This window comes from Capsicum annuum, chromosome 10 (assembly GCF_002878395.1).
Source record: "Capsicum annuum cultivar UCD-10X-F1 chromosome 10, UCD10Xv1.1, whole genome shotgun sequence".
Lineage (NCBI taxonomy): Eukaryota > Viridiplantae > Streptophyta > Magnoliopsida > Solanales > Solanaceae > Capsicum > Capsicum annuum.
Window position 1 is genome coordinate 56047064 of NC_061120.1, and position 72089 is coordinate 56119152.

A 72089-nucleotide genomic window follows, 5' to 3' on the forward strand; every position below is an offset into this window, starting at 1 on the left:
GAAAGCTAATTAATTTTCCCAAGTGACAAAAAGTGAAAATCTCAAAAATACCGTGTGTAAAAATTTCAATTGTATTTCAAATTAAGCTTCTAAAATTCTTGAGACGATTTCAAGGTAAGAAAAAGTATGGGGTATTACAATATCTCCCTCTTGAGAACATTTGTCCTCAAATAAGACTACGAGTGAGGGGAGCAGATAACCGAGGTACATATTGAATATAAATTACTAAAACATGATCTCATTACTAATATGACTGATAACTGAATATATATGATACTGAGCATACATATCTGATGCATGTGTAACTGATTCATGAATGCATGACTGGGTGTTTTAATGAACCAAATTTCAAACAATGAGAATACATGTCTGATGAAAAATTTTACAACTAAAATAATACATGAATGCATGACTAAATATGGAAGGGTATTTAATACAAAGTTTGTGATTAACATTGAACATCAAACTGAGTAAGCTTAAGGAGGATTGTTACCTTGAGCGTGTTCTGAGTTTGCAGAGAAGAGGTGAGGATACTTGGTATGCATGTCTACTTTTTCTTCCAAAGTAGCTCCCTCGATGATAAATTTTACCAAAGAACTTTAACTAGAGGGACGTCTTTGTTCCTCAATCTACGAGTCTGATAGTCTAAGATTTTAACTAGAATCTCTTCATAAGAGAGGCTATTCTGACCACCTATGTTCTGAATAGGGACTTGAACTGCTAGGTCACTTATACACTTCTTGAGAAAGGAGACATTGAAGACAAGGTGAACTGCTGCTAGATCTGAAGGCAATTCGAGCTCATAAGCTTACTTGCCAAAGCGATTGAGAATTTTTAAAGGATCAATATATCGGAGACAGAGCTTTCCCTTCTTGCTGAATTTCTTCACTCCCTTCATAGGAGAGATCTTAAGATAGACAAAGTCACTAATCTCAAATTTGAGATCTTTTCTAAAAACATCTGCATAAGACTTCTGTCGGCTCTGAGAAGCCCGAAGTCTTTCTCTAATCAACTGTACTTTTTCTAAGGTGTCGAATACCAAGTCAGGCCCTATAACTGAGGCCTCACTAACGTCAAACCAACCAATTAGAGATATATATCTCCTACCGTAGACAGCTTTAAATGGACCTATTTGAATACTGGAATGATAGTTGTTGTTGTATGCAAATTTAATCAAAGACAAGTGGTCATCCTAACTTTCCTTGAAATCAATTGCATACGCACGCAATATATTTTCTAACATCTAAATGGTCCTTCATGTCTGACTATTTGTCTGAGGATGAAAGGTTTTACTAAGATGAACATACGTACCAAGACCCTTTTAGAATGCTTTCCAAAAATAAGAGGTGAACTAGGTACCTCTGTCTAAGATAATAAATAGAGGAATACTGTGCAATCTTACCAACACTTTGATATAGAGCTATGTGTAATCCTTGGCTGAATAAGATGTATAAACTGGAAAGAAATGAGCTGATTTGGTCATTCTGTCTACAATGACCCAAACTGCATCATGATGATGACCGGTATAAGGCAAAGCCATCACGAAGTCCATATTCACTTTTTCCTTCTTCTAAATAGGAATACTGAACTCCTTCATGGACCCACTAGGCTTCTGATGCTCTATCTTAACCTGCTGACATGAAGAGCACTTAGCTACAAACTTTGCAACGTCTCTCTTCATCCCACTCCACCAATAGATTTCCTGTAAATTGTTGTACATCTTACTGGCCCTGGATGAATAGAGTAGCGCGCACCATGTATTTCTGCAAGAATTCACTGCCTTAAGTCATCTACACCTAGAAAACAAAAACGACCCTGACAACGCAAAACACCATCTCCCCCTTGGGAGAAAACTTCTACTTTGTGATCTTGAATTGACTCTTTCAACTTGACTAGGCTAGAATCTCTATCTTACTTTTCTTTTACCCCAGAAATTATGGATGATTCTGGACTATTTTGAACCCATATATCACCCTTATCTACATCTAATAATCGAATGCCTAGTCTGGAAAGTTGATGGAATTCCTAGGTTAACTTCTTACTGATCTCAACATGAGTAATATTACCCATAGACAGTCCACTGAGAGCGTCGTCCACTACATTCGCCTTGCCCAGATAATAGAGGACAGTCATGTCATAATCATTCAAGATCTCTAATCACCTTCTCTAATGAAAATTGAGATCATTCTAATAAAAGACATACTGAAGACTCTTATGATCTGTGAAGAAATCTATATGAACTCCGTAGAGATAGTTCCTCCAAATCTTCAAAGAAAAGACAACGGCTGTTAACTCAAGATCATGAGTAGGATAATTCCTCTTATGGTGTTTAAGTTGTCTGGAGGCATAGGCTATGACCTTACCATGCTATATGAGTATAGAACCCAAACATACTCTGGATGCATCACAGTATAATACAAACCCATTTGGACAATCTGGAAGAGCTAAAACTGAAGCTTAGATGAGTCAAGTCTTCAACTCCTAAAAACTTTTCTCGCAAGGATCTGACCACTACTTGACTTTCTTCTGAGTCAATCTGGACATAGGGTAGGCAATAGAAGAAAATACCTCATTAAACCATCTATAATAGCCAACCAAACCTAAGAAACTCTTGATATTTGATGGAAAGACAGGGCGAGGCTAGTTTTTTACTGCTTCAGTATTTTGAGGATCAACTCTAATGCCATTACTGAAAATAATATGGCCAAGAAATGCTACTGACCTTAGCCAAAAATTGCACTTACTAAATTTGGCGAATAGCTGATGATCTTTGAGAGTCTAAAGTACTATTTTGAGATGATCTGCATGATTACGCTCGCTGCGGGAATAGACTAGAATATCATCTATAAATACTGTGACGAACATGTTCAAGTACTACTTGAACACACAGTTCATTAAGTCCATGACATATGCTGGGCATTGGTAAGACCAAAGGACATAACTAAGAATTCGAAGTGACCATACCGAGTATGAAGAGCTGTTTTTGGAAAGTCACATTCTCTGACTTTGAGCTGATAGTAGCCGGATTTGAGCTCTATCTTAGAGAAATAGCTGGTACCCAGAATTTGGTCAAATAAGTCATCAATTCTAGGAAAAGGATACTTTTTTTTTTACTGCGACCTTATTAAGTTGACGGTAGTCTATACACATTCTGAGAGAACCATCTTACTTACTCACAATTAATACTAGAGTGGAATAATACTGGAGTGCCCCACCGGGACACACTAGCCTGATGACTCCCTTATATAATAGATCCTTCAACTATTCTTTGAGTTCTCTAAGTTCTACTTGTTCCATTCTATATAGCGGAATAGAGTTAGGTTAAGTATCTGGAAGAAGATTAATGCCGAAGTCTATTTCTCTTTCTGGAGGAATTTCTGGAAGAGCTTTGGGAAAGACATCTGAATATTCGTTCATGATTGAGACTGATTCAAGATTGGGTGTTTTAGAACTAGTATCCCTAAATCGAACAATATGATAGACACATCCTTTAGATATCATTTTTCATGCTCGAAGGTAGGAAACAAGCTGACGTCTGAAAGTGGATACACTACTCTTCCACTCTAGGACGGGTCCATTCAGGAACTGAAATTGGACTATTTTATTTCTGCAGTCGACTGTGGCATAGTAGGAATAAAGCCAATCCATGTTGAGAATGACATTAAAATCAGTTATCTCTAATTTGACCAAGTCTGTTAAAGTGACTTATTGAAATATCATAACCGGGCAGTTCCAGTATACCCGCCGAGCTATGTTAGTTTTACGTAGTTTTACCTAATGGGGTAGAAACTGAAAAGGGCTCCGCTAGAATTTTTGGACTAATTCTTAAATCGCCTGCTATATAGGGAGTAATGAAAGGCAAAGAAGCCCCTGGACCTAGCTAAGTTTAAACATGCACTTGAAAGATCTGTAACATCCCAGTCACCACATCAGAAGAATTTTCCTAATCTTGTCAAGACTGAAGAACATAGAGATAATTTGGGTGTTGCCCACTAGTAGCACTGGAGGTGGCACCTTGTTGATATAGATAACCGGACTGAGCTGAGTAGCAATTCTATTGACCCTAAGGACCTGGATGAGGATAGTCTCTATCTCTGTCTCTTTGCATACCAAATCTAAAACAAATACCTCTCCTAACTCTGTAAATACCCTGATGGTGCTTTCCATAAGTCTAACAAAGAGGATAGGTACAGGCACTTTAATATTTTCCTGAAACTTAGAGCCTGGTGTTCTATCTCTGTTGCCGTCTTTGAATTTTTGCACAGGGGCACTAGTTGAAGAAGTAGCTGGAACTAATGATTTAGGATAAAACTGAGAATGGTTTTCTCCTTCTTATTTGGGCTGAGAAAAGTTGAAACAACCTGTCCTTGCTCTTTTTTTTTTATTCTCCCTTATCTTAATGTTTTGATCCTCTATATGCTGAGCTTGAGTCATGAGTTTTGCTATAGCCATGTCACTATCTAGCATGGTGAATCTGTACTTATTAACCACGCTATCATTCACCCCAGAAACAAACTTACTCACCTTGGCCCTACTATCTTTAACCACAAGAGGGGCTAATTGAGTAAACTTAAGAGAATACTCTTTCACTGTCATATTACCCTACCTAAAGTTAATGAATTCAAACACCTTAGCTTCTCTTAGCTCTAGAGAAACGAACCTCTCTAAGAATGCAGTGACAAACTCCTCCCAATCTATAGTCCCTACATTATCTAGCCTTTCTGACTTCCACTGCTTATACCAAGTGTGAGTAACATCTTGAAACCAATATATAGCAAGCTCAGTACTCTCAATAGCTGACACCCCCATAATATAAGTAACCTATAAAACCTTATTGATGAATTCCTGAGGGTCCTCATCTGACTTAGACCCTAGAAAGGATGGAGGATTCATTCGGGTGAAATCTTAAATTGTGGCTGTAGATAAATTGGCCACTAGGTTGGCTGGAACGACAGCTAGTCATTTATTTTGAGTAGCAACTGACTGAGCAAGAGAAATGAATACACCTTTGAACTCTTTATGAGAAACCTCTTCACCTAAATGATTTTCAGGCTAAGGGGCTGACTGATTTCTATTTCTTATTTTATGAGGCATGTTATATAGAAGAAAGAGAGAATGGATTAGACTAGGAGATTGACCTTAAATCATACTCATTGGCACAACATGAAAATTGAAAGAAGGGAAACTGTTCCTAAAACATCTCATAGCCTCTTGCACATAAACGTGGCGTGCAACACACCCATGTACAAGACTCTACTAGATGTGGTTTTCAGACTTCCTAGGAGTCTATTGAACATTAATCTCTAATACCAAGTTTTTAATGCCCCAAATATAGTACTTGGAATGCTACACAGTGCTCAAGACCTCGAAGGACCATAATCTAACCTATGATTGATATTTGTTCCTGTATACTGCATAAAATATTGAATAATGCAGAAACATGAACTGAAAGGCCATAAGGTTCACATAGCTAAAGTAAAACATAACATCTAAAAAGGGTTATGAAGTATCTAAAATAACTAAAATAACTATCTGATCATAATAGTCTCAAAAGCCTCTAACTGACTGACATGTCTGAGTAAGGAGTTGATGGGACATGTACCTAACTATGTCCAACTAATAAACTAATAAATGAGATAATAAGGAATAATTATGTCCTTGAAATATGAGGACTCACTTCTAACTCTGACCACTGAGACTGGAATCTACTGCTGCTCTGGAGCTCGTGTCGATGAACCTATGGTATAAGACACCATAGCGCGAATGCGCCAGTACTTTAAATGTACTGGTATGAATGTGAGATAGTCTAAATGCATGGGGTTCATATGCATGAACAATAATAACAACAGATTGACTATCATGAGCTTGAGAATACATGAATGAGACATAATAACTGACATTGATATCAAGATAACATAATTACTTAATTTGAATACTGATAACATGACATACTGATAATTGATATAACTAATAACACGAGTGGCTATATTTGAGAGTCCTGAATTTGATGAAACTAGCTGAGTTCTATACTATATCTGAGTTGACTGTATCTGACAGTCCTGAATTCTGTAGAACTATCTGAGTTGTTTTGCTGAGGCTAATACTGAAATTGTGGGAAGTAGTCATCTAACCAACATGCCCCAAATGGTGCATTATAGCTAAATTGGGGTCCAATCTATGCCCTGATTGGAAGGGTGTCAATACCACACCACTGGTAAGGACAACATATAAGTAACCCTAACGTAACAAGTAACTCAAATGAGAATGGTGGAAACCCTTATATAATAGGTTAAGCCACCTCTTCTACCCTCATATAGCAGGCAATGGTGTCATAACCTATGCTGGCTACATAGTTCTGGAATACAAGAATTGCTTCTACGAATCACACCCTCATATAATAGGTGACTTCTCACTCTTGGGTTCACTCGGTGCTAATTTCTACTCCCATCTGAATAGACACTGAACATGATTTACTAACTGATCATGATATGAGTTACTAAATTCTGTTGATTGATGGAATACTACCGATATCTAACAATTGACTAAGTTTATGAGATCATGGATATTTCCTGAGTGATAAGACTGTCTCAAATCTAAGTATTCATAGCTTGACTGATAGTACGTGAAAACATGACATGGCTTAAGGCACACATCTAATATTTTGGGTACAAGTACCTCCAGGACTCGATAGAAGGAAACTGACAAAGCATGACTTGCTTGAATACATAATAATCACCATAATGCATTTACTGAAGAATTTCATCAAACATGTGATAGGCAAAAACTTGTAAATACATGGGGATTTCATGACAACATACAAGTTAAGCATTTTTTCTTAATTTAGGCATTAAATCAAACATATTGTAGGCATGGTACATGTAAACATCTTTGTACAACAATTAGACATCATGGTCATATTCAAATTTCATCATTCAAGGGTTGAGTCATAGGTTTGCATGAATCTATATCTATGATAATTAAACTCAAATAGAAATTATCACCTAACATGGAGTAAAATTCAATTTCTCATTTATCAACGTGAACAAGAACAAACCAATTATGAAATCATAAATAAAATCCATAACTTGAAGTCGGAAATGGGATTCTTGGACTAAATAGATGAAAGGAGTCGATAAATGACACTATGCATACCTGGGTTGAGTTTTCTTGATGTTCTTGAACTTGAGGGATTTGAATCTCTTAGTTTATTGAAGTATATTTGGATTCTTGTTCTTGGAAATTTATTTCAAAGAGAAACCCTAATGTTGTTGTTGAAATAATAATGAACAAATGGGCAAAAATTGGATATAACTGGGTATAAATAAGTGGGTGGTAAATGACCAAAATACCCCTGTTAAAACAACTTAAAAAACAACTAAATGGGACCTGTGATGGCTTGGGAAGTGGTCCATTACAAGTTCAAAGGTCTGTCAACCTCGCCGCCGTACCTTATCCTGAAGGTGGCCTCACAGTTTTCCTTGCAACGGCCTGAGCAACGGTCCATTTCTAGTCTGACAGCTTGTCGGCCTTGACTGTCTCTCCTAGGTAGAAGGTAGTCCCCAATACCATGCTATGATGGTCGTGTGCGATGGTCCATCATCCTCACCGTTGTATCTGGGCGACTTTACTACCTTCCATATTTTGGCCATAACTTTCTCTTTCGATGTCGGATTTTGATGAAATTGGCATTGTTGGAATGCTGATTCAATTTCCCAAGTGACAGTAAGTGAAAACTTCAAAAATAACACATTTTAAAAAATGGATTCATATTTCAAAGAAAGCTTCTAACATTCTTGAGATGATTTTAAGGTAAGAAAAACTATGGGGTATTACAATATCTCCCCCTTGAGAACATTCATCATCGAATGTGAATGAGAGTGAGGGGAGAAGATAACCAAGATTTGTTCTCATGGTTAATGAATTCCATGAGATTTGTCTTGATGATATTCCTGGTATCCTTCCCGATAAGGAAATTAATTTTAGGATTGACCTTATTCTAGACACTCATCCAATCTCTATCCCTCTATATATAATGGTTTCAGCTAAGTTGAAGAAGCAGTTGAAATACCTCTTTGACAAGGGTTTTATCCATCCTATAGTGTATCTATGGGGAGACTAGCTCATGTGGATGAGGATAAGTAAGAGTTGGTAAAAGATATTCTATATTTGCTAAACCTTAGAGTTCACCTCTTTTGCTCTAAGGAGGGGTGTTGGTTTGTGTAAGAGATGGAGAAGTCATCCTTTGCTGTTTAAACATAGGAGAATAGATAATAAATCATTTATTAATGAAGATTCAGGGAGATGTGGAGAGAAAAAAAGTTGTTGCTTTTGAGATTGGTGTTGTGGTATCTTGAGCTACCAAGGCAGATTATGTGTTCCTGATGTAGATGGGTTGAGATAGAGGATCTTTGGTAAGGATCATGACTCATGTTATGTATTTCATCCTCAATAAACAAAGATGTATCATGATCTTAAGGATATTTATTTGTGAAAAAATGTGGAGTGATATGGTGTATCAACAAGTGAATGTTTAGCACTTGAGGCCCGAAGGGTTAACTCAATATATTAAAATATCGGTGTGGAAATGAGAGGTAATTAATATAGATTTCATCAGTGTTCTTCCTTGGTCTCGGAACCTGTTTAATTTAATTTGGGTTATTGTGGATAGGATAACTAAGTCTCCTCAATTCTTTCCAGTGAGGACAAATTATTTGTCAGAGGATTATGAGAGGTTCTTCCTCCTAGAATTTGTAAAGATTCATGGGGCACCTGTTTCTATCATGTTAGATTGCAGTACTCAGTTCTTATTGCATTTTTGTCATTTGTTTCAGAGAGATATTGGAGCTATGGTGAGCCTTAGTACTACTTTCCACCCATAGTCGGATGGGCAAGCGGAAACAATAATTTAGACATTGGAAGATGTGCTTTGGGATTGCGTGATTTACTATTGTGGTGTTGGGTTAATCATTAGCCTCTTAAAGAGTTTACATATAATAATATCAACCACTCTAGAATTGTGATGGATCCATCAGAGGCATTGTATGTTAAAAGGTGTAGATCTATAATTGGGTGGTTTGAAAAATTGGGTAGGCTAAGATGTTTGGCTCGAATTTGGTTAATTAGGCGATGGGGAAGGTCAAGGTGATTCGAGATAGACTTAAAGTTGCCATAAGTTGCCAAAAGTCCTAGGTAGATATGAGGCATATGCAGTTAAAGTTTGAGTTTGAAGATTGAGTGTTCTTGAAGGTATCTTTCATATAGAGAGTAAAGCGATTTGGAAAGAAGGGGAAGCTTAGTTCGCGATATCTCAGCCGGTACATAGTCTTGAAGAGGGTTGGCGAATTTTCCAGGTATGCCTCCAAATATAGATATTGATTTTTGTATTTTTTGGAGATGAACACTCGTCCAATATATATTCTTCTTTATCGTATAGTTATGTCGGAATTGAGGGAACTTAAAACTCAGTTACAGGAACTCCTTAAGAAGGGATTTATCCATCCTCGTTCTTTACCTTGGGGTGCTCCATTGTTGTTAATTAAAAATAAAGATAATAGCATGACAATGTGAACTGATTATAGATAGTGTAACAACATCACCATCAAGAATATGTATCTCTTTCCTCATACAAATAATCTTTTTGACTAGTTGAACGGTCATTCGATATTCTCCGAGATTGACTTGAGGTTGGGTTACCATCAATAAAAAAGTATGCTCGAGAAGATATGTGTGAAAATTTTTAGGACTCGGTATGGGCATTATGAGTTCCTATTTATGTCTTTTGGGTTGTTCAATGTTTTAGAAGCCTTTATGATCTTGACCAATGGTATTTTCAAGTCTTTCTAGGATTCTTTTATGATAGCTTTTATAATGACATTTTGGTTTACTCCAAGAGAAAGGAGGAACTTAAAGTTCATATTCGCATTGTCTTGGGAATTTTCAAGGAGAATCAATTAGATAGAGACTTCTCAGAATATGAATTCTGGCTGTCTTCGATTTCCTTCTCAAAGCACGCAGCCTCTAAGGGTGATGGTAGATCCTCTAAATATTTAGGTGGTTAAGTGCTGGGTACGACCTAGGTCTATGATTTTGGGTAGAAGAATCATGGGTATTGCTTTTTACTATTTTAGGTTTTTTAAAATTTTTGCATTTTTCTACTCACTCGAAAAGTTTGACCTAGAAAGAGGTGCCATTTGTATGGTTGAATTATTGTGAGGAGAGCTTCCAAAAGCTTAAGTCAGTTTTGACTACAACTCCTATTCTTTCATTTACAATTAAAGGTAAGGATTTTATTGCATTTTGTGATGCTTGACTCTTGGGTTTGGATACTGCATTGATGTATGATGGGACTATCATTGCTTATGCTTTGAGGCAGTTGAAGGATTATGAAAAGGATTTCCTAACATAGGACTTGGATTTGGCAGTGATGATGTTTGCACTTAATACTTGGAGACACTAGATTATGGTGTCAAGTGTAAGGTATTAACAGACCACCATATCCTACAATATGTGTTCACATAAAGGGATCGAAATTTGATGAAGGAGGCAGTAGATGGACTTAATGAAGGATTATGATGTGATCATCCAGTATCATCAGGGTAAGACCAATGTTGTGTAAGGTGCATTGAGATAGAAAGTGGTAATTATGAGTAGTTTGGCCTATTTAGATGTGTCAAAGTGTATCACGGCCCGAGGCTACCCCCAGTTGTAACATGGTGCTTAAGGTTACAAGTGACAGCAAGCTAAAGCATGATCTGGCACAAACTGTAAATACTGAAAGAAGGCAACAAAGCATTGTGCAGAAGTCATTTGAAAGTATTTGATAATTGAAAACTATATCATAGGTAACTGAAATACATCACTAAAAAGCATGTCTAACTTACTGACTATCTGAAAAACTCTAAACATGATGATTTGTTAAGATAGGCATCCAACTAACTCTAAATACTAAAATAGCATAAAGTAAAAAACCTGGGATGAACAACTAATAAAATAATAATCCTCGATTAATGAGGCCACACCAATGCTGCAGTTGAGTGGCAGAGGAACGAACTAAGTGCGAGCTGGGAACTGAGCGTCTGAACCTCTGTTGTAAGACACATAGTGTAAAAAAAGTGTGCGATTATTAAATTAAAAGTATAGGTATATGAGAACTAGGAGAGATACATATATACAGAGAATGAATGCATAAACATGAAAATCGAATGCAAGACCAACAACAAACATCTAGTAAAATAATATGAATATAACTAAATAACGGATATGTTGAACACTTGGTTAAAAAAACATGAACTGAACATAATTTGAATACTGAATAGGGAAATATAGGAGCGAACATTAACCGGCATGCCCCAATCAAAGGTAATAGGGGTCTAATCTATGACCCAATTGAAATGGTATTGGTAGTTTACCAAGGATACCAATACTAGTGTGTGTGGATCAACTAAACTGATGTCCAAATGACTAGGGTATCACTCGTCTACTTAAATTTTACTCCTATTAGGGTGTCTGTCCTCAACTAGCATGCCATCCCTCATAACCTATGTTGGCAATGTAGTTATGGAACTTAGGGATTTCTACTAAAAGTCTTAGTCCTCAACTGGCGGTTGAGCCTTCATCCCTGCATTTACTCGGTACTAAGTCCTACTCCTTACTTAAATGACACTGATGTTGATGACATTGAAAGGACCCAAACTGAGGCCTCATCATAATGGGAAATCTCAAGTCCAACTTGGACCGGAGACCAACCCTGATACCCAAGTCAACCAACTATTATGTACCTTGAGTCAGATAAACTCTGCACATATGACAAGACAGTGTAATGCACGATCCAAGACTTTGTGATAGATATATAACAATGACAATCCAAGCAAGTCAAACCACCCAATAACAAACAGTATAACCAAGCCCAAACCATAATCCAAGGTAAATATATATAACATAGTCAATCCATACACAAGTCCACAGTTGTCCATACAATGACTATAAGCCAAAACCAAAGAGTATTAAGTCAGGACATTCCCCCGACCATAACCAAAAACCTAAAGTCTATGAGAAGACAAAAGTATATATGGAGATCCATGAGGTGAAATTGATGCCTTACGAAGTATGGAAGCTCACCACTTCAATCAAATGTCGTCTTTCCCCGAATCTAATAAATGAGCAATAGTAGTATAGCCGATTCTGGCATCGCCTGGGGATACAACATCCCAAAGATAAGTTTAAAATAATGTCAACCTTAAAAACCAAGTAAACCAACCATATGCATACAAACCATATAAATATATACTTATATATAGAACCATGTCGGGAAAGGGAATCGGGTTTAGCATGCCTTTAAAACCATTAACCTAGGTATGTGAAGATTAATTGTCCTAGAACCACCCATAAGCTATATGGGTCTAGTATAACCCCTGAAGGGGCCCCGATGCGTGTAGTCGTATGAACCATAGATACCATAGGAGTAGGGGATTCCTAAATACCCTTTTCTCTCCATTATACATATGTATAAATGTACATAGTGGATTCCCGTGTAATCCATAAATATCATATATAACGTCGTCATAGACTATCCTCATTTTTGCAAACATGAGTTTCCAGAGTTTGTCCCAAAGACTCCCATCTTCATAATTAGCTATCACGCACCACCATTATTTCCAAATTAAAAACCATTACCATCTAACCAAACTGTTATTCCATTTTTTTTGAATAAAGACTATTATTAGTTGTATCGTCATACCAACTATAACTTGCAAGTAATATCCGTATCAAACCTTAGGGGATTCTGATGTACCCTATTGGTTACATTATTTAGTTTACTTGGGGGATTCCCATGTACCCCAAAAGTACATCATTATTAAGCTCACTTGGGGGATTTCCATGTAACCTAAGAGTATTTTATTATTAACAATTGATTGGGGGACTACCTTGTACCCCACAATACATTCAACATTCAAACCAATTTCATCAATTCGCTCACTTGGGGTGTCTTATGTACCTCGCAATGTTTTAATTCAAATCAATTTCATAGACATCAAGGCTTTACCATTTAACCACTCAAAACTATTGACGCCATTCATACCATTTAAAACCATTCAAAACCTTTAAATGATTTATACCACTAAAACCATTTAAACCATGTAAAATTATCCAAATCAATTTCGAGTAGCATTGCCAAACCATTCCATGCAATAGTTCCAATGAAAGTTCAACAATAGAGTATTAAAATTCTCTTTGGAATTTTATCAAAAATATTGAGGGCATACCTTTACGAAGACCAAAACCCAAGCATAAACAATCAAATTTTGGGTTACCCATTGCACATTTCTTAAACTATAACCAACAAGTACCCACATAAGCAAGCCATCACACAAAAACATGTGAAAAGACAATTTAAACCAACATTCAACAATATGTGCCAAAACCCTCAACATATGTTTCCAAATCAACCATTCATAATCCATAATAAATGTTTAAAATACATTGAAATAAGCCTTTAATTGGAATTAACAACTAGGGAAGAATACATACCTTAAACCAGAAGATTTCAAAGAGAAACTTAAGTCTTGAGCCCTTCGAAGAACACTTGTACAAACCCTAGACTCCAATCTTCAAAAGTGAGCTTGAGATAGTATTTTAAAGTATTTCTATTCTTCAAAGTGTTTTATGGGAGGCCAACAAGGGTTATGTAACGTTGGGACATAAAGGTTTGAGGTGGGAAATATCTGGACTACCCTCTTAGCCATACCCTAGGGTATGAGTGATACCCTAACTTGTACCATAGACCACACCATGGTCCCCTACACTAACCATTATATGACCACCTAGGTCTATGTCGTATCTTAGGATACAAAAATAACCCATAAATAGTATCTTGGAAAGATTCTACTAGACTAGACCTCTAGCTTTACATGACTTGGCATCATACATCTCGCATCTTTCCATACGACTAGTATGATGCAGAGTCATTCCTTGGGAAGAAACCAACCTATAACAAACTGCGTAACATACGAGAGAGAAATCCCAAACAGTATCTTAGGGTACAATAGGTACCCATGAGTCATACCATGGACAAAGTGTCCAACACCTATGAATTTTTTTAAGGTCCAAGGTTTAGGGTGTTTCATTCTCCCCTACTTAGGATCATTCATCCTCGAATAGGTAAGGGTAAGAACAAGCACGAGATAACACATTAACACCCATAAAACTCCCTCTACCAAAATTTAGAAGACGAAGATATAAACCAAGATGAGATCATCACCCCTTATCCCATGCATGATTTACACCGCAATACCTCAATTCGGACCTCTAAATAAGTTAAAGACAAAGATGCAATAGAAGCCATTCCTTTTCTTTTTCAAAGTTATAAAACTAAGATGAGCCAAAGAATGCATACCTTACGCACTAGTTTTTGGAATAAAAGAGCCAGTGCAGATACTTGAACTCCATGTCCCATTCCGCATCCTAAATGGCTTCCTTAATCTTTTAGTTCCACCATAGAACCTTCACCAAAGCCATACATATTTGTTTGCAACTGGTGAACTTACCAACCAAAGATCCTCATCGGGACCTCCTTAAAGAGTAAAAGATCAGAGATACCAATACTACCCAAAAGAAACAACCAACAAGGGACCATATACACCTTACCTCGATATTACCACATGGAGTACTCAGTGAATAGAAATCATGCAAAAGTGATAGTCCAAGTACGAGAGCCTGAGTCTAACTATGCACTACTTCCTTGTTCAAGCCTATTCAAGTAAGAAATAGTTAACTTGAGCAGCCAGGTTCTACTCCTTACATCTATCTCAAAACATTACTCTTCTCTATCAATATTTTAATATGAAAACTATACATAAAAGACATGGGAAAACCATAACCAATCATTTAATACAAACATACCAACATATATTTGAAAACCCAAAACCATAAAATAATTATGCATTGAAAACAATTCATAAATCATGCCTTCCCAAGCCTCTTAAGTACCCAACACAATCATTGGTATATCTACCAATCACAACATTTAAGTCTACCGCCTATGTAATCGTGGCATTATCTATACTTCAAAATATCTAGCACCCCTTAAAACTTTCACAAAGATTTTCACCACCAATCCTTTTCCCAACCATATTTCATGACAACAACCTTACATCTCCCTCCAAAACCTTAACTCTAGTAGCCACCCTAGACTCTCCCATACTTAGGGACTTCTATATTCCTCCTTTTCTAAACACTACCATGCTTTCCAAGATACTACCACCCTAATTATATGAAGGGTCATTAAGGAATCAAATTGTGAGAATTATCCATGCCAAAATTGTAAGACCCTAGAAATAAGACCTGACATCATAGGCACTAAGTACTTCATAGAAACCACATAAACAATAATGAAGAATCACCCTGGAATAACTATACCATAAAAGCAGTCCTTAGGATTGGACACCAAGAGAAACACAACAACATATATCATAGGTAATGTAATCTAAAGTCAAGACTTATACATAATGAACAAGGCGAATGCAAAATGTGAACCTTAGGCATAAGCTCCACAAGAAAGTATGCAACACTAGAACTAATGAAACCTTTATCTAAGAGATCCATTAATTTTCCCCTTACACTCCATGAACTCAACCACATCCATTCTATAAAGAAAAAATAGAAATTGGGAAAGTTTTCAAAACCAGACCGATCCCAAACCAACTTTTATATTATAAAGACACCATGTGAGTTGTCAATAATACCTCAGGGAATTCACGCACCTCCAAAATTGAGTAAACAAAAAGACATTCTGAATTAGAACCTTAAACCCAGACTAAATGGTAGAAAAACCTCTTGGACACCAACCTACGAGTTCTATGATATCATGTAACCTTTACCTTAATATTTAAGGAATGAAACCATCCTCCTATTCCTTAACTGACTCACCATGTAGTCTAATGACAACCTTATGGATCCGATAATCTAATAATACATAGCATAATTATAATTAATCCATCCCTCAAATGACATCAAAATCCACCATATCCGAGTTAAGCTAATCCACTAAGACTAAGAGATACCACATACACCCATAGACTCTTTTAGAAATTATGGAGTCACCTAGTAGGGTAGAAATAAAAAGAAAAGAATCCAAAACAACCATCAGACCAAAAACAAAATACACAACCACAAATGAGGTCACAAAGAGTGAGGGTACCCGAAATAATTTAAACCGTACACACATCACAAAAAAGAGTTTTTTCTAACATATCAGTGTCAGCATCAGAATATGTCTTAGAATCCTAAGGGATAGTGAAGTCATTGAGATGATCTCAATCAATGTTAGAACTTAAAGCAACATCCCTTGGTGTAAGAGTTAGAGAAGTGTCAATCGATACCCTATTTGCTTAGCGACAATCATTATAGGATACTTTCATTACATGTGACCCAGTTAATTGCAACTAAAACACCAATTCATCCCTTAATCCCAATAACCATGGTGCAACTGACCATAAAATCTACAAAAAGGGTGGTGGATTGGGTCCCACTGGCCCAAGATATGGCACCTTTGGCCCTAGAAGAATTACCAATCTAAAAATGTCTACCTCATAATGGATTAGGGTATGGAGGAAAAGCCATAAAACACGAGTTAGGACCCACCCAACTCTTCCTCTTGGATGACTTATCACCATTATTTTGGCATCTCTTTTATCCAGAAAACAAGACCTCTTACCCTACATATTTCCAAACCATGCCTTATTCTCCCCCATACCAATTGGATTGGACTGGAGTGATATAGTTGTTACAATCTGGACTAACTGTATAATAAAATAATGTAACTTGAAATTGGTAAACTCTCTTTGATGTAAGTGAGCATGAGGGTCAACTTTCAAAATAGGATAAGTGGAGACTGGTGGGACTCCACGGGAAAACCACAAATTGTAACCCTTGATTGGGTCTGTGCCCCATGATTTAGAATAGATCTATCCATGTCATCCTCATGTGAGACATGTGAGTTTCCACAAACTTTAAACCACTGAAAGGACATGATCTAAAAATTAAACCAAAAGAGATTAAGAGAAGAGTTCAAGACCTTAGACTCTATAGCCCAAACATATAGCAACAAGAGAGTGAAACATTCTTAAATGTTGCTTAGCCTCTTGATTATACGTATTCTACATAACACAACAATATGAAATACTCTAGTTGTCATAACTTTGTGAACACCACATAAGACCAAAACCATGGTTCTGATAACAACATGACAGGACCTGAACTAGGGCCTTGTCATAATGGGCAATCTCTAGTCTAACCAGGACCAGAGACCATCTCTAATAACCAAGTCAACCAAACCTCTTGTACCCTGAGTTGGATGAACTCTATACATATGACAAGATAGTATAATGTATGATCCCAAACTTTGGGATAGGTCTATAACCATGACCACCCCAACAAGTTAAACCATCCAATAACTAAACCTATAACCAAGCCCAAATCATAAGCTAAAACTATGACGATAATATAATGTAAATATATATAACATAATCAATCCATACCTAAGTCAACAGTTGTCCATAAAAAGAGTATTAAGTTTAGACATGCCCCTGGCCATAGCCAAAAACTTAAAGTCTATGAGAAAACAAAAGTATCTATAGAGATCCATGAGGTTAAAAAGATGCTTTCAGAACTATGAAAGCTCATCACTTCAAGTAACACTAATTATCCTCGAATCCAATCACTAAGAAGGAGGAGTAGTATGGCCGATTCCTACATTGCATAGGGATTCAGCCTCCCAAAGATGGCTTAGCCAGTGAAAGATAGCATGCACCTAAGATAAAATAATGCAAACCTCTAAAACAAAGTGAACAAACCAAATGCGTAGAAACAATATTACATGTATAAATATATAACCATGCCGGGAAAGGGAAAAGGATTTAGCATTAATTTAGAGTAATTAACTTAGGTATATGAAGCTTAACCATCACAGAACCATGGATGGGTTATATGTGTCCAGTGTAACCCACTGAACGAGCCCCAATACGTGTAGCCGTATGAACCGAAGATACCATAGAAGTAAGAGATTCCCAAGTACCCTTCTTTCTCTATGATACATATGTACAAATGTACTTAAGGGATTATCGTGTAACCGAAACTTATCATATATGAGGTAATCATGACCTATCCCATGTCAAAAAAAAATGAGTTTCTAGTGTTCGTCACTTGGACTCCAACCTTCACGGTTAGCTATCACACCCCACCATTATTACCAAATTAAAACAATTACCATCCAACCAAACTATTATTTCATCAATTTTCAATAAAGGCTATTACAAGTGATATTTTTATACCGACTACAGCTTGCACGTAATGTCCTAAGCAAACCTTAAGGGATTCAAATGTACCCTATTTTTTACATTATTTAGTTTACTTGGGGGATTCCCATGCACCCCGTAAGTACATCATTATTATGATCAGTTGGGGGATTCCCTTATACCTCACAAGTATTTAATTATTAAGTTTTGTTTGGGTAATTCTCTCGTACCTCACAATACATTCAACATTCAAACCAATTTCATTAATTCACTCACTTGGAGATTCCCATATACCCCGCAAAGTTTTTATTCAAATTAATTTAATAGCCATCAAGGATTTAAAATTTAACCACTCCAAAATATTTACACCATTCATACCATTTAAAATCATTCCAAAACCTTTAAACCATTTATACCATTAAAACCAATTAAACCATGATAAACCATAAAAATTCGTTTAGGGTTTCATTAAAAAATCATAGCATGCAATAGTTCCAATGAAAGTTCAACAATAAGTAAAAACATTCTCTTAGGAATTTTATAAAAGATGTTGAGTAAGGAAAACAAAAAACTCAAATAATGCAAGCTAAGAGAAAAATGAATTCAACATAAAAAGAAAAGTAAAGATAGATAACCTGACATAAGAAGCTACAAAGAAGTAAGAACCTAAGAGTGTATCAAACTCAAAGAACCCTATAATATATTGAATCAAACACCAAGTTCTTACGTGAACCAAAGACAAAAACAAATTCTCCTTAAGAACCCCCATTTCTAAGACAAAATTTAGTACAACTGATTCCACACTTGCCCTAGTTACACTACACTCTCTCATAAAAGAAAAGTTCACTCAATTTCAATAATAAGCTAATGAAAAATAAACCTAATAAGTGGCTATTTATAGTATACAACATCAAGGGGTTTACTAAAACAATCTTAATGAGAATTACACTCCAAAGTTGCCCGTTAACACTCCAAATCCCACTATACATTAGTGGGTCATCCCATATGTGACACAAGGATGCATATGCATTCGTAGGGTAGCCCATGTGTGTCACTTAAAACTCTTAGGTAGGCATCAAGGCAAGCTCCCAAGCAACCTTCCACACATAAAATTGCTCTATTGTGGGCTGAAAATAGGTCCCCCATGCATGTTCTCATACCCTTAATGTGACCACAATTGAATTCTTCACGTGCTGGCCTTGCATGATGTAATCAAAAGCTATGATGGTCATTTAGCTCGTATCATCCTCCCTTTCTTAAAAAGGATTCAACCTTTAATCAATACCTTGCAAAACCAAATATAGGATAAACAATCATAATATCCTTATGGAATAAGGGTTAGGGTTAGTACAACAAATAACATCATCATTCCAAGGTGGTACACACTTGAAATATAACTATGAATCCTTTGTTTTACTCTTGAAAAGCTTAGTACAAATGCAACAAAGGAAGTAGCTATAAAAATATCCAAGATATAATGAAATTAAAATGGTCAAAATGGCATCAACAACCCCCAAAGTTAAGAATACCTTCTTCTTAAAATCCAAAAGGCACAATTATTTACCTATCTCTTTAAGGGACCAAATCAAGAGTGTTGTCTCGAATAGATCACAATTCCAGAAGGGTTTTATGGAGTCAATAACCAGAGTGATCCTTGTAGCATTATTACTCAACCTATTGCAATATCTAAGAAACTTCCTTTCTCTAAAAAGGGTAAATCAAAGACTAGCATGGACATCGTCATAATCAAAGAGCTAGTATAGAAATAAATTAAACATGGAAGTCTCCACCAAGGTGCTATTATCTAAAAGGATTCCTTTGGCCTCTATTGTTTTAACATAAAAAACACCCAAGGATTGAGTCAAATCATTTAGGCACACCATGAATTTCCTTTCAAATCAATTCATTAGAACATATGATATCGATTCAACATGATCATGAACAGTATCATATGCATAAAGGCAATAGAGAAAGATACTTTGGACAGTATTCTTATCAAAGATATATTCACAAATAGGAACACAAAAAAAAGAGAAAGAGACATTGAAAGCGCATAGCAGATAATTTCTCGAGGGAAGGAGTTTTATTAATGGAACCATTGAATTAGAGAGAATAGAGAACCTACTATGAAATAAACTATTCCTAGACAAGTAGTTCTCCAAAGAACTTTTTTTCCCTCTACTAATGATGGTAAGAATTCTCCCAAGAGTCCCACAAGATACTTCAAGTTGGTTAACTTTACAAAGGTGACAAGAAGTCTTTAACATACTTGGATTCTTCCATAAACAAGAATTTAACTTGTCATCCATAAGTTATGTTCCAAATAACTTAATCTCAAGTGTGTCAAATATGGATGCAAATACATAAGTAATATCACAAAGTGGCAATGACAAAATTACCCTAGGGTCCTTAATCATGAGGCCGCCTTTGAGAATAAGTCCTCCCATCACAACCAAGTCAAAAAGAATGGTAACTCTCTCCTTGACCTACAATTTGTGATATATTGCTAAAGAATTGAAAAACTCAAGGGTGAACTCTCTTGGTTCCTTTTATTACTCTCTTTCTTTAGTGATAACATTGCTGGAAATTCCCCTCATGCACAACTTGGGTTTATCAAGTGGTTTGTAAATTTACAAGAAAGACTTTCCATCATAGTGTAGGATACAAACATTCACAATCAAACATTTCTTGTCATTTTGACCAAGCATCAAGGTAGATATGTATCAACTTCCACATCCCACTAGGTCATCGAGGTCAAATAAGAGAAGTAGCTGAGTATATGGGTCAAGGACATACTCTATTTACCTTATGTTGCCATTACAAAAATTAGGCATACCCTTTATACAACCATTAGTAATATCAACAGAAAGAAGAGGGTAGAAAAAGGGGTCACACAAGTCAACTTCAACTATAGTGTCCTCATGCATGTACTCACTAGTTTCAAGTTCATCACCATGAGTACGCTAAATATACAAAAAATACAAAGAATAAGTTGATGGAATTGCTAAGAAAATATCACCTTCCCTTTCAAAAAAACAATCCTCAAGTAGAAACAAACCACCATTATCATCAAAGGGACCACAACTCAAGCTGTCATATAGGTCATGCAATGCATCCCCATATTTATCCAGAAAGGGTGGGGTGTCATACAAAGTATCATAATAAAAATTATTTTACAAAGAACAATAACTAATTGGGTTTCTTAAACATCAAGCTAATCAAGGTAATCATCACCCAGTTGCTTATTGTTTTCCAAAAGTAGAAGATCACTTTTAAGAATTGGATGGTTAACACAATCTTCAATAAACCATATACTCTTAATGGATTTAAAGAAATAGGGTTACAAGTGAATCTTAGGCATACCATCTTCCTTTTAAACACATTATCTTGCACTTCACTAGTTTTCATACAATAAGAGATCTCACAATTGTCAAAAAAGACATCTTGCTTTAAGAGAATTTGACCTTATTCCTGTTATAAGTGCTAGAACTAGCCGAACACAAATCATTCTTTTAAGAAGAATTAATTTTGACATTTATAGGCTCAACTTGTGCTTGCATACTTACAAAAAGTATTTTATCTTCATTCAACCTAGCAATACTAAGAGTATCAAAAAGGAAAGACTCATACAATTCACTTTTAGGAAAACCACGAAATACATCCACTTGGCTACCATTAGCCCTATAATAATATTCTAAGTTGATAAGAGTGTAGGAGATAGAATTATTACCTTGTAGCTGATGTATGACCTTTACATTGGTGTGAATAATGGAAGCCCACCTGCTCCTTAGGGAAGCTCTTATCACAAGAGAGTTTTTCAAGACTTCTTCCTTGGATCATCTATTCATCTTTTTTACCAAAGTTGGGATTCTTAGGTGAGAGATCTGTTAGATCATCCAGCATGTGTTCGTAAGGAACTTTTATTGTATCCTCCTTTGGAACTATACATTCTTGTACCTGTACAAAAGATTAGTTGATAAAACGTAAAATGATAGTATCATTGTTAGTAGGCAACAAGGAACTTGTTCAGACAAGTCCCAAAACTAGGTATTCATTGTCCACACTTTTCAAGCAACCACTTGGATCGTCAATCTTAGTCATTTCTTATTGTTCGTGAGCCATGTTGTTGTTCCCTTTTTCAAGGGTTAATTCCATCTCCCTCTTCAAAACTTCCTCCATCTTTACTACTTTCCGAAATCCCCTCATGATCTCACATTCTTTACTCAGTTGCTCGGTTGTCATTGGATCAAGATAGTGTTTTTTTGCCCCAAATACAAGTACATATTAGTTGGACTTCCCTTAGTATTGAATTGACCTTGCATCCTCCCATGTCTTACTAAGCAACAAATGACAAGCTCGCAAGGGATTAAATCACATAGCACTTTATCTCGATACTTGCACACTATAAAATCAACAACAGTTTTCTTGGTGACCGTATTAGATTCAACCTCATAATTTTATTGGAGTTTGTATGGTTTGTGATGACTTTGTGTGGGAAGATCCATGAGATCAACAAAGTTATAATACACAATATTAATTTTTTTCTTCCCATCAATGGCTAAGGAACGTACATTCTTCATCATATAAAACCTTTTATCAAAAAGGTTTTTTCCTTCATAAAGTTCCTCTTTCAAAGGCTTCCACACTATGTGCCTCAATGAATAAGAGAGACTCTAATCTAACTCCAATTTCTTCTCACTACCATCTTCCTCTACATGGATGGGTTGGTTTTGGTTAATTGGAGCTTGGAATGGGGAAATTGGATTTGGTAGAGGTTGAGGCATTTGGTTAAGTGGAGCTTGGAATGAAGGAATTGGATTTGGTGGATTAATCATTTTGCATATCTTTTCAAGAGTTTCGTTGATATCTTCAAAAGTGGCAAAGATAGTATTATTAGCATCACTATCCATGGCTTTTGATGTTTCTCCATCCATTACAATTATACCTAAAATAGACAACAACAAAAACAACAAACTAGTTAGCTCAAAAGTATCCTAAGAACACTCTCACACCTTTGATTACCTCACATTTGGATTCACAAGTGTTTAATGTTGTCTTGTAATCCATGAAGAGTTGAGGGATGATTTCTACTCTTGCCCAAAATTGGTTTTCGTTTGAAGAACTCAAAAAAAAATATCATTCGAGCTTGAACCAAGAAACTATAATGAATCAAAAATGAAAAAAAAAAAAAGCAAACAAAGAAAGATGACACAAAAAAAAGGATACAAACAACAATTTCACAACTAAGTAGGTGATTACTAGTTGCTAACTAACATTAGAATCAAGCATAAGGTTATTTTTGATGGTTGATGACATGGCATCTTCTAATTGGTTGGTTGTCGTTTAGGAATTTCTTATTTCCAATTTAAACTTCAATCAATCTTAAACTTTTGGAGTGTGGTAATCGATTTTTGTGGCTGAAAATTCAATGAAAAGGAGCCTTTGAATTTCTTTGTGGTTCCCTCCTTGTACTTTCCCTTGTCCTCTTCTTTTGAGGATATTCCCTTTTTATGATTTTGGACTATTTCTTCCTTTTGATGACTTGGAATATCCTTTGGAATATCGCTTGATCAAACAAGTACCACACTCTCTCTCACCTACTTTTATGATCAAACAATCACTTTTTGAATATTCTTCTTCAACAATATATGAAGATTATGAAGAGAACACCAAGAACATTAAAAAGTAACCCTTAAGCATATGACCTCAAAATTGATAATTTTTATATTTTTCAAGCATATGTTGAACTCCAAAACACCAATATCACGATTTCAAGCATAAATTCTCAACCAAACCCTTCCAAAATTTGAAATCCACCTTCAAGTTTCTTCAAGTCAAGCTCAACAATGACGGATGAATCAAATCAACCAGAAATATCTCAAATTCTAGATCTAGACACTTTTAGTGTTAGGGAATCAAGATCAAACACTAGGAAAACAAGAAGACACAGAAATCTAAAACTCAAAAATTCAAGAAAGGCCAAAACATGAACTGTAGCTTTTTCTCTTTTTATCATTTTTTTGTTGATTATCTAGATAACAACCCAAGATTGATTTTGTAGGAATGAAATCAAAACTTGCTCTAATACCAAATGATATAGAATCGACCTAGGTGAGATGAAGACTAACCAAACAAAATCTCAAAAAATACAAGCTTACACAAAACAAAATTCAATATAGCAAGAAAAGTAAAGATATATAACTTGACATAAGAAGCTACAAAAAAGTAAGAACCTACAAGAAAAGTAAGAACCTAAAAGTCCATCAAACTCAAAGACCCCTAAAACATGTATAATCAAACACCAAGTTATTAAGAGAACCTAAGAGGGAAATCAATTCTCCTCAAGAACCCCTATTTATATGCAAAAATTCAATACAAGTGATTCTATGCTTGCCCTAGGTACACTACACTATCTTAAAAGAGAAAGTTCATTCAATGTTAATAATAAGCTAATAGGAAATAAACTTAATAAGTTGCTATTTATAGTCTACTACATAGTAGGGTAAAATTACTAAAACACCCTTAATAAGAATTATATTTCAAAGCAGCCCTTTAACATTCTAAAGCCCACTATGCATTGTTGGGTCGGCCCATAAGTTACACAAGGATCCATATGCATTCTTATGCAGACCATGTGTGTCACTTGGAACTCTCGGGTAGTGTAATGCCCCAAAATCTGATCCCGAGATGTCACACGATGCTCAAAGCTACTAGTAGCATCAAGCTAACCCTTTCAGCCTGCTACTAAGTCTGAACCTTACTTCAAGATAATCTAACCAAGAAATAATACTGAATTATACCAAAACTAAATTGAATAAACTATAGTTAAGGTCTGAAAAACAAATACTAAAAGCCTATAAATAAACTCATTTTCTGACAAGCCTCTACTACTAATAAAGAACTAGAGAGCCACTAGGACAGACCCCCAACTGACTCGGACTAAACTGAAAAAAATTACTCAAGCACTATAAAAGAAGGAAATTTGTAGAAGAAGGCCCTTTAATCATGAGAACTCACCAACTGTGGGAATGTAGAAAGATGCTCGAACTACTCACACTATTGATACAAAGCACCTAAATCTACATTATAAGACATTGTAGCACATAGACATATATGTAGATTAACACTTCGAGGATATACTGAGTATATAGAGGTGTAACACACAAGTAAACATCATCATAATTAGAAAGTAAATGCATGTAGATGTATATGACTCATATAAGCTTGATTATGACAAAATATCGATATATAAAATCATGTATAACTAATCATACTTGTAAATCTAGTGAGTCAAAACACTTAAGACTTATAAAAGATTTTCTATCATTCTTTTCTTTTGAAACTTAGAAGCTTTGGGACTTAGAGACTTTGGGCTTGGGAGTTTCTTCTAACTGACATAAACTATTTGAGTGGAGTCCAACGTATTGTCCACATTAGGGAGAGTTGTTCTACCCTTACTATCGGAATATAACCTTAACTTGAGTGATCACAATTGTAGTCATCCACGCATAAGTGGAAATAATCTTAGTCCTACGGTGGCACTTTGTTTTAGGAAATGAGACCTTGGAATCATACCCAACTCAGTGCAAATACTACTTCCATCCTATGCTCAGAACTTTAGGTAATTCACCTTATAATAGCATAAGGGTTTATAATTAAAACTGATTATGCTTCTCTTCTTTAAAACTCAAACTATGTGAAAAATGTTGATTCTTTGTCTTAGCTTAGTTTCAAAGGACCAATCTTTGCTCTTGAAAGCACTTATCAAAACATGTCAATAAAACTTGAGATCATAATCCCCTTGTAAACTCAATACTTGTAGTTTAGGACTCAAAGTATAAAGCTTTGATGCATAAAAATCATATTTAAACTTCATGCCCAACAATTATCTTAGAAGCTATCAACAATATCAATCAAAATAGTGGAAAATAACTCATAATATAAATCTTATGATTTCAAAGATGGATATATGTAAATCTTTTGCAATTGAAGCCTTAAATAACACAATAATTTCATAAACGAAAAATAATAAGAATTGGGTATCAATCCTAACTTGCAAATCATGTGATCTTTAATAAAAATCAAGTTTTTGGGCACAAGGAAGAAAGGATTGTCCTTGTCCGAACCCCACATAACTTAAATGATGAACTAAATGAATAAGATTTCTTTTTGAGATACTATTTGTACTCTTGAACAAAGATTCTTGAATATCTTAGTCTAGGGATCTTAAATCTTGAAACAATCTGGAAAAAGGATGGTGGATTCCTGAGTTTCTCGGAGATGAATGTTGAAGCCTAAGGTTTTGGATGAGAGTAATTCTGATGAAACTTGAATATAATGCTTTTAAAAGGTTTTAATCATGTGTTTGGATAGATTGGGGGATGGGGAAAAGTCTAAAATACCCCACTTTAACTCATAACCAAAACTAGAAAACTAAACTGGGGTCCCAATTTTTGGCCTTGGTGCGACGGGCCACTATCTTGCCAAACCACTAGAAAATGCCAACTGGGATAATGGTTGGTGATGCGATGCAGTGGTATCGTATTTCGACCTTAGATAGGACCTGCACACTTGGTGTGACACGTTAATATCGCAGTCCTTTACTGGAATTGGACAATTGGGAATTTGTCTTTGTCCGCGATGCGCCAATATCGTGAAGGGCTACTGGAAATTGACACTTAGGAATTAACACTGCTCTGCGATGTGCTAAGGGTCCAAATGATGATGTTTTGTGACTGGAACTTAAAATAGCAATAAATTCTTACCCACTTATTGAATTTAGGCGAATATTATATCATTGAAAAGATTATTAGATTTCCTACACCATGAAAAGTTCAAATCTAAAGAATTCCACACAAATTAAAAAATATTCATCTTGTAATCTATCCCATAACATCTTAGGGATAGATTCTAGCTAGAAAAAGTATGGGGTATTATAATATCTCCTCCTTAGAAACATTCATCCTCGAATATGGCTAGTTAAGTTGAAATTTCTCAGAAATATGAGAATATAAGAGAGCATGCATAACTGAAATGAACTATACAACTAAATCTAAATCATTCTGAGCTTCTGAGTAACTCGGTGAGCGAATGAACTTACATGAGGAAAACTATATTGGTGAATATCTTATTAGAAAGGACCTGAATCAAGAAAGAGTATTACCTTCGGCTACATTTTAGTTTGCAGAGAAAAGGTGAGGGAACTTGGCTCACATATCTATTTCTGCTTCCCAAGTAGCCCCCTCAACCGACTCATTTTTCCAAATAACTTTGACCAAGGGAACTTCTTTGTTCCTTAGTCTACGAATCTGATGATCTAAAATCTCAACTGGAATCTCTTCATATGAAAAGTTGTTCTGAATTTTTGAGCTTTCTAAAGGAATTACAATGGTGGTCACCGATGCACGTCTTAAGCATAGAGACGTGGAATACAGGATGAACTATTGAGAAATCTATGGGAAACTGAATCTCATAATCTACTTTCCCAACACGACTCAAAATTTTATAAGGGCCAACATACCAGGGACTGAGCTTTCCCTTCTTGTCAAATATCTTCACCCCTTTCATAGGTGAAATCTTCAGATACACTAAATCACTAACTTCAAATTCAAGATCTCTTCCTTATATCCACATACAATTTCTGATGAATCTGGGTTATTTTCAATCTTTCTCTAATTAACTTGACTTTCTTCATAGCTTCATATACTGCATTAGGACCAAGCAAACTGGCCTTACCCACTTCAAACCAACATATGGGGGACGTATATCTTATCCCATACATAGCCTGAAACTGGTCCATCCGAATACTAGAATGGTAACTATTATTATAAAAATACTCAATAAATGGCAAATGCTCATCCCAACTACCTATAAAATCAAGAGCACACGTCATTAACCTATCCTCTAGAGTTTGGATGGTCCTCTCTGCTTGACTATCTGTCTAAGGGTAGAAAGGTGAACTAAGATGGATTTGGGTGCCAAGACCCTTCTAAAATGCTCTCCAAAACTAGGAAGTAAACTGAGTACCCCTATTCAAAATAATAGACAATGGAACTCTATGAAATCTGACTAACTCTTAGATATACAACATTGCATAGTCTTCAGTTGTATAAGACGTGTGAACTGGCAAGAAATGAACTGACTTAGTCAATCTGTCTATACTAACCTATTCGAATCATAATGACGAGGCAATTCGGGTAAACCAGTCACAAAATATATATTCACCTCTTCCCACTTCCAAGTGGGAAAATAGAACTCTTATAACGTGCTACTAGGTCTTTGGTGCTCTACCTTAACCTGTTGACAAAGTGAACACTTTTCTACAAAATATGCTATATCCTTATTCATACCACTCCACCAATAAATTTCCCGCAAATCGCGATATATCTTGGTAGCACTGAGATGAATAGAATAATATGCTTCAGCCATAATTCTCTATTTCAGATCATCCGTACAAGGGACACATAATCTACCCTGGTATCTCAACACGCCATCGCTCCATTAGGAGAAAACCTCTACTTTTTAGTCTTTAACTAATTCTTTCAGTTTGACCAAAGTAGAATCCATGTCCCACTTCTCCTTCACTTCTGAAACTAGGTAAGACTCAGAACTACTCTGAACCCAAATATTACATTCATCTTAATTGTAATGACCCAAAATCACCTATCGGGACTTCACACAGTGCTTAGGGAAAAAAGTAGCCCTAAGCTAATCCTTTGAGCCTATCACTTCTCATAATAACTCATTCAAGAAGGAATATACAAAATACTAGCATTGTCATATGAAATGAAAGGAAATACAAATGTAATACTCGGTCTAAACGACCATAAAATTGGAAATCTCAACATAACCACAGTCTAATAACTAGTCTGACAAAGCCTCCACTACTCCATGAACTTAAGAGCCATTAGGATAGGGCCCCAACTGTTTCAAACTGAACTGAAAGAAATAACATAAACACTCGAATACTGAAATGTCTAAAGATAGATCCTCAAAACATGAGGACTCACCACTGTAGAAATATAGACAAAGGTACTCGGGAATCACTGACGAGGCTGGGACTGAGCACCTGAATCTATATTATAAGACAATATAGCACATAGAAGTATATATGGATCAGTACTTGGGAATGTACTGGGTATATAGGGGAGTGTCACACCCCTATTTTTTACCGTCACAACCCCGCTAGGGAGTTAGTTTTAGAGAAAATAGGTTTTTCTAATTAAAGTGACGTTTTAAAAAGGGATTATTTATTATATAGAGTCGCCACTTGGAATTGAGTTTGGGTGTTCCAAGTCACCTTATTGAATCCCTATTCAAAACGAAATGAATCTAAATTTTGGTCTGCAATATAGAAATCCAGATAAGTATTTCTATTGATCGAGGGAAAGGTGTGAGACACCCCTCGAGTCCCGTGGTTTTAGCACGGTCGCTTTGATGACTTGTGTATGGCTTAAATTAATCTTTTAGATATTTGTAACTTTTGTTATCATAAAATTTATTTCTATTCTGCTTTTATTTATTTTTAAATTTTTTAATTATATTAATGTGTGGCTTACCGGCAGCAGCGCTTTTCGATCATGCCACGGGTTTGGATATATCTCTCGTGCCTTTGAGACATTTATGGATCGTTTCTATTTTCCCCAATTCTAAGTAAGCATCTAATAGGTTTAGAATCTGTCCAACCCAACTAAATTGGCTTCAAATAGTAAGTTAAATTTTATTATAATGAATGATCGGAAGCAGAGCTTTCCAACTTCATCGTTAGTTTTCACTTGTATATTAAATTATTAATTATTTATAAGATAAGAACATAACTCATTATTTTACAAGTTCATTCCCTTACAATAGGTTTTTCTTCTCTTTTAATTTATCAGATATGATGGGTCTTGAATAAGTCTGCAACCCATTTTATTTTACCTTATATTAATAATTAAAGGCATAGGTGTTAATTAATTTTGAGACACCAAGATACCATGACTCATTAGAACCTTGACTCCACTATGATTCAAACACTCATTCATTCATTAGAAAACTAATACTGATCACATTTAATGCAAATGGATTAGAAATGAAACCTCCATGCAAGGTTATAGAAGAAAATTAGTTATCACATCCAGTAAAGCAAATTCTAATTTCAAACTTATGGTTCTAAATATTTACACCATACTTGAATCCAAAACTCACTTTACATTTAAATAACAAAATGACCTTTTTACATGTCATTGTATGTGTAACTGTTTCCTGTATCAATTCAGGCTGATCAAGAATGTTGACCAAAGAAATGATTAGTGACTCAAGATGCATCAAATTTTTTCTGGAATTTAATGAACCTAGTGGTCGAGTTATTTTTCTTTTATATTTTTTTTATAAAAAGAAAATATATCACTAGTAGAAATCATTACCCCGTAATTATATATATTTTTTATTAACATTTAACTACTCCACTGTCCACAATTTCCATGCAATATGTTAATTTTCAAATGCCTAACCGTGTCAACACAGTAGAACCAACTCATATGGTTGTTAAAAATATTATAAATTTAATAGACTACTGTATCTTTTTTTTTTCGTTTGTTCATTGCATTTGATAAGGGCAAAATTTTTTTTAAAAAAAGATAATAAACTCTTTCATTAACTTTAGGATAATGATTTAGCATCTAAATAAGAAAAACTATAATATTAATATTTCTCACATATGGTGAATGGCGTCGCTGTTCCAACCTAGACATGTATCATAACTAAGGCTTCAAAATATGAAAATAACAACGTGTCCGATAATTAGTTAACATACAATAGAGTATGAAATGTTACGGAATTTTGTACTAAATCTAACAAAAACCAAAATATTCTAACATACTTTATATTATCATGTCAAAGAAAAATAAACCGAACAAATACAAAAACAAGAGGAAACTTCGTAATATTAAAATCAAGTTTTGTACAATTACAATAGTAAATTATACAAGAGAGATAAGAAGTTACCTCTTGCGAAAATTAATTTACAATAAGAGGAACGAAGGAACCACGAACTCGGAACGGAAATGAAACCTCAAAACTCGAAGGGATTAATTAATTGTTATATTTTTTTTATTTATGAAAGTGAGATGGCTGAGAATTGTTTGTTAGACTTTATTTTTTTTGATATATGTTTGGGAGTATAAGGATTATTATAATAGGGTGTAGTTTGTAGTATTGAATGTTTTTTTTTCTGTAATGTGTTTATTTCCCCCATAGATTTTCTCAGTATCCGTGTATATGTCCCCCTCTTTCTAGTATTTTATGAGTGTGTTTATATAGAGAGTGTGTATGTGTGTAGTGCAGAAGTTAGGTTAAGTGCATGTGTGTTTGTGTGGTTGGGAAGTTAGGTTTGGGAGATGATGGGAAAGTTAGGGAAATGTTAGAGGTAATGGGAAAGTTAGGGGAATGTTGGAGGTAATGGGAAAGTTAGGTTTATTTTTTTTATTTTTTAAATATTTTAAATAAAATAAAAATAATAAAATCTATTTGAAACTAACAAAATACTAATAAGTTAAATAGCTAGTCTTAGAAATATTATTAAAAAATATTAATAACACTAGACTTTTTATTAAAAGTTAAAAAAAAGAAATATAATTTAGAATTTTTTTAAAAAATAAATAAACAAATAATAATAAAAATAAAAGCTTATTAAAATGTGGCTCTATTTTTTTTTTAGTTTTTAAAACTGTTAACAAACCATGTAAAATAAGATAAACTTAAAATATCTAATTTAGACATAAAAGAAAATAGAACACTAAAATGATATAAAAATGTTAGATTTAGTCAAAAATTAGGTGTTTACAGAATGTCCCTCTTTGCTTGGAAATATGGAGAATTTTAAAGCAAAGAAGTAAACATGACTAATTTTTTGTCCAACCATTTATTCAAAAGTAATATGTAAATGAGTATAAAAGAGGTGTGACCGAGCCCTTGTTTTGGGCATCCTACATATCTCGGGTTATAAGAGAATCAGGTCACGTGTAGTCCAAATGGGTATAGGAATGAAGGAATGAGTTATGAGAGTCGATTTGAAGTCTCGTCGAGTTTTCGGTCCGCAGTTCCCTTTATTACAAAAGAAAATGAAACTAGAAATGAAATTACAAGATCCTATCTATTCTATTTGTCTAGATTCTCTTGCTTCAAATCTTCTTCTTAGATCTTCTGTTATCACCTCACCTTCTTCTGGTGGGTACCTTGATCTCAAAATTTGATCTTGAAGTTAACATTTGAGACTTGAACTTGAGACTTGGATTGAGTCATTGACACTCTACCAAAGAACAATTCATAGAATACTTTAGATGTTTGTTCTCCTCATCAGAATCTAAAAAGATGTCTCTTCAGATGTTGGGCCGCTACGAATGCAAAGATAACTCTAACTGTCTTCAAACTGACCATCTTCAATATTCTGATGGAAACGGAATTTCATTCTTGCATAAACCTCTGCTTTGCTGAAAAACCTGCAAGCCATCAAAGAAAACAAAACAAACAAATAATTTTTTTTTACCCAAGTTTGAACTAGGAAAATTTTGTAAGTTATTAGAAAAACTACACAATAATTTAAAAATAAATAAAAATGATATAAATCAAAGCAAGGTATGCAATAAAATAAGATTCTTTTTCTCAATAATGTAACTAAATGATGTTATGCCTTGTGAATGCATGAAAAAGAGTTAAGATATTTGCTTCTTAATATGCAACTAGCGATTGTCATACCTTATGAAGACATAAAAAAAATAGGAAGGTTTATTTCATAAAATGTCAACTAGGGGATGGCGCCCTATGAAGACGAATAAGATGTCAACTAGGAGATGGTACCCTATGAAGACAAATAAGATGTCAACTAGGGGATGATGCCCTATGAAGAAGAACTAAGATGTCAACTAGGGGATGGCGCCCTATGAAGACGAATAAGATGTCAACTAGCGGATGGCGCCCTATGAAGACGAATAAGATGTAAACTAGGGGATGACGCCCTATAAAGACGAGATAAGATGTCAACTAGGGGATGACGCCCTATGAAGATGAATAAGATGTCAACTAGGGGATGGCACCCTATGAAGACGAATAGGATGTCAACTAGGAGATGACGCACTATGAAGACGAGATAAGATATCAACTAGGGGATGGCACCCTATGAAGACGAGATAAGGTGTCAACTAAGGGATGATGCCCTATGATGATAAAATAAAATGTCAACTAGGGGATGACACCCTATGAAGATGAAATAAGATGTCAACTAGTGGATTGCGTCTTATGAAGACGAAATAAGATGTCAACTAGGGGATGGTGCCCTATAATACGAGATAAGATGTCAACCAAGGGATGGCGCCCTATGAAGATGAGATAAGATGTCAACTCGGGGATGGCGCTCTATGAAGATGAAATAAAATATCAACTATGAGATGGCGTCCTATGAAGACGAAATAAAATATTAACTAGGGGATGAATACCTATGAAGACAAATAGAATTAGGGATTTTTGTTCCCTAAAGAGTACTCAGGAGATGTTTTACATGTTGAGGTAAGTGAGATATATTTTTTAAAAAAATAAAAATAAAATATGCTCAGTTTTGAATGTGTGGAAAAAATTTTTATTTTATTTTTTCTTTTAAAAATGCCCCAGTGTTATACCTTTTAGGGATGTAAAACCTTTTATTCAGTGAGACTGAACGCTATCATAGGACTGCCTATGTATCTTGCGTAGCAAGAATCAGGTCTAACGTAGTTCACCAATAGATTTTTTTTAGAGTATGTGCTTTGTAAATATCTAGAGAATAAAAACAACAACAAACCCAGTGTATTCCCACAAAGTGGGGTCTGGGGAAGGTAAGATGTACGCAGTCCATACCTCAACCTCTAAAGAAGTAGAAAGGTTGTTTCCGATAGACCCCTAGCTCGAGACACGGAGTACTAAACAAATTCACAGTAAAGTATGGAACAAGATGGCATAACATAAATACAACACCCATAAGTAATAGTAAACAGAGAAAAGTAAACAGATATGTAATAAAGGTTAAAACAAGGTATCATAACAAGAATAATACCCCCACCAAGTAATTCCCTACACTAGCGACCAAAACTGACCCTAGCCTTCTGCCCTAATTCGCGTCTTCCAGATCTTCCTATCTAGGGTCATTTCCTCAGTGAGTTGTAACTGCTCCATGTCCCGTCTAATTATCTCTCCCCAGTACTTCTTTGATCTACCCCTACCCCACCTAAAAACATCTAAAGCTCGCCCCTCACACCTACGAATCGAGGCATCGATGCCCCTCTTCATCACGTGTCCAAACCATCTCAATCGGACTTCCCATATCTTATTCTCCACTGGAGTCACACCAACCTTCTCCCTGATAGTCTCATTCCAAACTCAATCCCCCTAGTCAGCCCACACATCCAACACAACAGCCGCATTTCCGCTACCTTCATTTTTTGAATGTGGGAGTTCTTAACTGGCCAACACTCCGCTTCATACAACATGCAGGACGGACTTCCACCCTGTAGAATATTTCTTTAAGCATGGGAGACACCTTTTTATCACACAATACCCCCGAAGCAAGCTTTCACTTCATCCATTCCACCCTAATACGGTGCAAGACATCCTCATCAATCTCACCGTTACCCTGAATCACGGACCCAAGATACTTGAAACTATTCCTCTTACATACCACCTAGGATTCAAACATTACTACCACCTCATTCTCTATCCTCATATCATTAAACTTGTATTCCAAATACTTTATCTTACTCCTACTCAACCAGAACCCTTTAGACTTAAGAGTTTGTCCCCATACCTCTAATTTATCATTCACAACCCCCCCTCCACCCCGCGTCTCATCAATCAAAACTAAATCTTCTGCAAAAAGTATACACCATGGCACCTATCCTTGAATACACCGCGTCAACACATCCATCACCAAAGCAAACAAAAAAGGACTAAGAATAGATCCTTAATGCAATCCTGTCAAGACAGTGAAATGCTCTGAGTCTCCTCTTGCCGTCCTCACCTGAGTTTTAGCTCCATCATACATGTCCTCAATTGATCTGATATATGCCACCGGGACTTCACTCACCTCCAAGCATCTCCAAAGCACCTCCCTGGGGACTTTGTCATATGCTTTCTCCATGTCGATAAACACCATGTGTAGGTCTTTCTTCCTTTTCCTATACTGTTGCACCAACCTCCATACCAGGTGAATTGCCTCCTTCGTCGAGCGGCCAGGCATAAATCCAAACTGGTTCTCCGAAATAGACACTATCCGTCTCAGCCTCACCTCGACCACTCTTTCCTAAATCTTCATAGAGTGACTCAATAACCTAATACCCCTATAGTTATTGCAACTCTGAATGTCATCTTTGTTCTTATAAAGAGGGATCATAGTACTCCACCTCCAAGTCTCGAGCATTTTTGCCTTCTTGAAAATTCCGTTAAATAATCCAGTCAACCATATTAAACCAGCCTCGCCAGAAAATTTCCAAAAATCCACAGGTATCTTATTAGGCCCCGTTGCCATACCCCTTCGCATCTTGCGAACAGTCTCTCTAACCTCCTCTACCTTAAAATGTCTATAATAACTAAAATCCCGACACTCATTTGAGTGCTCCAACTCTCCTAACCCAATAGCTCTATCCCCTTCGTCATTCAAGAGCCTATGAAAATACGACTGCCATCTATTCTTAATGTGGCCGTCCTCCACCAACATTGTACCATCCTCCCCCTTAATGTACTTCACTTGATCGAGGTCACAACCCTTCCTCTCCTTACCCTTAGCGAGTCTAAATAACTTTTTTTGCCCTCCTTTCTTCTGTAACCCCACATACAAGCTCTCAAATACTACCATCTTAGCCGCCGTAATTTCTTTCTTAGCCTTCTTTCTAGCTAACTTGTACTCTTTCTTAGTTACCCGCTTCTCTTCTTCGTCCTTACTCTCAACCAACTTAGCATACGCCCCTTTCTTGGTCTCCACTTTCTTCTTAACCTCTTCATTCCACCACCAATCCCCTCGATGATGCTCGGCCTGGCCCCTAGAAACACCCAACACCTCACTAGCATTCTCCCTGATACACCTAGCCACCCTATCCTACATACTATCCACATTCCCCTATACTTCCACACCCTTATTCCTGCCAACTTCTCCTCTATCTCCCATGCATTCATTGGCATTAATCCGCTCTACTTAATTCTAGGTCTACACTCCTCAGCCCTCCTCTTCCTATCCTTCTTTATACCCAAATCCATAACCAAGAGCCTGTGGTGGGTCGAAAAATTCTTACAACACCCTATCCCTTTTCCTAAGCAACAAAAAGTTAATCTGGGTCTTGGCTATCACGCTTAGAAAAGTGATCAGGTGATCGTTCTTTTTCAGGAAGCCCGAGTTCACCACCACCAGCCCAAAGAACCTCGCAAAATCCAATAGAGTAGCCCCCTCTTCATTTCTTTCCCCAAAACCAAAACCACCATGCATATCACCAAAGCCTCCTGGAAACACCCAAATGTGCCCATTGAAATCTCCTGCTATAATAATCTTCTTCAATCTAGGCACACCTCTCACCACCTCATCTAAACCCTCCCAAAACTGCATCTTCTCCTCCCTATCCAAGCCTACTTGCGGTACATAAACACTACACATGTTCAGGGTAAACCCCTCAATGACTAACTTAATAGTCATCAACCTATTGCTGATCCTCTTTACCTCTACTACCTGCTCTCTAAGCTCTTTATCTACTAAGAAGCCAACTCCATTCCTACGCCTCTCGCTCCCAGAGTATCAAAGCTTGTAACTATCCACATCCCTAGCCTTAGACCCTACCCACTTGGTCTCTTAAACACACACAATATTAATCCTCCTCTTTCTAAGAATCTTCACAACCTCTATGGACTTACCCTGAAGAGTCCCTATATTCCAAGACCCAACCCTCAGCCTACCAACTCTATCAACACGTCTTTCTCTACCGCCTCTGAGGCCAAACCTTGGCCTCCTTCCAACCCCTGCCCTTTCCTCTTCCCCTGCCCTAACCTCCTCGTACATGACCCTATCCAACCATCAATGCCCACAGCTACTACTACAGTAAATTATAAGAAAATATAAACAATGGTAGTAACAAAGCAGCAGCAGGAAATACAAGGCTCATATAAATTAGAAGAAATAATCAAGAAACAAAACTAAACTCAAATAGGTAGAAAAAATAAAACCAAGGTAAGGATAAAACTAACAGTAAGAAAAATTGAGCACACTAAAGGCCAGGCACCAAGGATAGCCAAACAAATAATAAGGAGCGGTGCAAGTCACGAATATACTATAGTAGACATGCAAGTCAAGATACAAGAGATAGTACGATAAATAATATGAACCAACATAAGAGGTTCAAAAATAGCAAGACAATAAAGACACCCTCAAAGCACACACTATATCAAAATTTTAAGAACTACTAGAATCCAAATAAAAGATAGAAAATCCCACGAAAATTACAGGTAATGAAAATATTGAAAAATTACGCGATAAAATAAAGTTCAAGGGTTAGAAGTCACCAAAATATGTATATCATGTAATCTACTCTTGCTTGTTGTGCTGGAACCCGATAAATTAGGTCGCCAAAATCACTTCGCCGAAAAGTTGTTGACTCAAATTTGGATATTAGTTGCAATATTCGGTAGAGAACCCCACCTGGATTTTCTGGCTCTGCCGCCTTCACCACCGATGTTCGTTAAACCAGTCAAACCAGTTCGCCGAATCTGAGTAGTGCAAATATCTAAATATTAACTAGTGCAAATATCTAAATATCAAAGTTTAGATATCACCGAGATAATACTGCGTGCTTATGGTACCATCAATTTTATTGTCCGAGTTGGTTGGTGAAAACAGCATTGTAAAGCTATCGTCAGAATGTTGCCAAATATTGCCGTTGCTGGAGCGTCTACTGTGCTTTATTGGATTTTTGTTTTGGTGACCGTCGCCGGAGCCGATCCTAGTCCCGCCGGTGATATCCGCCACTAAAAAGTAAAGAAAGAGGGGGGGTAGGAGAGAGAGGGGTAGCTTAGAAGAGCTGTGGAGAGAGAAAGAGAGGAGAAAGAAAGAGAGCTCGAGGGAGGAAGGCAAAGAGGGTAACTTACCTTTGTCGGCGCCAGCGCTGGCTACTCAGTCGAAGAAGACGACCGTTTAGTGAACATTAAATTTAGTGAGAAGAGAAAGAGCGTTAGTGGAAGAGGAGAAGGAGGAGAGAGAGAGAGCAATGGTACAAACAATTAGCATTATGGTCAAAATTAATTCAGTTCTTGACTTCAATTGGTACAAAAAATTAGCATTATGGTCGAATTATCTCTAATTACTTTTATACAAAAATCAAGATCAACTTAGATGTGATCCCTATTGTTTCAAATTATACCTCAAATATACTTAATTTTTTACAAGATCTTTTTATCTTGCCTCAATCAAGTGTTTAAAATTCTTCTTATCCTCAAGTTTTAAGTGCCCTAACCCTAACAAAAGTCCTAATTTATTCATAATAAAAGAGTTCAGATTTGAGGACATTCAAGAATCACTCACACTCAGAAAAATATTCAACACATGCAATGAGATACCATAAGCTTGATAATCATGTAAGTATCCACTAATGTGAGAACACTCAGAATGAAATCAAGTAGGACTTGTTACTGGCTTGTAGTGTTAGCTTACGGATTGGTAGGATATTCATTTGGGATGTAAGTGACTAATTTCTCAATGAACACTGCACTGTTTCCGCACTTTTTGTTGCAGTTTGATGCTCGATCTTCTTTGTTGTGCTTCTTTGCCCCTTGTTTTGTATTTGTTTTGACTTTGTTTGAAACATGCACTGGAGATTTTCCTCTTTTATTTTTAATAAAACTTTTATTTTTAATTAGCTTTTTTTTAAAGGGGGTTTTTGTTCCTTCTTCTTTAAAGCTATCTTTGTTTTTGTTCTCCTGGGGATATACGTTCTTTGCATTTGGTGCCTTTGATCTTAAATCTTCATTCGCAAATTGTACGTATTTAGTGTACTCAATAAGATAGGCCAAAAGAGGGATAGTGCATATAAGCACTTGAAAGGTATAGGCTCAGATATGGTTTTCCAAGGAAAAAGTTTCAGGCTCAAAGGGGGAAGTGTTAGGGATTATTGTCATTTGGTGGGTTGTGGAATGCACAATCGGATCAAAGAAGGCCTACAATCCTTTCTCAAACCAAGTGTATCTCAAAATTTTGCCTCAACAGACATTCAAGCCAACTTCTATATCAACAGAGCGATGCCTTTGAATTTCAATCTAAGACTCACCCCACAGTGCACATGAAACAATGAGGTAAGATTTATTTTAAACTTGACTTAGAGAAGGAAAATTTTACAAGTGCAACTTTAGTACAATTAGAGATACCATAAGAATATATAGTTCACAACCAAGTTGGTCCACTCTATCATGTCTTATAGTTTAACACTTTTTTCTTAATTCATATTTTTAAATATGCTGGTACCAATTACTATGTCAAGATTTTTATTTTTTAGATGAGACCGAACTCAAAAGAAGGGTTGCCTACGTATCCTGTTAAACAAGAATCAGGTAAGACATAGTTCAGGAAACTTAAAATATGAAGCAAAAACTTTTTTTTTCTTTTTGAATAGGGAGGAAAAACACATTTATTTTTATCTTTTCTATTTTTCAATACTTTTTTTTAATCAAAGGATTTCTTTTGAAGGAGACTAACGCTCTTTTTTTATTTTTTATTTTTTTTAAAAATATCAATAACAAATTTTTTTTGTCATATTGAATGAATATCACCGAACCTAAGAAGGGTTTTCTACGTATCTCATTAATATGAGAATCAGGTGAGCGTAGTTCATGAAGCAGGAGACATGATGAAATCTGCTTTTTATTTGAAAAGAAAATGATTTTATTGAATTTATTAGTAATTATATTTTTTTTAATCTTTGAAAATGAATTGATTGATTTTTTTATGAGGATCAAAACTTTGTTTTTTTTAAGAAAATACAACCTTCATTTTTTAGGATCACTGTGGAGGGCTGCCTACGTATCTCGTAGAGATGAGAATCAGGTTGTGTAGTTCGTCCAACTAGGGACAAATTCGATAATTTAGAAAATTATTTTTTTATTTTATTATGAAAGAAAATCTCACATCTCATTTGGGTTTCGAAAAAGAGTAGGTTTTAGAGAGCAATTTCCAGCCTCTCTTACATCAATGGATTCTAAAGTCGGTCAACATTTGAAACAGCTTAATAGTTAATGAAACTAGTTGCATAGAAAATGGATTGTCTTAAAAGAGGGTACTTTTAGACATTCAAACCTTTGTAGAGCCTCCAGTAATTCAAAAATGCATGTGATACAAATAAAACGGAATCTAATAGGGATAATTATGTCTATGATTCGGTTGCACTAGGTTTAACTTGATGGAGGTAGGTATCTAGACTGGCTGTAAAATGAGTGAACAACTCGAGTCAGGCAGAGATAGCTTTACCGGTAGCAGTGCTTTCCGGCAATACCATTAGTCCTTCCCATCCTAAATCATGTGTGACTATAGAATCCTTCTCTGGAGTGTTGCCGCATCTCTGGTATCTCAAGGCTCGGGAGCGTATACCACATCTCTGAATATAACAAATATCAGAAGACTCTGATGGGTGTACGAGAGAAAATAGTTTATATTGCAATCCAAATACTATCAAAATAGTTAAACATGTAGGCAAATAACACATTTAGGCCAACAATATACAATATCAAAATTAAATAAAGCCAAATAAGTCAATATAAAAGCTCGAATTCTAAGTATCCCCAGTAGAGTCGCCATCTGTCACACCCCTATTTTTCACCACATTCGACCCCGCTAGGAAGTTGGTTTTAGAGAAAATTAGTTTTTCCAATTAAAGTGACGTTTTGAAAAAGGATTATTTATTTTACAGAGTTGCCACTTGAAATTGTGTTTGGGTGTTCCAAGTTACCTTATTGAATCCCTATTCAAAAGGAAATGGCTCTAAGTTTTGGTCTGTGATATAGAAATTCAGATAAGAAATTCTATTAACCGAGGGAAAGGTGTGAGACACCCCTCAAGTCCCATGGTTTTAGCACGGTCACTTTAATGACTTGTGTCTGACTAAAATTGATCTTTTAAATATTTATAATTTTTGTTAGCCTAAAAGTGATTTCTGTGCCGCTTTTATTTATTTTTGAATTATTTAATTATATAATTATGTGGCTTGCCGGTAGCAGTGCTTTTCAATCATGCCACGGGTTTTGATATATCTCGCGCGCCTTTGAGACATTTATGGATCATTTCCATTTTCCCCAAGTCTAAGTAAGAATCTAATAGGTTTAGAATTTGTCCAACCCAACTCAATCGGCTTCAAATGGTAATTTAATTTTATAATAACGAATGGTCGGTAGCAGGGCTTTCCAACTTCATCGTTAGTTTCCACTTGTACATTAAATTCTTAATTATTTAGAAGATAAGAACATAGCTCATTAATTTACAAGTTTATTTCCTTAAAATAGGTTTTTCTTCTCTTTTAATTTATCAGATATGATGGGTCTTGAATAAGTCTGCAACCCATTTTGTTTTACCTTATATTAATAATTAAAGTCATAGACCTTAATTAATTTTGAGACACCAAAATACCATGACTATTTAGAACCTTGAATCCACAATGATTCAAACACCCATTAGTTAAATAGACAACTAATACTGATCACATTTCATGAAAATGGATTAGAAATTAATCCTCCATGCATGGGTATTGAAGAAAATTAGTTATCACATGCAGTAAAGCAAATTCTAATTTAAAACTTATGGTTGTAAATATTTACACCAGACTTGAATCCAAAACTCACTTCACATTTAAATAACAAACCGACTTTTTTACGTGTCATTATATGTGTAACTATTTCCTTTATCAATTCAGGTTAATCAAGAATGTCGACCGAAGAAATGATTAATGGCTTAAAATGCATCCAATTTTGTCTGGAATTTAATGAACCTCGTGGTTGAGTTATTTTGTTTATATTTTTTTTTGTAAAAAGAAAATATATCACTACTATAAATCATTACCCCGTAATTAATATACATTTTTATTTAACATTTAACTATTCCACTATCCACAATTTCCATGCAATATGTTAATTTTCAAATGCCTAACCCTGTCAACACAGTAGAACCAACTCATATGGTTGCTAAAAATATTATAAATTTAATGGACTACTGTATCTTTATTTTTTCATTTGGTCATTGCATTTGATAAGGGCAAAAATGTTTTTTAAAAAATAATAAACTCTTTCATTAACTTTAGGATAATGACTTAACATCTAAATAAGAGAAACTACAATATTAATATTTCTCATATACGGTTAATGACGTCGCTGTTCCAACCTAGACATGTATCATAACTAAGGCTTCAAAATATGAAAATAACAATGGGTCCGATAATTACTTAACATACAATAGAGTATGAAATGTTACAAAAGTTTTATACTAAATCTAACGAAAATCAAAATATTCTAACATACTTTATATTATCATGTCAAAGAATAATAAACCGAACAAATACAAAAACTAGAGGAAACTTCATTATATTAAAATCAAGTCTTGTACAATTACAATAGTAAATTATACAAGAGAGATTAGAAGTTACCTCTTGTGAAAATTAATTTACAATAAAAGGAACGAACGGACCACGAACTTGGAACGTAAACGAAACCTCAAAACTAGAAGGGATTAATTGATTGTTATATTTTTTTTATTTTGGAAAGTGAAATAATTGAGAATTATTTTATGGATTTTTTTCTTTTTGATATATGTTTGGGAGTATAAGGATTATTATAGTAGGGTGTAGTTTGTAGTATTGAATGTTTTTTTTCCTAGAATGTGTTGATTTCCACCGTAGATTTTCTCACTATCTATGTATATGTCCCCCCCTTTTTCTAGTGTTTTATGTGGGTGTTTATATATGGAGTGTGTATGTGTGTAGTGCAGAAGTTAGGTTTAGTGCATGTGTGTTTGTGTAGTGGGGAAGTTAGGTTTGGGAGATGATGGGAAAGTTAGGGAAATGTTGGAGGTAATTGGAAAGTTAGGGGAATGTTGGAGGTAATGGGAAAGTTAGGTTTATTTTTTTATATTTTTATTTTTTTTAAATATTTTAAATAAAATAAACATAATAAAATCTATTTGAAACTAACAAAATACAAATAAGTTAAATAGCTAGTCTTAGAAATATTATTAAAAAGTATTAATATCATTAGATTCTTTATTAAAAGTTAAAAAAAAAATAATTTAGAATTTTTTTAATAAATAAATAAACAAATAATAATAAAAATAAAAGATTATTAAAATGTGGCTCTATTTTCTTAAAGAAAATAGAACACTAAAATGATATAAAAATTTTAGATTTGGTAAAAAATTAGGAGTTTACAGGGAGTATGCATTTTCATAAAATAATATTAATACTCTTTAATGAAATCATGCAGGCAAATAGGAATGACTCATATGGCTTAAATAAGTCTAAAATGTAAAGCTCATAAATAATGTAGAATGAAACATATAACACAAATCTCGTAAGTCATTATACTTTGGCTTTCAAATCTGTGCTCTCCTCTTATTCTCATTACTCATAGGATGAAGGAAACTTTAAACAATACTTTCAACTTATGTATATGTCTCATGGAGACTAAAACTTCTTTATTGCTCAAGAACTTATAACTCTTTTGATCTCAAACACTTGGAACTCAGAATCATATAACTTTGGTTTAAAAACTGATGATCGACTCTTATTAGTAGAGAACACTACTTCCTTCCTTGGAAAATACTCAAAAGCAATTCGTTCACTTTGGAAAATATCTCATCTCAAAATTTTAGGGAAAATATTCTATCTCAATGGAAAATACTTTAGTTTAGGGAGCTTCTCTTAACCGACATAAATTATGCGAGCTACATGGAGTCCAACGTCTTGTCCTCCTAAGGAAGAAACGTTATGTTGGGGAGAGGCATCATACACTTGCCAAGGAGTATAACCTCAATTTAGTGATCACTTATCTCGGCCTCGGGCCATATCATCTCAGACTCTAGCCAAAAATCTCAAACCTATGGTGGTACATAGTTTTGGGGTGAGAAATCGTGGTAACTTACCCAACTCGGTGCTAAATACTACTCCTTTTAGTTTATCTCACTCATCTCAGGGAAATCTACTTTTAAAATAATCTCATGGTTCATAAGAACCCAACAATCAACTATGTAATCTCATGTGATAGAGTGGATTTCAATGTTCTATGGCCATTAGATCAAAACATTTCTGAATAATATCAAAATACTCAAATCATGGGTTTTTATAGCATAATAGTTCTTAAAATTACAAGTCTCAAGTAGGGCTTAATGAACCGTAATTCAATTTCAATTTAAAACTCATCATAATGCGTAATAGATTGCATATAGATTCATAATTCATGTAGAAATTGGGAATTTACCGTAATTTATCTCAACATCTCAACATAATCATGTACTTAAATATCTTAAACATTATAACTATTAACTTCTCAAGGATTAAAATCATGAGGTATAAACCCATCTTCAATTTCTCAAGAAAACATGTAAAAACCATGCCATTAGACTCTCAATTCATAGGAAACATCAAAATCTTGCAACCAATAACAATGGATGAAAAACCTTAATTCAATTTTATGTAAAATCTCATAAGTTGCAGGAAATTGTAGTTTAAATAAGCCTTTGGGAATAAGGGTGAAAGATTACCCATGTTGAAAATCCCACATACCTTAGATTATAAAATTGGATGAATAAGCTTGCTTTAAACTATTCTTCTTACTCTTGAGATAGATTTCTTCCAACCCTTGAACTTGGAAAACTCAAATCTCAACTCAATTTGTAGAATCTATGTGAGTTCTTAGATTTCTTAAGGAAGTGTTTTAGATTTGATCTTGAGGGAGAAACCCTAGCTCTCTTGTGTTTTGGATAATGAATAAAGCATTTGCTGCGTTTGGAATATATCTAGTAGATAAAAGAGTGAAGAAGACCGAAAAGCCCTTTTTAAAAAGAGTTAAAAATACTAAATGGGGGATACAAAGGTCAAAGTGACAGTTCATTACTTGTCTGATGGTCCGTCGGATCGTTCGTCGAACGTCGGTCAGAAAAAGAACACACAACCTTAGGGTGTCAGTTGAACCGATGGTCCATCGCAGTCATGATGGTCTTTCAGATCACCCGTCATACATTGTCCAGGATGATACCACACTAGCTCAGTGGAAATGGTCTCAACGATAGTCCGTTGTAGCCTTGACAGTACGTCGTCCTGGCCGTCACACTTGGGCCAAGAAAGAGAGTTACTGCCTTGGTTGCGATGGTCCTAGTGATGGTTCGTTGCAAAATTGATGGTCCATCGAATCTTCCATCGCACCTAGGCGGTCTGACAACTCTCAGTAAAACGGCCATAACTTCTCACCCCGATACTGAATTTGGATGAAATTTGTATTGTTAGAAAGCTAAGGCCCAGAATTACACTTCACTTGACACACTCTAAGGCATAGAATATGAGGAAACTTTGCGGGGTCATACAATATCTCACCCTTAGAAACATTCATCCTCAAATGTCTCTAGTTAGACAAGGAACACCGGAAAACGGTGTACACATAGCTGAAGCAATTTGCTAAATGGCTCAAAATGTCTCTAAACTCTTGAATACCTCAGAAATTGCAAGAACTCATGCAAGAATAGATTTATAGATAAACTATAGATTTAGAAGAGGTGAATTAAGAAAGAATAATACCTTCGGATCGATCTGAACTCGCGGAAAAGAGGTATAGGTACTTGGCTCGCATATCTGCTTCTGCCTCCCAAGTAACGCCCTCAACTGACTAATTCCCTGATATACAAACTAGTATAATCCTCCACTATATAAGATGCATGCATTGAAAAAAAGTGCATGGATTTAGTCAGCCTATCTACACCAACCCAAATAGAATCATGATGATGACGCAAATGAGGTAACCCAGTCACGAAGTCCGTATTCACTACCTTCCACTTCTATGTGGGTATACCAAACTCTTGCATCACACCACCAGGTCTTTGGTGCTCTACCTTAACCTGTTGGCATGTTGCATACTTTGCTACAAACTCAACTATATCCTTCTTCATATCATTCCAAAAATAGATTTCCCACAAGTCACGGTACATCTTGGTAGGTGCCGGAATGAATAGAATACCACGCGCCATGTACTTCAGCAATAATCCTCTGCCTCAGATAATCAACACATGGAACGCACAATCTACCCTGCAATCTCAATATGCCAACTCCCCCTTGGGAGAAAACCTCTACATTTTGGTCCTTAACTGACTCCTTCAGTTTGACCAAACTAGGATCTCTATCTTGCTTATCTTTCATTTCCAAATCTAAAGAGGGTTCGGAACTATTTTGCACCAAAGTACTTTCCTCAGCTGGATCAAGCAACATAACACCCAATCTAGCCAGACAATGCACATCACGAGCTAACTCTTTCTTACCTTTCTCTACATGAGCAACACTACCCATAGACAATCAGCTAAGGGAATCCGCCACTACATTGGCCTTTCTTGAGTGATACAACACACTCATATCATTGTCTTTTAACAACTCTAACCACCTCTTCTACCTAAGATTCAACTCCCTCTGAGTAAACACATAATGCAAGATCTTTTGATCAGTAAACACATCAACATGAACACCATAAAGATAGTGTCTCCAGATTTTCAAAGTAAAGACCATAACAGCCAACTCAAGATCATGGGTTGGGTAATTCTTCTCATGCAACTTTAACTTCCTAGAGGCATAGGCTATAACCTTACCTCTTTACATCAACACACAATCCAAACCAATTCTAGAGGCATCATAATACACCACAAAACCATATGTACCATCAGGCAAAATTAACACAGGGGCTGAAGTAAGTCGAGTCTTCAACTCATGAAAACTCTTCTCGCAAGAATCTAAACATTAGAACTTAACTTTTTTTGGGTCAACCAAGTCATGGGAGATGCAATAGAGAAGAAGCCTTCAACAAAAAGGCGGTAGTAGCCCGCTAGACCCAAGAAACTTCTAATGTCAGACAAATAGATAGGTCTAGGCTAATTTTTTAAGGCTTCTATCTTGTGGAGATCAACTATAATACCTTTGGCTAAAACAATATGACCCAGAAAGGCTACAAAACTTAGTCAAAATTCACACTTACTAAATTTAGTGAACAACTGGTGACCTCTAAGAGTTTACAAGACCTTTCTAAGGTGATCTACATGGTAATTTTCAGTATGAGAGCACACAAGGATATCATCTATGAACACTATGAAAAAAATATCAAGAAATTGCTTGAACACTCGATTCATGAGGTCCACAAAAGCTGTTGGGGCATTGTTTAGCCCAAAAGACATAACTGGAAAATCAAAGTGACCATAGCAGTTTGGAAGGCTATCATTGGAATATCACAGTCCCTCTTTTTAAGTTGATGATAGCCGGATCTAAGGCCTCTCTTGGAGAAATAACTTTCACCTTGTAACTGATCAAACTGGTCATATATTATTGGAAAAAGGTACTTATTTTTTTCTATGACCTTGTTAAGCTGATAATTGTCAATGTACATACGCAAAGAACCATCTTTCTTCCGCACGAATAGAATAGGTGCACCCCAAGGAAAAATACTAGGCCTTATGTAACCTTTATTTAAGAGATATTTTAGTTGCTCTTTCAACTCCTTAAGCTCAGTAGGTGCCATATGATATGGTGGAATAGAAATGGGATGAGTGTCGGGAAGAAGGTCAATCCCAAATTCTATCTCTCTATCGGGAGGTACCCCTGGGAGATTTTCTGGTAAAACATCTGGAAACTTATTAACAATATCGACTGACTGAATAGTTAGAGCCTCAGACTTAGTGTCTTTGACTCTAACTAGGTGATAGGTACAACCCTTGGATATTAGCTTTTTGTCCTTGAGATAGTAGATAAAATGACTCTTGGGAGATATCGAAATCCCGGACCACTCAAAAACTAGCTCATCAAGGAACTGAAACTTAACCATACTAGTACAACAGTCTATAGATGCATAACAAGAATGAAGCCAATCTATAACCAGAATAAGGTAAAAATTCACCATGTCTAACTCTATCAAATCAGTAAGTATGACTCTATGAAGAACAGTAACAGGACAATCTCTATACACTTGTTTAGCCACAACTTACTCCCCTACTAGTATGGATAATAAGAAAGGCTCAGGAATCTTTTCATGACTCATTTTTAAATTTACAGCCACAAGTGGGGTCATATAAGAGACACTTGAACCATGTTCAACAACATATAAACATCAAAACAAAAGACGCAGAGCATTTCAGTAACAACATCGGGAGAGTCCTCCTGGTCCTAATGGGATGGTAAGGCACAAAATCTATTTTGCCACTAACTGCCAGTAGTGCTAGATGAAGTGCCCTGAGCAGGGGTAGGACGATGTACAGGAGCTAGTGTACTAGTAGCCTGCACCTGTGGTCGGGCATTTCTGGTCCCCTACCTAGCATGTGGACAATCTCTAAGTCTGTGGCCCTGCTTTCCATAACCAAAACAAACCCTCAAATCTATGAAACACTAATCGGGATGATCCCTACTACACTTAGCACAAGAAGGATAATGAGACCTATTACCAATACTATTTTGTGACCTAGACATAAATGACCTTCTCACTTGCTCCTACCTGCCTCTAGGTACAGGAGAACTAGATGATGAAGCTACTGGAATAGATGAGCATCTCTGAAATTAAGGGAGGTTTTCTCCATAGAACCTAGGCTAACTATACTCATGCTGCTCAGATCTAGCCCTCTTATTACCCGTCACTCTCTCTCTCTCTCTAATCTTATCTACCTTTATCTACTGTGTATGCATCATCAACTAAGACAAATTGATATCCTTATACAACATCACAGTCCTATACTCTTTCAACACTAAACTAGAAACATGTGTCCTAAAATTGCTCATACTAGCCCGGGTGTCAAAAATAAAATCAGGAGCATACTTGGCTAGCTGGTTGAACATCAAGAAGTACTCTTTAACAGTTATGGAGCCCTGCCTCAAGTTCATAAACTCCTCAATCTTTGCTTCCCTCATCTCAAGTTGAAAGAACTTGTCTAATAATGTATCTTGGAATACCTGCCATGTCATAGGAGAAGCATCTTCCCTTCTACCCTACCTCCACTATACAACCCAGTCATAAGCTATGTACTTTAAACTTAAGATGCCAACTTAACACTTTCTTCCTCAAAATATGAATCACCTGCGTGATCTTTCTTACCTCCTCAAGGTATAAATGTGGGTCCTCACCTTCCTTGGACGCATAAAACTCTGGAAGATTTATCCATCTAAAATCACGGATCCTAGAAGTAGCTATATCACCTCCTAACAGATTTACAACTATGGCCCAATTATTGGATCAAAAATTAGCGCTGATTTCTTGGGCTAACGCCTGAAAGGCCACCCAAAACTCAGTATGAGACACAGTCACATTTATAGGATCAATAGGTGAGGGTTGCTTAGCATCATTTCTATGGGCATTCGCTCTTCGAAGAGGCATTTTCTGAAATAGTAAAGCACGAATTATTAGATAAGAGGGACAACTACAGGAACGATGGAATCTGAAAGAAAGAAACAACTTTTTCCTAAAATGTCTTATAGCCTCTTGCTCATACATGTGGTGCGTCACACACTGATGATCAAGACTCTACTCAACACAGCTTATCAAACTCCCTAGGACTCTTTTTAAACCTTAGGATTTGATACCAAGTTTGTAACGATCCAAAATTACCTCCAAGGATGTCACACGATGCTTCGGGATACAAGTAGCCCCAAGCTAACCCTTTGAGCCTATCACTTCTCATAATAACTCATTTAAGAAGGAATATACAAAACACTGGCACTTCCATATCAAATAAAAGGAAATAAAAAGGTAATACGTAGTCCAAACAACCACACTAATGAAAATCTGAACACAACCACAGTTAAATAACTAGTCTAACAAAGCCTCTACTACTTCATGAACTTAAGAGCCGTTGGGATAGTTCCCAAACTCACTCAAAATAAACTGACAGTAATAACATAAACACTTAAATACATAAATGCCTAAATATAGGTCCTCAAACCACGAGAACTCACCACAGTAGAAATGTTGATAAAGATTCTCGAGAATCACTGATGAGGCTGGGATGAGCACCTGAATGTACATTATAAGAAAATATAGCATATAAATGTATATATGGATCAACACTTAGGAATGTACTGAGTATATGGGATGTATGCATTTACATAAAACAATATCACTACTCTATAATCAAATCATCCATGAAAATAGGAATGACTCACACGGCTTGAATAAGTCTAAAATGTAAAGCTCATAAATCATGTAGAATGAAGCATGTAACACAAATATCATGATTCATTATACTTTGGGTTTAAAATTTGTGCTCTTCTCTTATTCTCATTACTCATAGGGTGAATGAAGCTTTAAACAATACATTCAACTCATGCATATGTCTCACGCAGAGTAAAACTTCTTTATTGCTAAAGAACTTATGACTTTTTTGAACTCAAATACTTGGAACTCAAAATCATATGACTTTGGTTTAAAAACTAATGATAAACTCTTATTAGTAGTGAAAACTACTTACTTCTTTGGAAAATACTCAAAAGCAATTCGTTCACTTTAGAAAATACATCATCTCAAATCTTTAGGGAAAGTATTATATCTAAATGGACAATACTTTAATTTAGGGAGGTTCTCTTAACTAACATAAACCATGCGAAATAAATGAATTCCAGCGTCTTATCCTCCAAAGGAAGAAACCTCACATCGAGGAGAGGCATCATACTCTTACCAAGGAGTATAACCTCAATTCAGTGATCACTTATCTCAGCCTTGGGCCAAATCATCTTAGCCTCAGTCCCAAAATCTAAAACCTATGCTGGCTCATAGTTCTGGGGTAAGAAACCATGATAACTTACCCAACTCGCTGATAAATACTACTCCCTTTAGCTTATCTTACTCATCTCATCGAAATCCAATTTCAAAATAATCTTATGGTTCATAAGAATCCAACAATCAAATCTGTAATCTCATATGGTGGAGTGTATTTCAAAACTCTATGGCCATTAGGTCAAAACACTTCTCAATAATCTCAAAATACTCATATCATGGGTGCTTATAGCATAATAGTTCATAAAATTGCAAGTCTTGAGTAGGGCTTAGTGACCCATAATTAAATCTTAAGTTAAAACTCATCATAATGCATAGTAGATAGCATATAGATTCATAATTCATGTAGAAATCTAGAATTTACATCAATTTATCTCAAAATCTAAACATTACTCATATACTTGAATATCTCAAACATTGCAACTATTAACTTCTCAATGATTAAAATCATGAGGTATAAACCCATCTTCAATTTCTCAAGAAAATATGTAAAAATCATTCCATTATACTCTCAGTTTGGGAAACATCAAAAGCTTGCAACCAATAAAAATGAGAGAAAAACCCAAATTAAATTTCATGTAAAATCTCATAAGTTGCAGAAAATTGTAGTTTAAATAAGCCTTTGGGCACAAGGGTGAAAGTATTACCCAATTTCAAAACCCCACATACCGTAGATTATGAAATTGGATGAAGAAGCTTGATTTAAACTCTTCTTCTTACTCTTGAGAGAGAGTTCTTGCAACCATCTAAATTGGGGAACTCAAATGTCAACTCAACTTGTAGAATCTATGGTGAGTTCTTGAATTTCTTGTAGAAGGGTTTTAGATTTGATCTTAAGGGAGAAACCTAGCTCTCATATGTTTTGGAAGATGAATGAAGCCATTTACTTCTTTTGGAATACATCTGGTTGAGAAAAGAGTGGAGAATACGGGAAAGGTATTTTCAAAATGAGTTAAAAATACTGAATAGCAGCTGTAATAGTTGAAGCGACAGTCCATCGCTAGTCTAATGTCCAGTCGGATCGTCCGTCGCATGTCGGTCAAAAAAAAACACACTACCTTGGTATGATAGTTGAAACGATGGTCCATCGTAGTCTTGACGGTCCATCAGATTGCCCGTCGCACATTGTCAAGGATGAAACCACACTGCCTCAGTCGCGACGATCTCAGCGATGGTCCATCACAACCTTGATGGTCCGTCATCCTGGCTGTTGCACTTGGGACAGGAAAGGGAGTTACTGCCTTGGTTGCATTGGTCCAAGAAATGATCCATCGAAAACTCGATGGTCCGTTGGATCATCCGTTACACCTGGGTAGTTCCGACAACTCTTAGTAAAACGGCCATAACTTCTCACCCCAATACCAGATTTGGACGAAATTGGTATCCTTGGAAAGATAATTCAATTCTCTTCATGAATAAAGTAAATCAAAGAATATTCTATGTGGTTTAAACACCAGTCACTTGGGAAGTTACTTCTCAATCTTTTAGGGCCAGAATTACACTTCACTTGACACGCTCTAAGGCCTAGACTACGAGGGAACTTTGTAGGGTCTTACATTAATCAACAACCTAACACCTAATCTAGCCAAATGATGAACTTCTCAAGATAAATCTTTCTTATCTTTCCCTACATGAGCAACACTTCCTATAGACAATCTCCTATGGGCGTCTGCCACTACGTTGGCCTTGCCCGGATGATACAACACGCTCATATCATAATCTTTAAATCTAACCACCTTCTCTGATGAAGGTACAACTCCATTTTAATAAACACATACTGCAGGTTTTTGTGGTCTGTGAACACATCAATATGTACACCTTACAGGTAATGTCTCCGTATTTTCAAAGAAAAAACCACAACAGCTAACTCCAAATCATGGGTTGGGTAATTCTTTTTATGAGGCTTAAACTTTCTAAAGGCATAGGCTATGACCTTACCTCTCTGCATCAACACATAAACAAAACTAACTTTAGAGGCATCACAATACACTACATAGCCATTGGTACCATCGGGTAATGCTAACACTGGGCTGAAGTGAGTCGAGTCTTCAACTCCTAAAAACTTTTTTGGCAGGAATCTGACCATTGGAACTTAACTTTATTTTGGGTCAACCTAGACATAATAGATGTAATAGATGAGAAACCTTCAACAAAATAGTGGTAATAGCCAGCTAGACCCAAGAAAATCCTAATGTCTGACGAAGAGATAGGTCTAGGATAATTTCTTACAACTTCTATCTTTTGGGGATAAACTCTAATGCCATCAATTCACACAGGCTAAACTTGGAAAATAATTAATGATCTCTAAGAGTTTACAAGACAATTTTAAGATGGTCTGCATGGTCATCCTCACTAAAGGAGTACACAAGTTTATCATCTATGAACACTATGACAAACATATCTAGATACTGCTTGAACACTAGATTCATAAGGTCCATGAAAGCTTCTGGAGCATTGGTTAGCCCAAAAGACATGTCTAGAAACTCAAAATGACCATAACGGGTTCTAAAAGTAGTGTTCGGAATGTAACATTCCCTAACTTTAAGATGATGATAGCAGGATCTAAGGTTTATCTTTGAGAAATAACTTGCCCCTTGTAATTGATTAAATAAGTCATCAATTCTAGGAAGAGGATATTTGTTCTTGACTGTAACCTTATGTAGCTGACGATAGTCAATGCATATATGCAAAGAACCATCTTTCTTACACACAAATAGGACGAGAGTGCCCCATGGAGAAACAGTAGGCCTTATGAAACCTTTATCTAAAAGATCTTTGAGTTTATCCTTGAACATCGTAAGCTCTGCGGGAGCCATACAATAAAAAGAGATAGAAATAGGCTGAGTATCTAGGAGAAGGTCAATGTAAAATTCAATCTCTCTATCGGAAGATACCCCTGTGAGATCTTCTAGAAAGATATCTAGAAACTCATTTACTACATTGACTGAATGAACTGTTGGTGTCTCAGACTTAGTGTCTTTAAGCCAAACTAAATAATAAATGCAACCTTTGGTTATCAACCCTCTGGTATTAAGATATGATATAAAATGACTCTTGGGAGACACTGAATTAATGGACCACTCAAATATTGGCCAATCTAGAAACTGAAACTTTACCACTAGGGTGCGACAATCTATAGAAGCATAATAGGAATGGATCCAATCCATACCAAGAATAAGATCAAAATCAACTATGTCTAACTCTATCATGTCCGCTAACAAGACTGTATGAAGAACGCTAATAGGAAATTCTTTGTAAATCCGTTTGGCAACAACTAAATCATTGATAGGGGTGGAAACCAAGAAAGACTTAGAAATATTTACAAAACTTATCTCAAAATTCACAGTAACTAATAGTGTCACATAAGAGAAACTCGACCTAGGATCTAACAACATATGCCCATCAAAATAAAAAATATGAAGCATACCAGTAACAATATTCGGTGAATCTTTCTGCTCCTAGTGAGATGGTGAACATAGAACTGATTATGGTGTTATCCGCCATCGGTACTGGACGAAGCAACCTGAGGAGGGGCTGGGCGAACTATAGGGGCTGGTGCACTATTAGACTGAGTCATCTCTGCTTTTATTCTTCGGATACGAATACTTTGTAATTATATGTCCCAACTTTCCACAACCAAAACAACCATTCTATTTGGCCAAGGACTCACCAGGATGTGATCTACCATACTTAGCACATGGAGGATAATTGGGCTTACCACTCACACTATTCTGGTATCTAGACATAGAAGACTTACCCCACTGCTCTAACCTACCTTTGGTAGTGGGAGCACTAGCTGAAGATGGCGCTGGCATAGACGAACAATTCTAAAATTATGGGTGATTCCCTCAATGGGATTTAGTCTAACCATACTCAAACTGTCATATTCTAGCCCTCTTATTTACTCTCTCTTTACTTCATCTTTTCTACCTCATTCTGCTAAGCATGCATAATCAATCTAGAAATATCCATGTCTCTATTAAGCATAGAAGCTCTATACTCCTTAAGTACCAATCCAGACACACCGATCACAAACTTACAAATGCTTGAACTAGGGTCAATCATCTGATCTGGGGCATACGTAGACAACTAATTAAACTTGAGGCAATATTCCTTCACTGTCATGGAGCCCTGCCTCAGGTTCATGAACTTTTATATCTTATATTACCTCATCTTAAGTAGGAAGAATTTATCTAAGAGCGCATCCTAAAATATCGACCAAGTTCTGGGAGTTGCATTCTCCCCTCTACTCTTCTTCCACATTACTACCCGATCATAAGCAACATCCTTTATCCTAAAGTATTCCAATCCTACAATTTACTCCTCAGTAACATACATTACTTTGGTGATCTTCTTAACCTCATCAAGATATAGTTGTGAGTCATCATCATAAAGTCTCAAATTTTGACTGCGCCTAAATCCTATCCTACTGAGGTGGGACTGCAGCCTGACGATTACCTTGAATATTAGAAGTCACAGCTTGGGCTAGCTCTTAAAAAGCTGTTCGAAACTCTACATGTGACACATTCTTATTAATAGGATCTTCGGGATGAGGCGGTTGGGTATTGTTTCTATAGGTATTAGCTCTGCGAGGAGGCATATTCTATCATAAAAAGCATGAGTTAAAAAAGGATAGAGACAGATATAAGCATGATGGGTTATGAAAGAAAGAGAAGATTTTCCTAAAATGCTCCATAGCCTCTTGCTCATAGATATGGTGTGCTTCACACCGCTAATCATGACTCTATGTAACGTGGCTTGTTGGACTCCCTAGGACTCTCTAAACCTTAGACTTTGATACCAAGTTTGTAACATCCTAAAATCTGATCCCGGAATGTAACATTTGAGCCTACTACTAATTCTGAACCTTATTTCAATATCATCTAACAAAGAAATAATACTTATTATACCAAAAATGAACTGAATAAACTATAGGTAATGTAAGAATAATAAATACTAAAAGTTTTTAAATAAACTTGTAGTCAGATAAGCCTCTACTACTAATAATGAATAAGAGATCCATTGTGACCGACCCCCAACTGACTCGAACTAAACTAAAAATAATAACTCTAGCACTATAAAATCTGGAAATCTAAAGAAGTAGGCCCTTGAATTATGAGGACTCACCAACTACAGGAGTGTAGCTAAAGATACTCGAACTTCTCATGCTCTTGATACAGAGCACTTGAACCTATATTATAAGACAATGTAGCATATAGACATATATATGGGTCAGCACTTGGAGAATATACTAAGTATATGGGGGTGTAATGCATAAGTAAACACCATCTTAATTAGAAAGTAAATGCATGTGGATGTATATAACTTATATAAGCTTGATTATCCCAAAATATCAAAATATAAAATCATGCACAACCAATCATACTTGTAAATCTAGTGAGTCATAACACTTAGTCTAATAAAATCTTTTCTATAATTCTTTTATTTTTCAGTAGGTAGGATAGGGCTTTACTTGGCTGGTGCAATATTCTTTTTATGCTGCATTACAATTGCTTACTATTCTTTGTTTACTACTCCTTATATGAGGCGTATTTATGTCATACCATATTTTCCATGCTTTGTGTACGTTTCTGATGACTTATCTTATCTTGAACCAGGGTCTATCGGAAATAACCTTGCTACTTCTTCGGAGGTAGTGGTATGGACTGCGTACATCTTACCCTCCCCAGACCTCACTATTTGGGAATACACTGGGTTTGTTGCTACTGTTGTTGCTGTTGTTGTTTTCTTTTGAAACTTAAAAGCTTTTGGACTTAGAGAGTTTAGGCTTGAGAGTTTCTTCTAACTGACATAAATCATGTCAGCTGACATGGAGTGCAATATCTTGCCCAAATTGGGGAGAGATATTCAACTCTTGCCATCAAAATAGAACTTTAAATTGAGTGATCACAATCTTAGTCATCCACATAGAAGTAGGAACAATCTTAGTCCTACGGTGGCACGTAGTTCTGGGCATGACACCTTGGAATAACAACCAAATCAATGCAAAATACTACTCCCATTTTATGGTCAGAACTTTTGGAAATCTTCTTTTCAATAGCATAAGGGTTATAATTAAAACTAATTATGTTTCTCTTATTTAAAACTCAAACTATGTGAAAAATATGGATTTCTTATCTTAGCTTAGGATCAAAGGATCAATCTTTTCTCTTGAAAGCACTTATCAAAACTTATCAATAAAACTAGAGATTATAATCTCCTTGTAAACTCTTTACTTGGACTTTATGACTAATAGTATAAAGCTTTGATGCATAAATATCATATTTAAACTTCATGCTCAATAATTATCTTAGAAGCTTTCAGCAATCTCAATCAAGACAGTGAAAAATAACTCATAATATAACTCTCATGATTTAAAACATGGATATATGTAAATGTTTTGAAATTAAAGACTTAAATAACATGATAATTTCATAAACGAAATGTAATAAGAATTAGTTATCAACCCTAAAATGCAAATCATGTAATCTTTAATAAAAAAACAAGTTTTTGGGAACAAGGATGAAATAATTGTCCTTGTTCAAAGCCCAATACCTTAGATGATGAACTAAATGAATAAGATTGTGATGATGAACTAAATGAATAAGATTGCTTTTTGAGATGCTATTTGTACTATTGAACTAAGATTCTTGAAGCTCTTGGTCTAGGGATGTTAAATCTTGAAATAATCTAAAAAAATGATGGTGGAATCTTGAGTTTCTTGGAGATGAATGTTGAAGCCTAGGGCTTTGGATGAGAGAAATTTTGATGAAACTTAGCATATAATGCTTCTAAAAGGTTTTAATCACGTGTTGGACGGATTGGGGGTTGGGGAAAAGTTCAAAATACCCCCTTTAACTCCTAAACGAAATTGAAAAAATAAACCGTGGTCTTGATTTTTTTCCTTGGCGCGTTACGCCACTATCGCGCCAACCCACTGGAAAATACCAGTTGGGAAAATTCTTGGTGGCTCGATGTGGTGGTATCGCGTTGCCACCTTGGATGGGACCTGGACACTTGGTGTGACGTGCTAATATCGTGATCCTTTACTAGAATTGGACAATTGCAAATTTCTCTTTCTCCGTGATACACCAATATCGCGGAGGGCCACTAGAAATTGACAATTAGGAATTAACACTGCTCCACGATGCGCTAAGGGTCCAAATGATGGTGTTTTGCAACTGGAACTTAAAATAGCCATAACTTCTTTCCCAATTATCATATATAGGAGAATGTTATATTGTTGGAAAGCTTATTCGATTTACTATGCCATGGAAAGTTCAAATCTAAAGAATTCCACACAAATTAAATAATATTTATCTTGGAAGCTATCCCTTAACATCCTAGGGACGGATTCTAGCTAGAAAATGTACGGGGTACTACAGGTAGGCATCAAGCCAATCTCCTAAGAAAACTTCAATATAGAATAACTCTGTTGTGGGATCAAAACAGATCCCCTACGCATGTTCTCATGACCTCCATATGACCAAAACTAGATTTTTCATTTGTTGGACATGCATAATGTTATCAAAAGCTATGATGACCATTTGGCTCGTATTATTAAGGGCATACCTTTACCAAGACCAAAACCCAAGCATAAATAATAAAATTTAGGGTTACCCATGATCCATTTGTGTAACCATAACCAAAAAGTACCAACATATGAAAACCGTTACCCAAAAACATGTGAAAACATAATTTGAACCAACCTTTAACAATATGCGCCAAAGTCCCCAACATATGTTTCCAAAACAACCATTCATGATTTATAATCAATGTTTAAAACACATGAAACATGACCTTTTTTGTAACTAAAAATAAGGGAAGAGTGCATGCCTTATACAAGAAGATTCTAGGGAGAAAAATGACTCTCAAGCAATTTGAAGAACACTTGTAGAAACCCAAGCCTCCAATCTTTAAGAGTGAGTTTGAACGAGTATTTTAAAGTGTTTATACTCTTCAAAGTGTGTTATAAGAGGCCACTAAAGGTTATATAACATGGGGAAATAAGGGATTAAGGTGGGAAATGTCAATACGACCCTCAACTTAAAAGATGAACACCAAGTCCCAGGAGGGTACGACCCAACCCCTTTAGTCGTATCCTAGTGTACGAGTGGTAGCCAAACTCATACCATAGACCACACTATGTCCCTAATACTTACCATTATATGACCACCTAGGTATAATTTGTATCATAAAGTATAAAAAGTACACACAAATTGTATCTTGGACAAATTTTGCTCGACTAGTCCACAAGCTTCATATGACTTGGCATCATACACCTTGCATCTTTTTCATTCAAATAGTATGATGTTTAGTCATACCTTGGGAAGAACCCAACCCAAAACACTACCTAACATATGAGAGAGGCATCCCAAACTGTATCTTAGGGTATGATTGGTACCTATGAGTCTTACCTTGGATAGAGTGTCCAAAACCCATAAATTTTTACAAGGGCCAAGGTTTAGGGTGTTTCAAACATGCTTAACATGCCTGATACTGACAAATTCACAACACGATAATATTTTTAATTTTTTGATACAAGCATGCTCTAAATAACTTATAACCTAAAATATATGTCATGCGTGAATATCTACGTATCTAGTCTTCATAACCCACCAGCACTGACTAATGCAAATTGATCCTGGTAATTATAGAATGAACCATGGTATGAAAAATCATGAATAACACTCAATATTTCACTAAATAATCCTGATGTAGACATGTACATTATCAATAATATGGAAACACTATTCTCACGATGAAGGATATCTTTATGGTTTATAATAAAAAAAATTAAAAAACATTTCTTAAACATCATGGTTAACTTAGAATCCCATAAAAGATAAAAAGAGGTTTACACTTGTAAATTTAGGTAGTTCTTGGGACTCAATGGGTGCAATTGAACTTTTAATGATATTCCACATACCTGAGTATAGATGCATTTGTGAAATCCTTGAAGTTGATCTTGTTCTTGGGGATCTAGTTTTCTCTTGAGGAAGAAATGAGTTGTTTATTTTTCTAAAAGAGGTGATTTCTGAAGATATGAGATGTTAGAGTAGTTTTAATAAGCCAATAATTGATGATGGGGTATCAAACAATGTTGGTTTGGGTTTAAAAGAGGTGGAAATTACAAATAATCCCTTGTAAAAAATGTGTAATAATTCAATTCACATTAATTACGGCTCACCTCACGACTGGTAACGAATCATGGTCTGAGTCATAACCTAGAATCCTAAGGCCTAGGTTCTTTCTTCTATGACTTTGACCTTTCTCCTATGACTCGTTATTATTAACTACTAGTCCTTTTGTGGAGGCATAGTTTGAGGCTTGATTCTTGGATCCTTTAATGGTTAGGATACGGGTCCACACAATAATTTGAAATGTCAGACTATGATCCATGTGTTGGAGTCATAACCATTTGAATGGACTTTTGGTAGAGCACTATTATGATATGAGTCCCTTTAAATGACTTGTAATGTCTATTTTTGAATCTTAGAGTGGAGTCATGGTCACTAGTTGAAATTAAAGGTTCTTTCTGTTATAACTACCACTACTCAGAATGACTCGTAATGTATGATTAAAATTTATCACGTGAGTCATAGCCATTGGCAACTTACTGACACTTAAAAGAAAAATTACATAACTTCTTTCCATGATATCAGATCAAGGCGAGACTTGCAGTGTGGGAAAGCTAACTTAATGGTCTATCTTTTGAGGGTTTTGGAGCTTGGATATTTGAGGGATTAAAATATCTCCCCCTTAGGATCATTCATCCTTGAATAAAACATCTGAGCCAGGATATTAGGAAAAACTGAGGTAATAGACTAAACACCTATGAGCTAAAATATAACCAAATATACTAATCTGAGACATGATTCATGGACTTAACTAAATTCATAAATGTATACTGTGACATTAACATGATTGAATGGTTGAGATACCAATGAATAAATCAAATAATTAAGGAAACTATTATCTTAAGATGAACTGGGTTCGAAGACAAAATACAGGGGTACTTAGCTCGCTTATCAGCGTCTGCTTCATAAGTAGCTCCCTAAACAGATTGATTCTTATACAAAATCTTTACCAAGGCAACTTTTTTATTTCTAAACCTATGAATCTGACCGTCAAGGATGTCAACTTGAAATTTTTTGTATGCAAGGCTATCTTTCACACCCACTCTCTAAAGGAACTAATGAAGCTGGATCACCTTTTCATTTCTATATCAAAGAAGCATGAAACATTGGATGCACGGATGCTAATTTTATAGGTAACTCTAACTCATAAGCTACCTTCCTAAAATAACTCAAAATGCTCTATGGGCCAACACAGTGAGGACTGAGCTTTCCTTTCTTACAAAATCTCTTCACCCATTTCATCGGTGAAATTTTCAAAAACATCATGTCATCAATATCAAACTTAATCTCCTTTCTCCTCACATCTATATAGGATTTTTGTCAACTCTGGGCTATCTTCAGCCTTTCTCAAATCAATTGATCCTTTTCCATTACCTCATACATAGAATCTGGCCCTATCAAGGAAGTTTCACGATCTCAAACAAACCAACAAGTAACCTATACCTCCTACAATAAAGAGCCTCAAATGGGGCCATCTAAATACTTGACTAATAGCTATTATTACAAGTAAACTCAATCAAAGGCAAGTGACTATCAAAACTACCCTTGAAATTGATCGCACACGATCTTAACATATCCTTCAAAGCTAGAATGGTTTTCTCTACTTTACCATTAGTCTATGGGTGAAAAGTCATACTGAGATAAACTTGGGTACCAAAACCCTTTGGAAAATCCTTTAAAAATTAAAGGTAAATTTGGTACCTCTATCGTAAATGATCGACAATGGAACTCCATGTAACTTTACCAATACCCTGAGATAGAGCCTAGAACAATCCTCAGCTAAATATGAACTATGGAATGGCAAGAAATAGGCTGAATTGTTCATTATATCCACAATGACCTAAATAGAATCATGTTGAGGAGCATACGAGTAAACCCTACATCAAAGTTCATATTTACCACCTCCCATTTCCAAGTTGGGATGTTTAATTCTTGAAGCATACCACTAGGCCTCCGATACTCAACCTTAACTTGCTGATAATTAGAACACTTATCCACAAATTATATAATAACCTTCTTTATAAAATTCCACCAATAAACTTCTCGCAAATCACAATACGTTTTAGTGTCTCCTAGGTGGACATATACCATGCAACTCTACTACAATTTTCTAAATTAAATCATCTATTTTCAAAACAAAAAACATGCCCTGATAACAAATTACACAATCATTAACTTACGAGAAAACCTCAATATTCTGACCTCGACATCCTTTTTCATCTTAACCAAAATAAGATCTATATCTTGTTTCTCTTTAACATCGGAAACCAATGAATATTTTGAACTATTCTAAACCTAAACAATACTTTTGGATAAATCAACCAACCAAATTCCTAATCTAGAAAGTTGCTGAACATCACAGACTAACTCTTTGTTATTATCCTCATCATTGGCAACACTATAAGGTCATCGACCATAATATTGGCCTTACCAAGTTTATATAACAAACTCATATCATAGTATTTTAGAAATTTTAGCCACTTTTTTTATCAAAATTTAGTTCTTTTTACGTGAATACATACTGTAAAATCTTGTGATCAGATAATATATCAACATGAATCCTATAAAGGTAATGCATCCTAATCTTTGAGGCAAAAATAGTTGTTGCCAACTAAAGATTAGAGTTGGACAGTTTTTCTCATGAGGTTTGATATGTCTTTAGGCATATGCTATAAATTTTCCTTGTTACATCAACACTAAACCAAGACAAACTATAGAAGCATCACGGTACATAACAAAACCATTTGAGTACTCTCGTAGGATCAAAAATGGAGCGAAAGTGAGTTGAATTTTCAACTCTTAAAATCTCTTCTATCAGAATTGGACCACTAAAATTTAAATTTCTTTAGAGTCAATATGGATATGGAAGAAGCAATAAATAAAATTCTCTAAACAAATCTAAGTAGTAACCGACTAAACCCAAGAAACTCCTAATATCTGATTAAGAGATGAATCTAGGCTAGTTTCTCACTACTTTGGTCTTTTAAGAATCAAATAATATGCCCTCGGAAAAATTATATAACCAAGGAAAATTATTAATTTCAACCAAAATTCACACTTACTAAAGTTAGAGAATAAATAGTAATCCTTAATGGTGTATAAAATAATACTCAAATGGTTTGTATGTTCACCTTATCTACAAGAATAGATGAAAATATCATCTATGACGACTATGATCAATATGACCAAGTACTTTTTGAACTCTCTATTCATCAAGTCCATAAAAGTTGCAGGAGCATTCGTTAGGCCAAAAGACATAACTACAAATTTAAAGTGACCATACTGAGTCCTGAAAGCTATCTTTTAATGTCACTTGCTCTTACTCTGAGTTGATGATATCCTAATCTTAGATCTATCTTAGAGAAATAATTAGCTTCTTGAAGTTTATCAAATAAGTCACCAAACCTGGGAGGAGAATACTTATTCTTAATTATGACTTGGTTTAATTGATAATAGTCAATGCATATTCTGAGAGAATCATCTCTCTTATGCACGAGAGTTTTGGGGCAGCCCATCCAGAAACACTAGGCCTCATGAAGCCCTTATAGAAGATATCTTTCAACAATTCTTTAAATTACTTAATCTCTATTGGACCCATTATTTAAGGTGGAATTGAAATAGTTTGAGTATCTTGAAGGAGATCTTTTCCGAAGTTGATTTCCCTCTCGGAAGTAACTCTAGGCAGATCTTTAGGAAGTACCTTTGAAAACTCATTAACTACTAGAACTGATTCAAGACTTGGGATCTCATATTTGGATTCCTTGACTTAGACAAAACATTAGATGCAACCCTTGGATATTATCTTCCTTGCCTTAAGATAGGAGACAAATTGACCAATAGGTGCAGAGGTACTACCCTCTATTCTATGACTAGTTCATTAGGAACCTAGATTAGGACTATACTTCTTCTACATTCAACTGATGTACAACAAGATTGAAGCTAATCCATCCTAATAATAACATCAAAACTTGTTATCTCTAATTCTAAAACATCATATTAGGTGATTAGGATAATAAGACTGACTATGTTTGTAGGATTGTCTAGCTATAATTAAATTACCAACTTTAGTTGACACTCAAAAGGGTTCTACTAAGATTTCAAGAGTGATGCCAAAATCGATGGCTATATATGTTGTCATAAAGGAAAGAGTATCTCTTAGGTCTAATAATGCATAAACATATTGGTGAAACACTTGCAACATACCCATAACCACATCAAAAGAACCCTCCCTATTCTATCGAGTTTGAAGGGCATATAGTAAATTCTAACATTTTCTACTAGTGGCACTAGAAGTGGCACACAGCTGAGTCGGGCGACCTACTTAAGCTATTAAGGAGTTAACTTGACCTTGCAAATAAAGACCTTTACGCCTTTTCAAAATACCAGGCAATCCCTTATTTTTTGACCTAGCTTACCAAATCCAAAACAAGCATCACTACCTTCCAAGCACAAGTTCTTAATATACATCTATAAAACTTGGTTTGTGTGACAAATATTTAATCTACCCTAGGACTTGAGCCTGGTGCTCTTTCTTAATTGCTATATCTAAATTTAGGAACTGAAGCACAGGTAGAAGATGGGACTGGGCTAAATATTTTTGGAAGAACTAAGAATGATTCCCACCATCTAAATTTTGCTGAGAAATGTTAAAACTAATAGTATTGGCCCTCTAATTCTTCCTTTCTCTTTTCTTGAGTTTCTCCTCCTCAATCTATTGAGAATTAACCATCAACCTGGAAAGATGAACTCCTTAATCAACATATCTATTCTTTTCTCTGTTACATCATCCTCTAAAACATTAGATGTGAACATACTCATTCTTGCCCTAAAATCAACCACCATACTTGGAGCATATCTTTCTAACTGATTAAAGTTTAGTGAATACTCTTTCACATTCATATTTCCCTACTACAAATTGATGAACTCTTGCATATTTTACTCACTCAACTTGATTAGGAAGAACTTGTCTAGAAAAGAAGTAGAGAACTCCTCCAACTTTATAGGCCCTCATTGGAACCTCTATTTGCATTCCTCTTATTATCCCAGCTGTGAGACACCATTCATAACTAGTAAGAAGCTAAATCGACAACCTCACTTAGGGTGACACCTATAATATTAGTTACCTTATTCATATAATGTAGGAACTCTTATTGATCCTCCTTATACTTAGATCTGGGGAACACAGGGAGATTCATATGAGTGAAATCCTAGATTCTGGATTTTACCATGTAAACCATAAGATTTGCTGGGAAAATGTCCTTTTGATTGTTCTGGGTAGCCACTGATTGGCTAAGGTGGTGAAAGTGGCCCTAAATTCAGCATTAGAGATCTATTTATTTAGAGGGTCCTCAAGAATAGGTGGTGATGTGGGATGGTCACCATTTCTTCTTCCATTAACCCTTTTGGGAAGTATCTTTTGTATAGGTTAACTAATGAATTAGAGGAAGAAGTTTAACAGAGCTTGTGATCCATCACATGATTTGAATACTGAAAAAAAAGACTTTTATAAAATGTTTCATAGCCCCTCGCCCATAAGTGTGGTGTACTTTGCACTGATGAATAACACTCTGCTCAATGCAACTTTCAGACACCCTTGGAAACTTTTAACGTTATGCTCTAATACCAAGTTAGTTATGGCCCAAGGCTACCCCTAGTCATAACAAAGTTCTTAAGGTGACTCCAAGCTAACCCATATCTTGCACAAGATCTAAATACTAAAAAAAGGTAATAAAACACTATGTTAAAGTTATTTAAAAGTATATGATAATAAAAAATAGTCTCAACGGTAACTAAAATACATCACTAAAAAAATATGTCTGACCGATTGACTGTTTAAAAGCCTCTAACATGCTGAGTTGTCGGGATAGGTACCTCACTAACTCTGACTACTGAAATATCATAAAGTAAAATATTGAGATGGATAACTAATAAAATAACTAGTCCTAGACTTATGAGGACTCACTAATCCTACAGTTGAGTTGTATAGGAATAAACAAAGTATGAGCTGAGAATTAAGCATTTGGACCCATATTGTAACTTAACAGAGCACAAAAGATAGTAAGCGATCATTACTTTAAATAAAATAGCGTGTAAAATGGTAAACTAGATGAGATACATATATACTAAGCATGAATGCTTGAACATGAAAATCAAATACAAGACCAAGAATAAAAATGAACTGAAATAATATGAACAACTGAATAATAATATGTTTAACACTTGTCAAGAAAACCTAAATAGAACATAATCTTAGTACTGAACTGTAAACTCTATGAGCTAACACTAACCAACATGCCCCAATCTAAGATGATCGGGTTCCAATCTGTGACCTATTTAGAAGGCTGTTGGTACTTTTCTAAGGGTACCAATATTGGTTTGTGTGGATGCACTAAATTGATGTCCTAAATGACTAGGGTGTTAGTTTATTACAGAAAGGTGATCCCTATTAGGTTGTCAGTCCTCAACTGGCGAGTGAACCCTCATAATCTATGCTGGAGTCATAGTTTTGGAACATATAAACTTTTACTAAAGGTTTTAGTACTTAGCTGGTGGGTCAGCCTTCATCCCTATATTCACTCGGTGCTAAGTCTTACTCCCAACTAAACTGACACAGATTCTTATAATATGCTTAACATAAATGACACTAATGAATGCTCAATTTGATAATATTTTTAATTTAATGATACAAGCATGCTCTGAATGACTTATAACCTAAAATCTATAACATTAATAGATATCTAGGTATTGGGTGTTCATAATGCACTAACACTGACTAATGCAAATTGATATTTGTAAGTATGGAACTAACCATGGTATGAAAAATCATGAATAACACTAAATATTTAAATTAGAGATCCTAATATGGGAATTTGAAATATCAAACATATGGAAACATTATTCTCATGAGGGAACATATTTTCATGGTTCATAATCAAAACAATTGAGAGAAAATTCATAAAATTAATGGTTATCTTAGAATCCCATAAAAGAGAAAAAAGTTTTATACTTATAAATTTAGGGAGTTATTAGGACTCAGTGGGTGGAAAGGAACGATTGATAAAATCATACATACCTAAGAATAGATGCTTTGGTGAATTCCTTAAAGTTGATCTTGTTCTTGGAAAACCCTAGTTTGCTCTTGAAAATGAAGGGAATCACTTTATTTTTCTAAGATAAGTGATTTGTTAAGTTATAAGGTGTTAGGATTGATTAGTACACCAATAACTGATGTTGTGGTACCGAAACAACAGAGGTTTGGGGTTAAAAGAGTTGGAAATTATGAAAAAAGCCCTTATTAAAAACATATATGAATTCAATTCTCAGTCGTTATGACTCACCGTATGACTTATTATGACTGGTCATTAGTCATAGACTGAGTCATAACCTGTACCCCTGAGGTTTAGGATTCTTTATGCTTTGACTGCAACCTTCCTCCTATAACTCATTATAACTAACTATGAGTCATTAGGTAGAGTAATTGTCAGAGGCTTAATTCATTGATCCTTTACTTATCTGGATACTAGTTTACACAATGATTTGTAATGTCTGACTATGAGTCATGTGCGGGTCTCATAACCACTAAAATAGATTTGTTGTTGAACACTATTGTTACTACGAGTCCCTTTTAACAACTCATTTTGTATGGTAATGAATCAGGGAGTGGAGTCATGGTCGTTGGGATAAAATAAAAGGTTCTTTCTGTTCTGACTATGACTAGTCATAAGGACTCCTAGCCTCTAACAAGTGGCTGAAATTTATAGGAAAATTTGCAAAACTTTTTTCCATCATATCAAAACATGGAAAGACTTAAAACATTAGAAATCCAATTAAGTAGCCTATCATTTTAGGGGTTTAGATCTTGAAAATTTGGGGTATTACATAAAAAGACCATTGAATACAGAGTTTCAAGTTCTAACATCATGATTCACGTAGTTTGATGTTTAGAAAGTGGTGGGGTGTTGCATAGTACTTAGGTAAAGTAAACATTCCTTGATGAAATAAAGGCAAGATAGTTTTAGGATAGGAAATTGAATAAACTCTAGATTAAGGTGGTGTGTGGAGAGGATTTAGATGCCATATTTTATATTTATGGAGTATTATGGTTTAAATAGTGTATATGTATCCTTGAATTTGTAATTTGATTTTGAATGTATTTTGTAGGAGCTCATAGTTCACTATATTCATCCAAGTACAACAAAAGGTGTAGCATAACTTAAGACATTCTATTGGTTTTTTGGGATGACAAAGGACATAGTAGAGTATGTACCCAAATCAAACAACTATGAGATGGTAACATATGATCATTAAAGGTCTACAGGTTTTCTTTAGAGTATGCCCATTCATGGGTGGAAGTAGTCAAGGATAGCTATGGACATCATGGTAGGTCTTCTTAAGAACTTGGGAAATTATGATTCAATTTAGGTGTTCAATAATGACCTTACTTATAAAAAGGAGTTGATTACTATTATTGATCGAGGTATCTAAAAATAAAAGACAAAATAAATTCGATCATTAAAGGTAAAATGGAAGAATTATGTTTTTGAGAAAATCACTTGGGAAAATAAGTACATGTGGGAAAAGTACCCTTACTTGTTTGAGGATACAAGTTCTTCTTTTTCAATTTTTAACTAGGTTCATTTCTCTTATTTGTTCATTTGAGGATGAATAATGAGTAAATTGATAGCTGTTGTAATGACCCATGTCATCATCATTATAGGTGAGTCAATTGTGCAAAAACTTGGATTAAGATTTTCTTTAAGATGAAAGTTAAAAAGTTTAGGCTAGGCTAGTATTAAATAAAATCAGAGCAAGTTATTGTATAGGGAAATCAAAAATGGATTGGGTATATGTATTAAATTTTACATTAGATAAAATGATAAGGAATCCATAGGCACTTTTCTAAGTTGCTTTGGGTGAGTAGAATTCTCTATAACAAACTTGTTGCAAAGGAATTAGTCTGGGAAGTCATGGTTTGAGGTTGTATTGCAATAAGGGAAAACTGGGAGGATTCCTTAGTTTCAACCTTAGCAATCCCTCAATAGTGTGTGGCACATCTCTAGTGAATCTTGCTAAAGTAGGATTTTTTTTCTATAGAAGAAGTCAGTGCAAGTCAATCCCGCTATAGTTGGCAATGTCACCATATGAGGATCAAGCTACTACTACGAGGTGAATTATTGTAAATGCTGCAATTTATTAAAAAATGATTTATTGTTCTAAACACTTAAATTTTTGTAAATGCTGAAATTTCTTCAAAAATGATTTATTATTCTAAAAATTTTTGGGGACGAGCAAAGATGATATGAGAGATTTTTCTCAATTTTCAATCATTTTTCTTGGTAAAGGTAAGTATTTAAACCCCATTAAATAGTTTTTCAACAAATTAAGCTTATTCTCACTAGTTTATGAATTTTTTGGGCGGGTTTAGTCTTGAATTAGTGGATTTTTAATGCAGGATTGGGGGGGGGGGGGTGATAAATTATGTGTGAATTAGTAACTTTAAGTTTTAGTTATTAATTCTTAATTTATTCTTGCATGTCATTAATTCACTAATATAACTATGAAATTGTTTGTTATAATGTGAATTGATCATGGGAAAGACCATAAAATGGAAGGAATGATGATGGATTGGCATTAGGATTAGGGATTAGGGTGAATCCTTGGCATGTGTAAGACCCCACAAAGTCCTTGTCATTTTAGTATTATATAGCATGCCATAAGAGGTCCCAGACTTAGAAAAATTTAGCTGAGTAATAAGACTTAGAAGCATTTTAAGCCTATGAAATTGGATGATCTTATTTTCGATCCTTATGGCCTTAGATTGTTGATTTTTAAATTGATCTATGATCAGGGATGTCAATAGGTCATGCTGGTGAGTTTAAGAATTTTTGGACGTCATTTGGGTCGTGTTTGGATGGCCAAAATAGCAAGCCAACACGATCTTGATGCGTCGCATTGGCTATCGCATTGCACCCATCAATGCAATGCATCGGTGATCATGTTGACCCAATCGACAAGTGCGTCGCCTATTGCATCTCTCGACAGTTTTGTGAATTAAATTACGAATTTCCATGGGCATTTAGGTCATTTTCCCTTACCCAATTCAGATAAAACATTTAAGTTATTGTATGGATTTCAAGTTGAGATCTTTTATGAGTTCCATGAAATTATGTTAGCATGTGTGTTTAATTATGAATCTTTCATGTCAAAACCCTTTTATAGTCATGATGCTTATATGTTGTTCATTATCATGTGCATTAATTAAGCTCCCCAATTGTTTGATAGAATGTTCGTGTGAATTGAATAGTGAAATCATGACATGTTAGCATGTATTATAAATCATGTACAAGTCCATGACCTCCAAATGTTTGACAAAATAACTCAATGAATGAATTGTGAACAATTCACTATTGCTATACTTTCAAGATTTGCTATGTTTTTTTTCATTATTCGATCGTGTCTTGGGGGTACTTATTACCAAAAATTTAGTTGTTTATTTAGTTGTAGTAGTTATAGAATCATTCTAGTAAAGGTCATGAGTAGTAGTACTAAGTCAGTTATCAGAACTCAATGAACGCAGTCCTATTTAGTCAGTCAACATGATCAGTGTCTATTTAGTCAAGCCTGGTACAGTCTAGTGATTAGTTAAGTGTCAATTCAGTTGATAGTAGCATTCAGCATCGAGTGAACCCAGGGATACTGGTATTCCGTCCAGCAGAGGGTTTGACCCTTAGTAGCATTCCCTGCATTACTAAACTACATAGCCATTGAAGGGCAAGTTTTCCACTTTGCAGATTAGGATTGACACAAGCATATATATATTTCATGAGTCCTCCTACTAGATTAGGGTTGACACAACATTGTTAATATCCCTTGTCAAGGTTTTAACACCCTTCCAACAGAGGTTATAAGTTGGACCCCAACTAAGTCTATAATCGGGATATGTTCGTTAGAGGATAACCCCTACAATTATAATTTCTGTCTCAGTATTTAGGAAAGAACTCAGACTATTCTATAGAACTATTACTATCAGTTATCAGTTACACAACTATCAAAATTGAGTACTTTGACATAAGTCTAAACATTAAGTTATCAGTATTTAGTTATAGAACTCTATACTTTAGTTTTAGTCTAATTTAGATAGACGTAATATGTGCAATATTGCATATTCAGCATGTTCAGTAGTTACAGTTTTTCCTGTACTCCCATCCAGTTACTTGATGATCTTTATTCAATCAGTTATCATCTCATGCATATGAACCTATATATATCAACCTACCTTACTCAGCATACTAGTATATCCACGTACTGGCACATAATTTTTCTTTACTATATGACGTCTCATATCATAGGTTTTGACACACAGGTTCCCGATAATACTTAGTAGGTTAGGAAAAATTTTATCCATTTTAGTATTTTAGTTAGCTCAGTAGTTATTTCAATCGGAGTTAGTTAGGGGTTTGTCCCATCAACTCCATATTAAGATAGTTAGAGGCTTTCAGGCTAGCACAGTCAGTTTTTTAGTTTTGAAGATGTTATTATCTATTACACTCAGTTATTATTTCATTATTTTGAGAACCTTATGGAATTTTTAGTTATACTTCCACATATATTTTTCTGTATTATTATTCAGTGTTCATAGTAGGAACCATTCATGGGT

General features: G+C 35.4%; 1 protein-coding gene and 1 long non-coding RNA gene across 7 annotated transcripts; both read right to left on the reverse strand.

Moving 5' to 3' along the window:
• Positions 1-18963: 18963 nt before the first annotated feature.
• Positions 18964-31851, reverse strand: LOC107845567. 3 transcript variants are annotated; one of them, XR_001666887.2, is made up of 3 exons: positions 31275-31851; positions 22021-23235; positions 18964-19575 (listed from the first exon to the last, which is right to left on the reverse strand). It is a non-coding gene; the product is annotated as an uncharacterized LOC107845567 (long non-coding RNA). The 3 variants fall into 3 exon arrangements; XR_007045663.1 differs by having other exon boundaries at positions 22021-22247; positions 31275-31846; XR_007045662.1 differs by lacking the exon at positions 31275-31851 and having other exon boundaries at positions 22021-28757.
• Positions 31852-32072: 221 nt separating this feature from the next.
• Positions 32073-43242, reverse strand: LOC107850470. Of its 4 annotated transcripts, XM_047397928.1 has the most exons (6): positions 42947-43242; positions 40786-40912; positions 38418-38438; positions 38133-38297; positions 37972-38056; positions 32113-32767 (listed from the first exon to the last, which is right to left on the reverse strand). In XM_047397928.1, the coding sequence occupies exons 2-6, from the start codon at positions 40811-40813 to the stop codon at positions 32683-32685; spliced, it is 384 nt and encodes a 127-aa protein (XP_047253884.1). In that variant the 5' UTR covers positions 40814-40912; positions 42947-43242; the 3' UTR covers positions 32113-32682. The 4 variants fall into 4 exon arrangements, 2 of the variants coding, with proteins under 2 accessions (XP_047253884.1, XP_047253885.1); XR_007045664.1 differs by lacking the exon at positions 38418-38438 and having other exon boundaries at positions 37972-38039; XM_047397929.1 differs by lacking the exon at positions 38418-38438.
• Positions 43243-72089: the final 28847 nt, after the last annotated feature.

Bases quoted from the DNA above. Each gene is read 5' to 3' on its own strand.
- LOC107850470 (XM_047397928.1), bottom strand. From the start codon at position 40,813: ATGGTATTGCCGGAAAGCACTGCTACCG. The intron at 38,439-40,785 runs GTAAAGCTATCT...TCGACTGAGTAG, and splicing joins GCCGGAAAGCACTGCTACCG to CCAGCGCTGGCGCCGACAAA. The intron at 38,298-38,417 runs GTAAGTTACCCT...TTTACTTTTTAG, and splicing joins CAGCGCTGGCGCCGACAAAG to TGGCGGATATCACCGGCGGG.